This window comes from Staurois parvus, unplaced genomic scaffold, assembly GCF_062004578.1.
Source record: "Staurois parvus isolate SC_StPar_1 unplaced genomic scaffold, SC_StPar_1.0 ptg000694l, whole genome shotgun sequence".
NCBI lineage: Eukaryota > Metazoa > Chordata > Amphibia > Anura > Ranidae > Staurois > Staurois parvus.
This window is the reverse complement of record NW_028318490.1, coordinates 5410952-5483040: the sequence shown is the minus strand read 5'-3', so window position 1 is coordinate 5483040 and position 72089 is coordinate 5410952. Positions and strand designations below refer to the sequence as shown.

Sequence of the window (72089 nt, the reverse complement as noted above, 5' to 3'; positions counted from 1 at the left end):
CAGACAGAATTGTTACTGAGTGCCAGAGAATTGTTACTCTCACAGACACAAAATTGTTACTTGCACAGACACAGAATTGTTACTCGCACAGAGACAGAATTGTTACTCAGGGCCACAGAATTCATACTCAGGGACAGACAGAATTGTTACTGAGTGCCAGAGAATTGTTACTCAGGGACAGACAGAATTGTTACTGAGTGCCAGAGAATTGTTACTCTCACAGACACAAAATTGTTACTTGCACAGACACAGAATTGTTACTTGCACAGACACACAATTGTTACTCAGGGCCACAGAATTCATACTCAGGGACAGACAGAATTGTTACTGAGTGCCAGAGAATTCTTACTCAGGGCCACAGAATTCATACTCAGGGACAGACAGAATTGTTACTCAGGGACAGACAGAATTGTTACTGAGTGCCAGAGAATTGTTACTCAGGGACAGACAGAATTGTTACTGAGTGCCAGAGAATTCTTACTCAGGGACAGACAGAATTGTTACTGAGTGCCAGAGAATTGTTACTCTCACAGACACAAAATTGTTACTTGCACAGACACAGAATTGTTACTCGCACAGAGACAGAATTGTTACTCAGGGCCACAGAATTCATACTCAGGGACAGACAGAATTGTTACTGAGTGCCAGAGAATTGTTACTCAGGGACAGACAGAATTGTTACTGAGTGCCAGAGAATTGTTACTCTCACAGACACAAAATTGTTACTTGCACAGACACAGAATTGTTACTTGCACAGACACACAATTGTTACTCAGGGACACAGAATTCATACTCAGGGACAGACAGAATTGTTACTGAGTGCCAGAGAATTCTTACTCAGGGCCACAGAATTCATACTCAGGGACAGACAGAATTGTTACTCAGGGACAGACAGAATTGTTACTGAGTGCCAGAGAATTGTTACTCAGGGACAGACAGAATTGTTACTGAGTGCCAGAGAATTCTTACTCAGGGACAGACAGAATTGTTACTGAGTGCCAGAGAATTGTTACTCTCACAGACACAAAATTGTTACTTGCACAGACACAGAATTGTTACTCGCACAGAGACAGAATTGTTACTCAGGGCCACAGAATTCATACTCAGGGACAGACAGAATTGTTACTGAGTGCCAGAGAATTGTTACTCAGGGACAGACAGAATTGTTACTGAGTGCCAGAGAATTGTTACTCTCACAGACACAAAATTGTTACTTGCACAGACACAGAATTGTTACTTGCACAGACACACAATTGTTACTCAGGGCCACAGAATTCATACTCAGGGACAGACAGAATTGTTACTGAGTGCCAGAGAATTCTTACTCAGGGCCACAGAATTCATACTCAGGGACAGACAGAATTGTTACTCAGGGACAGACAGAATTGTTACTGAGTGCCAGAGAATTGTTACTCAGGGACAGACAGAATTGTTACTGAGTGCCAGAGAATTGTTACTCTCACAGACACAAAATTGTTACTTGCACAGACACAGAATTGTTACTTGCACAGACACACAATTGTTACTCAGGGCCACAGAATTCATACTCAGGGACAGACAGAATTGGTACTGAGTGCCAGAGAATTGTTACTCAGGGACAGACAGAATTGTTACTGAGTGCCAGAGAATTGTTACTCTCACAGACACAAAATTGTTACTTGCACAGACACAGAATTGTTACTCGCACAGAGACAGAATTGTTACTCAGGGCCACAGAATTCATACTCAGGGACAGACAGAATTGTTACTGAGTGCCAGAGAATTGTTACTCGCACAGACACAAAATTGTTACTTGCACAGACACAGAATTGTTACTCGCGCAGACACAGAATTGTTACTGAGTGCCAGAGAATTGTTACTCAGGGACAGACAGAATTGTTACTGAGTGCCAGAGAATTGTTACTCAGGGACAGACAGAATTGTTACTGAGTGCCAGAGAATTGTTACTCAGGGACAGACAGAATTGTTACTGAGTGCCAGAGAATTGTTACTCAGGGACAGACAGAATTGTTACTGAGTGCCAGAGAATTGTTACTCAGGGACAGACAGAATTGTTACTGAGTGCCAGAGAATTGTTACTCGCACAGACACAAAATTGTTACTTGCACAGACACAGAATTGTTACTCGCACAGACACAGAATTGTTACTCGCACAGACACAGAATTGTTACTCAGGGCCACAGAATTCATACTCAGGGACAGACAGAATTGTTACTGAGTGCCAGAGAATTGTTACTCAGGGACACCTAATCGTTGAATTAAATAGTATGTCAGACAACATGCAGAGGAGTGGCAGAGGAGGCAATGTTTTAGGAGCGAGCAGACGTGGCAGCAGAGGAAGGGGTCGAGGCAGCAGTATTCGCAGCCAGAGGCCAGTGCTCCCGGTGTCATCCAGCGGTCGTGTCTCCACCGACAACCCTGCCGTCATTGATTGGTTGGCTCGGTCGTCTTCCTCTTCCCAGGTCACCTCTGACACCTACAGCCAACGGTCGGTGGGTACGTCAGACACAACCGTTAGTTGGCATGGCCCGGGACCAAGCCCACTGAAATCACGTGTCCTCTACCTGCCCCTGTCCTTTGCTGTTCCCTCACCAAGCGAAGTATCGCATGCTGTGGGCTCAGCCCCACTGTACAGTGAGGAAGAGCTAACAGAGGGCGGTCAGGAACGGGGGGAGACATCGGCCTTTTCAGCAGCCAAGCGAACAAGTACTGGCGAGGAGAGTGGCTCGGTAGCCGGTCTAGAGACAGGTCTGTCTCCTGACCCAGACGCAGCCGAGGGGGCTAGTAGTGAGGCGGAGACCCTACTTGATGATGAGGAGGTTGATCGCACTTGGCAGCCTCGTCGTCATCAGGCAATTTCTTCCGCATCATCAGGAGAAGAGGGTGGCAGCTTGGCAGCGAGCAAAACAGTCGGTGGGTTGCCCAGGAGACAGCAGCAGGGTCGCATCAGTGTCAGTGGAGCCAAACGTCCACGGAGTAGAGCACCAGCTCCACTGCAGCCTACCACCACGGCCAGTAGTGGTGCCGGTGCGCACGGAGGAAGTAGCAGTCAGCCAGTGAAGAGTAGCGGGGGCAAAGTTTCCTACTCGGTGGTGTGGCAATTTTTCCTCAAGCCGCCCGAGGAAGTAAACGTAGCCGTATGTCGACTATGTGGCCAGAAATGCAAGCGTGGCCAGGGGGCCCATGTTGGGACTACAGCGTTGCGTCAGCATATGCAGCGTCACCATTCGGTGGCCTGGGAAAACCGTGATAAACATACGGCGGTTCTGCCTGCCCCAGCCCCCGCTCCATCACCCGCTCCGTTACTTGCTCCGTCACCCGACGTCGTCAATCGCCCTCTATCAGCCAGTCAAGGCTCCAACACCTCTGCTGAGGGGAGTTGTCGCTCATTGGCATCTTCCGCTCGTTCAGATGCTCCTTCTCCTGCTACTCCTCTTCTCGGATTCCGTCAACAGTCTTTCTTGGAATCCGTATCCAAGAGACAACAGTTTGCGAGCACGCACCCGACGGTGCAAAAGCTGAACGTCCTCCTGTCCAAGTTGCTGGTGCTGCAGTCCCTCCCTTTCCAACTGGTGGACTCAGCACCTTTCCGAGAAATGATGGCTTGTGCCGCGCCGCGGTGGAGAGTGCCAAGCCGTCATTTCTTTGCCCAAAAGGCAGTGCCAGCCCTGCATTCACATGTAGAAGAGATGGTGGGCCAGTCTTTGAGCATGTCGGTCTCTGCCAAAGTGCACGGCAGCGCCGACGTGTGGAGCTGTAACTACGGTCAGGGACAGTACATGTCATTTACGGCCCACTGGGTGAACGTGGTGCCGGCACAGCCGCACCAGCAACTTGGACAGGTCACGACGCTTTTGCCTCCACGTTTGCACGTCCTTGGTCCAGCAAGCATGTCCGCCTCTACCACCTCTTTTTCCGCCGTGTCCTCAGCCGCCACCCCCGTGCCAAGTCCCATTACCCGACCGGCATATCACATGTGCAGGGCGCAACGGTGTCACGCTGTGCTGCACCTGGTATGCCTTGGCGAACGTAGTCACACAGGGGAGGAACTGCTGAGTGTAATGAACAGAGAAATCGACAGATGGCTGTCTCCGCGCAAACTAAAAATCGGAACCATGTTGACTGACAACGGAAAGAACATGGTGTCTGCTCTGCGTCAAGGAAGGTTGTGCCATGCGCCATGCATGGCTCACGTGTTCAATCTGGTTGTCAAGCGGTTCCTAAAATCCACCATCCCACTGCAAGACATCCTTAAAATGTCACGTAAACTGTGCATGCATTTCAGCCATTCCTACACCGCAAAGAACACCCTCATTGAGCTGCAGCGGCAGAACGGAATTCCACAGCATCGCCTGATCTGCGACGTTGCAACAAGGTGGAATTCAACCCTACACATGTTAGACCGCCTTTACGAGCAGCGAAAGGCCATCACCGATTTCCTGATGTTACAAGCGGATAAAGGTACTCCCCTGTGTAACTTAGATGTCAGCCATTGGCAGCTCATGCGTGACACCTGCCGCTTGCTCAGGCCCTTTGAGGAGGCCACGCTATTCGTGAGTCGGCAGGACTATGGGATGAACGACGTCATTCCTCTGTTGCACGTCCTGGAACAAATGCTGTTAACAATGGCTGGTCAGGGTGCGGTAGACGTGGCGCACAGATCTCAACGCCACATGACCCCTGTGGGGGCAGGACAGGAAGAAGAGGAGGAGGTAGAGGAGGACATTTGTGCTCAGGAATTATTGAGTGAAATGGGTGGTTTTTCCACTCAGCGGACAGGAGTGGAGGAGCAGGAGCATCTGGTAGAGGAGGAGGAGGAGGAGACAGAGGACCCAGACGCACCGTGGCAGTATGCTGTGGAGATGGAGGCAGGGAGTCCCTCGCATTCCTTGGCACAAATGGCCCATAGCATGCTCGGTTGCTTGCGTAGCGACAGCCGAATAATAACCATCAGACAGAGGGATGACTTTTGGCTGTCCACCTTGTTGGACCCTCGCTACCGGTCCAAAATGGTGGCCTTTTTCACACCTGCTGAGAGGGAGGCCAAAATTACGTACTATAAAAACCACCTATGTAGTCAGTTGGTCTCTGCCTTTGTGCGCCATCGTCCATCCTCAGACACTGTGGGCCCTGTGCGCTCGCGTTCCGCTGGCATGGCAGCAGGGGAGGGGTGGGGTGGTAGGAGCAGTGGCAGCTCCACCAGCAGCGGCTGCCTCAGTCTGCAGTCGATGATGAGTAGCTTTCTTCACCAGCGCAGTGAGGAAACTACTAACCAGCCGCAGCAGCAGCAGCAGCATCAGGTGGACCTGGAGCAGGAGCTCAAACAACAGGCTTGGGCCTACTTGGACAGCACCCTGCCAACCGAGGTAGACAATCCCCTTGACTACTGGGCAACGAAACTTGACCTTTGGCCCCAACTAGCTGAATTTGCCCTTGAAAGGCTGTCATGCCCGGCCAGTAGCGTGGCATCGGAGCGCGTGTTTAGTGCGGCAGGAGGTATTGTAACTCCGCGGAGGACACGACTGTCCACCCAAAGTGTGGAGAGACTCACGTTTGTGAAAATGAATCAGGCGTGGATTAGTCTGGATTTCAAACCACCAGTTCCTGACACAACTGACTAAATCCGCCATGAATCATGCCTCAAACATGTGCCACTTTCAGGTCTCCTCACACTGCTGGTGTGTTGAATTTTTTGACATAGGGTGCTGGCAGATTACGGGCCTCCTATAGCTGCTGCCAGGCCCCTAATCTGCCATAGGCCCCTATATACCACCTCCTCCTGCTGCTGCCAGGTCCAGAGTCTCTCATGGGTCCCTGTACGGCCTCCCATTGCTGCTGTCTCCATCGCCACACTCTGCTGCCATGTGCCACTTTCAGGTCTCTTCACACTGCTGGTGTGTTAAATTTTTTGACATAGGGTGCAGGCAGATTACGGGCCTCACATAGCTGCTGCCAGGCCCCTAATCTGCCATGGGCCCCTATATACCACCTCCTCCTGCTGCTGCCAGGTCCAGAGTCTCTCATGGGTCCCTGTACGGCCTCCCATTGCTGCTGTCTCCATCGCCACACTCTGCTGCCATGTGCCACTTTCAGGTCTCTTCACACTGCTGGTGTGTTAAATTTTTTGACATAGGGTGCTGCAAGATAACGGGCCTCACATAGCTGCTGCCAGGCCCCTAATCAGCCATGGGCCCCTATACCGCCTCCTCCTGCTGCTGCCAGGTCCAGAGTCTCTCATGCCATGTGCCACTTTCAGGTCTCTTCACACTGCTGGTGTGTTAAATTTTTTGACATAGGGTGCTGGCAGATTACGGGCCTCCCATAGCTGCTGCCAGGCCCCTAATCTGCCATGGGCCCCTATATACCGCCTCCTCATGCTGCTGCCAAGTCCAGAGTCTGTCATGGTCCCTGTACGGCCTCCCATTGCTGCTGTCTCCATCGCCACACTCTGCTGCCATGTGCCACTTTCAGGTCTCTTCACACTGCTGGTGTGTTTAATTTTTTGACATAGGGTGCAGGCAGATTACGGGCCTCACATAGCTGCTGCCAGGCCCCTAATCTGCCATGGGCCCCTATATACCACCTCCTCCTGCTGCTGCCAGGTCCAGAGTCTCTCATGGGTCCCTGTACGGCCTCCCATTGCTGCTGTCTCCATCGCCACACTCTGCTGCCATGTGCCACTTTCAGGTCTCTTCACACTGCTGGTGTGTTAAATTTTTTGACATAGGGTGCTGCAAGATAACGGGCCTCACATAGCTGCTGCCAGGCCCCTAATCAGCCATGGGCCCCTATACCGCCTCCTCCTGCTGCTGCCAGGTCCAGAGTCTCTCATGCCATGTGCCACTTTCAGGTCTCTTCACACTGCTGGTGTGTTAAATTTTTTGACATAGGGTGCTGGCAGATTACGGGCCTCCCATAGCTGCTGCCAGGCCCCTAATCTGCCATGGGCCCCTATATACCGCCTCCTCATGCTGCTGCCAAGTCCAGAGTCTGTCATGGTCCCTGTACGGCCTCCCATTGCTGCTGTCTCCATCGCCACACTCTGCTGCCATGTGCCACTTTCAGGTCTCTTCACACTGCTGGTGTGTTAAATTTTTTGACATAGGGTGCAGGCAGATTACGGGCCTCACATAGCTGCTGCCAGGCCCCTAATCTGCCATGGGCCCCTATATACCACCTCCTCCTGCTGCTGCCAAGTCTAGAGTCTCTCATGGGTCCCTGTACGGCCTCCCATTGCTGCTGTCTCCATCGCCACACTCTGCTGCCATGTGCCACTTTCAGGTCTCTTCACACTGCTGGTGTGTTTAATTTTTTGACATAGGGTGCAGGCAGATTACGGGCCTCACATAGCTGCTGCCAGGCCCCTAATCTGCCATGGGCCCCTATATACCGCCTCCTCATGCTGCTGCCAAGTCTAGAGTCTCTCATGGGTCCCTGTACGGCCTCCCATTGCTGCTGTCTCCATCGCCACACTCTGCTGCCATGTGCCACTTTCAGGTCTCTTCACACTGCTGGTGTGTTTAATTTTTTGACATAGGGTGCAGGCAGATTACGGGCCTCACATAGCTGCTGCCAGGCCCCTAATCTGCCATGGGCCCCTATATACCGCCTCCTCATGCTGCTGCCAAGTCTAGAGTCTCTCATGGGTCCCTGTACGGCCTCCCATTGCTGCTGTCTCCATCGCCACACTCTGCTGCCATGTGCCACTTTCAGGTCTCTTCACACTGCTGGTGTGTTTAATTTTTTGACATAGGGTGCAGGCAGATTACGGGCCTCACATAGCTGCTGCCAGGCCCCTAATCTGCCATGGGCCCCTATATACCGCCTCCTCATGCTGCTGCCAAGTCTAGAGTCTCTCATGGGTCCCTGTACGGCCTCCCATTGCTGCTGTCTCCATCGCCACACTCTGCTGCCATGTGCCACTTTCAGGTCTCTTCACACTGCTGGTGTGTTTAATTTTTTGACATAGGGTGCAGGCAGATTACGGGCCTCACATAGCTGCTGCCAGGCCCCTAATCTGCCATGGGCCCCTATATACCGCCTCCTCATGCTGCTGCCAAGTCTAGAGTCTCTCATGGGTCCCTGTACGGCCTCCCATTGCTGCTGTCTCCATCGCCACACTCTGCTGCCATGTGCCACTTTCAGGTCTCTTCACACTGCTGGTGTGTTTAATTTTTTGACATAGGGTGCAGGCAGATTACGGGCCTCACATAGCTGCTGCCAGGCCCCTAATCTGCCATGGGCCCCTATATACCACCTCCTCCTGCTGCTGCCAAGTCTAGAGTCTCTCATGGGTCCCTGTACGGCCTCCCATTGCTGCTGTCTCCATCGCCACACTCTGCTGCCATGTGCCACTTTCAGGTCTCTTCACACTGCTGGTGTGTTTAATTTTTTGACATAGGGTGCAGGCAGATTACGGGCCTCACATAGCTGCTGCCAGGCCCCTAATCTGCCATGGGCCCCTATATACCGCCTCCTCATGCTGCTGCCAAGTCTAGAGTCTCTCATGGGTCCCTGTACGGCCTCCCATTGCTGCTGTCTCCATCGCCACACTCTGCTGCCATGTGCCACTTTCAGGTCTCTTCACACTGCTGGTGTGTTTAATTTTTTGACATAGGGTGCAGGCAGATTACGGGCCTCACATAGCTGCTGCCAGGCCCCTAATCTGCCATGGGCCCCTATATACCGCCTCCTCATGCTGCTGCCAAGTCTAGAGTCTCTCATGGGTCCCTGTACGGCCTCCCATTGCTGCTGTCTCCATCGCCACACTCTGCTGCCATGTGCCACTTTCAGGTCTCTTCACACTGCTGGTGTGTTTAATTTTTTGACATAGGGTGCAGGCAGATTACGGGCCTCACATAGCTGCTGCCAGGCCCCTAATCTGCCATAGGCCCCTATATACCGCCTCCTCATGCTGCTGCCAGGTCCAGAGTCTCTCATGGGTCCCTGTACGGCCTCCCATTGCTGCTTTCTCCATCGCCACACTCTGCCATGTGCCACTTTCAGGTCTCCTCACACACTGCTGGTGTGTTGAATTTTTTGACATAGGGTGCTGGCAGATTACGGGCCTCCCATAGCTGCTGCCAGGCCCCTAATCTGCCATGGGCCCCTATATACCGCCTCCTCATGCTGCTGCCAAGTCCAGAGTCTGTCATGGTCCCTGTACGGCCTCCCATTGCTGCTGTCTCCATCGCCACACTCTGCTGCCATGTGCCACTTTCAGGTCTCTTCACACTGCTGGTGTGTTTAATTTTTTGACATAGGGTGCAGGCAGATTACGGGCCTCACATAGCTGCTGCCAGGCCCCTAATCTGCCATGGGCCCCTATATACCGCCTCCTCATGCTGCTGCCAAGTCTAGAGTCTCTCATGGGTCCCTGTACGGCCTCCCATTGCTGCTGTCTCCATCGCCACACTCTGCTGCCATGTGCCACTTTCAGGTCTCTTCACACTGCTGGTGTGTTTAATTTTTTGACATAGGGTGCAGGCAGATTACGGGCCTCACATAGCTGCTGCCAGGCCCCTAATCTGCCATGGGCCCCTATATACCGCCTCCTCATGCTGCTGCCAAGTCTAGAGTCTCTCATGGGTCCCTGTACGGCCTCCCATTGCTGCTGTCTCCATCGCCACACTCTGCTGCCATGTGCCACTTTCAGGTCTCTTCACACTGCTGGTGTGTTTAATTTTTTGACATAGGGTGCAGGCAGATTACGGGCCTCACATAGCTGCTGCCAGGCCCCTAATCTGCCATGGGCCCCTATATACCGCCTCCTCATGCTGCTGCCAAGTCTAGAGTCTCTCATGGGTCCCTGTACGGCCTCCCATTGCTGCTGTCTCCATCGCCACACTCTGCTGCCATGTGCCACTTTCAGGTCTCTTCACACTGCTGGTGTGTTTAATTTTTTGACATAGGGTGCAGGCAGATTACGGGCCTCACATAGCTGCTGCCAGGCCCCTAATCTGCCATGGGCCCCTATATACCGCCTCCTCATGCTGCTGCCAAGTCTAGAGTCTCTCATGGGTCCCTGTACGGCCTCCCATTGCTGCTGTCTCCATCGCCACACTCTGCTGCCATGTGCCACTTTCAGGTCTCTTCACACTGCTGGTGTGTTAAATTTTTTGACATAGGGTGCAGGCAGATTACGGGCCTCACATAGCTGCTGCCAGGCCCCTAATCTGCCATGGGCCCCTATATACCGCCTCCTCATGCTGCTGCCAAGTCCAGAGTCTGTCATGGTCCCTGTACGGCCTCCCATTGCTGCTGTCTCCATCGCCACACTCTGCTGCCATGTGCCACTTTCAGGTCTCTTCACACTGCTGGTGTGTTTAATTTTTTGACATAGGGTGCAGGCAGATTACGGGCCTCACATAGCTGCTGCCAGGCCCCTAATCTGCCATGGGCCCCTATATACCGCCTCCTCATGCTGCTGCCAAGTCTAGAGTCTCTCATGGGTCCCTGTACGGCCTCCCATTGCTGCTGTCTCCATCGCCACACTCTGCTGCCATGTGCCACTTTCAGGTCTCTTCACACTGCTGGTGTGTTTAATTTTTTGACATAGGGTGCAGGCAGATTACGGGCCTCACATAGCTGCTGCCAGGCCCCTAATCTGCCATGGGCCCCTATATACCGCCTCCTCATGCTGCTGCCAAGTCTAGAGTCTCTCATGGGTCCCTGTACGGCCTCCCATTGCTGCTGTCTCCATCGCCACACTCTGCTGCCATGTGCCACTTTCAGGTCTCTTCACACTGCTGGTGTGTTTAATTTTTTGACATAGGGTGCAGGCAGATTACGGGCCTCACATAGCTGCTGCCAGGCCCCTAATCTGCCATGGGCCCCTATATACCACCTCCTCCTGCTGCTGCCAAGTCTAGAGTCTCTCATGGGTCCCTGTACGGCCTCCCATTGCTGCTGTCTCCATCGCCACACTCTGCTGCCATGTGCCACTTTCAGGTCTCTTCACACTGCTGGTGTGTTTAATTTTTTGACATAGGGTGCAGGCAGATTACGGGCCTCACATAGCTGCTGCCAGGCCCCTAATCTGCCATGGGCCCCTATATACCGCCTCCTCATGCTGCTGCCAAGTCTAGAGTCTCTCATGGGTCCCTGTACGGCCTCCCATTGCTGCTGTCTCCATCGCCACACTCTGCTGCCATGTGCCACTTTCAGGTCTCTTCACACTGCTGGTGTGTTTAATTTTTTGACATAGGGTGCAGGCAGATTACGGGCCTCACATAGCTGCTGCCAGGCCCCTAATCTGCCATGGGCCCCTATATACCGCCTCCTCATGCTGCTGCCAAGTCTAGAGTCTCTCATGGGTCCCTGTACGGCCTCCCATTGCTGCTGTCTCCATCGCCACACTCTGCTGCCATGTGCCACTTTCAGGTCTCTTCACACTGCTGGTGTGTTTAATTTTTTGACATAGGGTGCAGGCAGATTACGGGCCTCACATAGCTGCTGCCAGGCCCCTAATCTGCCATAGGCCCCTATATACCGCCTCCTCATGCTGCTGCCAGGTCCAGAGTCTCTCATGGGTCCCTGTACGGCCTCCCATTGCTGCTTTCTCCATCGCCACACTCTGCCATGTGCCACTTTCAGGTCTCCTCACACACTGCTGGTGTGTTGAATTTTTTGACATAGGGTGCTGGCAGATTACGGGCCTCCCATAGCTGCTGCCAGGCCCCTAATCTGCCATGGGCCCCTATATACCGCCTCCTCATGCTGCTGCCAAGTCCAGAGTCTGTCATGGTCCCTGTACGGCCTCCCATTGCTGCTGTCTCCATCGCCACACTCTGCTGCCATGTGCCACTTTCAGGTCTCTTCACACTGCTGGTGTGTTTAATTTTTTGACATAGGGTGCAGGCAGATTACGGGCCTCACATAGCTGCTGCCAGGCCCCTAATCTGCCATGGGCCCCTATATACCGCCTCCTCATGCTGCTGCCAAGTCTAGAGTCTCTCATGGGTCCCTGTACGGCCTCCCATTGCTGCTGTCTCCATCGCCACACTCTGCTGCCATGTGCCACTTTCAGGTCTCTTCACACTGCTGGTGTGTTTAATTTTTTGACATAGGGTGCAGGCAGATTACGGGCCTCACATAGCTGCTGCCAGGCCCCTAATCTGCCATGGGCCCCTATATACCGCCTCCTCATGCTGCTGCCAAGTCTAGAGTCTCTCATGGGTCCCTGTACGGCCTCCCATTGCTGCTGTCTCCATCGCCACACTCTGCTGCCATGTGCCACTTTCAGGTCTCTTCACACTGCTGGTGTGTTTAATTTTTTGACATAGGGTGCAGGCAGATTACGGGCCTCACATAGCTGCTGCCAGGCCCCTAATCTGCCATGGGCCCCTATATACCGCCTCCTCATGCTGCTGCCAAGTCTAGAGTCTCTCATGGGTCCCTGTACGGCCTCCCATTGCTGCTGTCTCCATCGCCACACTCTGCTGCCATGTGCCACTTTCAGGTCTCTTCACACTGCTGGTGTGTTAAATTTTTTGACATAGGGTGCAGGCAGATTACGGGCCTCACATAGCTGCTGCCAGGCCCCTAATCTGCCATGGGCCCCTATATACCGCCTCCTCATGCTGCTGCCAAGTCCAGAGTCTGTCATGGTCCCTGTACGGCCTCCCATTGCTGCTGTCTCCATCGCCACACTCTGCTGCCATGTGCCACTTTCAGGTCTCTTCACACTGCTGGTGTGTTTAATTTTTTGACATAGGGTGCAGGCAGATTACGGGCCTCACATAGCTGCTGCCAGGCCCCTAATCTGCCATGGGCCCCTATATACCGCCTCCTCATGCTGCTGCCAAGTCTAGAGTCTCTCATGGGTCCCTGTACGGCCTCCCATTGCTGCTGTCTCCATCGCCACACTCTGCTGCCATGTGCCACTTTCAGGTCTCTTCACACTGCTGGTGTGTTTAATTTTTTGACATAGGGTGCAGGCAGATTACGGGCCTCACATAGCTGCTGCCAGGCCCCTAATCTGCCATGGGCCCCTATATACCGCCTCCTCATGCTGCTGCCAAGTCTAGAGTCTCTCATGGGTCCCTGTACGGCCTCCCATTGCTGCTGTCTCCATCGCCACACTCTGCTGCCATGTGCCACTTTCAGGTTTCTTCACACTGCTGGTGTGTTTAATTTTTTGACATAGGGTGCAGGCAGATTACGGGCCTCACATAGCTGCTGCCAGGCCCCTAATCTGCCATGGGCCCCTATATACCGCCTCCTCATGCTGCTGCCAAGTCTAGAGTCTCTCATGGGTCCCTGTACGGCCTCCCATTGCTGCTGTCTCCATCGCCACACTCTGCTGCCATGTGCCACTTTCAGGTCTCTTCACACTGCTGGTGTGTTAAATTTTTTGACATAGGGTGCAGGCAGATTACGGGCCTCCCATAGCTGCTGCCAGGCCCCTAATCTGCCATGGGCCCCTATATACCGCCTCCTCATGCTGCTGCCAAGTCCAGAGTCTGTCATGGTCCCTGTACGGCCTCCCATTGCTGCTGTCTCCATCGCCACACTCTGCTGCCATGTGCCACTTTCAGGTCTCTTCACACTGCTGGTGTGTTAAATTTTTTGACATAGGGTGCAGGCAGATTACGGGCCTCACATAGCTGCTGCCAGGCCCCTAATCTGCCATGGGCCCCTATATACCGCCTCCTCATGCTGCTGCCAAGTCCAGAGTCTGTCATGGTCCCTGTACGGCCTCCCATTGCTGCTGTCTCCATCGCCACACTCTGCTGCCATGTGCCACTTTCAGGTCTCTTCACACTGCTGGTGTGTTAAATTTTTTGACATAGGGTGCAGGCAGATTACGGGCCTCCCATAGCTGCTGCCAGGCCCCTAATCTGCCATGGGCCCCTATATACCGCCTCCTCATGCTGCTGCCAAGTCCAGAGTCTGTCATGGGTCCCTGTACGGCCTCCCATTGCTGCTGTCTCCATCGCCACACTCTGCCATGTGCCACTTTCAGGTCTCCTCACACTGCTGGTGTGTTGAATTTTTTGACATAGGGTGCTGGCAGATTACGGGCCTCCTATAGCTGCTGCCAGGCCCCTAATCTGCCATGGGCCCCTATATACCGCCTCCTCATGCTGCTGCCAAGTTCAGAGTCTGTCATGGGTCCCTGTACGGCCTCCCATTGCTGCTGTCTCCATCGCCACACTCTGCCATGTGCCACTTTCAGGTCTCCTCACACTGCTGGTGTGTTGAATTTTTTGACATAGGGTGCTGGCAGATTACGGGCCTCCTATAGCTGCTGCCAGGCCCCTAATCTGCCATAAGCCCCTATATACCGCCTCCTCATGCTGCTGCCAAGTCCAGAGTCTGTCATGGGTCCCTGTACGGCCTCCCATTGCTGCTGTCTCCATCGCCACACTCTGCCATGTGCCACTTTCAGGTCTCCTCACACACTGCTGGTGTGTTGAATTTTTTGACATAGGGTGCTGGCAGATTACGGGCCTCCTATAGCTGCTGCCAGGCCCCTAATCTGCCGTAGGCCCCTATATACCGCCTCCTCATGCTGCTGCCAGGTCCAGAGTCTCTCATGGGTCCCTGTACGGCCTCCCATTGCTGCTGTCTCCATCGCCACACTCTGCCATGTGCCACTTTCAGGTCTCCTCACACTGCTGGTGTGTTCCATTTTTTGTCATAGGGTGCTGGCAGATTATGGGCCTCCCATAACTGCTGCCAGGCCCCTAATCTGCCATGGGCCCCTATACCGACTCCTCATGCTGTGACGTTGCAACAAGGTGGAATTCAACCCTACATATGTTAGACCGCCTTTACGAACAGCAAAAGGCCATCACAGATTTCCTGATGTTAAAAGCAGATAAAGGTACTCCCTGTGTAACTTAGATGTCAGCCATTGGCAGCTCATGCGTGACACCTGCGCTTGCTCAGGCCCTTTGAGGAGGCCACGCTATTCGTGAGTCGGCAGGACTATGGGATGAACGACGTCATTCCTCTGTTGCACGTCCTGGAACAAATGCTGTTAACAATGGCTGGTCAGGGTGCGGTAGACGTGGCGCACAGATCTCAACGCCACATGGCCCCTGTGGGGGCAGGACTGGAAGAAGAGGAGGAGGTAGAGGAGGACATTGGTGCTCAGGAATTATTGAGTGAAATGGGTGGTTTTTCCACTCAGCGGACAGGAGTGGAGGAGCAGGAGCATCTGGTAGAGGAGGAGGAAGAGGAGACAGAGGACCTAGACGCACCGTGGCAGTATGCTGTGGAGATGGAGGCAGGGAGTCCCTCGCATTCCTTGGCACAAATGGCCCATAGCATGCTCGGTTGCTTGCGTAGCGACAGCCGAATAATAACCATCAGACAGAGGGATGACTTTTGGCTGTCCACCTTGTTGGACCCTCGCTACCGTTCAAAAATGGTGGCCTTTTTCACACCTGCTGAGAGGGAGGCCAAAATAACGTACTATAAAAAACACCTATGTAGTCAGCTGGTCTCTGCCTGTCTGCGCCAACGTCCATCCTCAGACACTGTGGGCCCTGTGCGCTCGTGTTCCGCTGCCATGGCAGCAGGGGAGGGGTGGGGTGGTAGGAGCAGTGGCAGCTCCACCAGCAGCGGCTGCCTCAGTCTGCAGTCGATGATGAGTAGCTTTCTTCACCAGCGCAGTGAGGAAACTACTAACCAGCCGCAGCAGCAGCAGCAGCATCAGGTGGACCTGGAGCAGGACCTCAAACAACAGGCTTAGGCCTACTTGGACAGCACCCTGCCAACCGAGGTAGACAATCCCCTTGACTACTGGGCAACGAAACTTGACCTTTGGCCCCAACTAGCTGAATTTGCCCTTGAAAGGCTGTCATGCCCGGCCAGTAGCGTGGCATCGGAGCGCGTGTTTAGTGCGGCAGGAGGTATTGCAACTCCGCGGAGGACACGACTGTCCACCCAAAGTGTGGAGAGACTCACGTTTGTGAAAATGAATCAGGCGTGGATTAGTCTGGATTTCAAACCACCAGTTCCTGACACAACTGACTAAATCCGCCATGAATCATGCCCCAAACATGTGCCACTTTCAGGTCTCCTCACACTGCTGGTGTGTTCCATTTTTTGTCATAGGGTGCTGGCAGATTACGGGCCTCCCATAGCTGCTGCCAGGCCCCTAATCTGCCATGGGCCCCTATACCGCCTCCTCATGCTGCTGCCAAGTCCAGAGTCTCTCATGGGTCCCTGTACGGCCTCCCATTGCTGCTGCCTCCATCGCCACACTCTGCCATGTGCCACTTTCAGGTCTCCTCACACTGCTGGTGTGTTCCATTTTTTGTCATAGGGTGCTGGCAGATTACGGGCCTCCCATAGCTGCTGCCAGGCCCCTAATCTGCCATGGGCCCCTATACCGCCTCCTCATGCTGCTGCCAGGTCCAGAGTCTCTCATGGGTCCCTGTACGGCCTCCCATTGCTGCTGTCTCCATCGCCACACTCTGCCATGTGCCACTTTCAGGTCTCCTCACACTGCTGGTGGGTTCCATTTTTTGTCATAGGGTGCTGGCAGATTACGGGCCTCCCATAGCTGCTGCCAGGCCCGTAATCTGCCATGGGCCCCCGTACCGACTCCTCATGCTGCTGCCAGGCCCGTAATCTGTCATGGGCCACTGTTGTCGCTTGTTGGCATATTCCGCTCGTTCAGATGCTCCTTCTCCTGCTACTCCTCTTCACGGATTCCGTCAGCAGTCTTTCTTGGAATCCGTTTCCAAGAGACAACAGTTTGCGAGCACGCACCCGACGGTGCAGAAGCTGAACGTCCTCCTGTCCAAGTTGCTGCTGCCAGGCTCGTAATCTGTCATGCGCCCCTGTACCGCCTCCTCATGCTGCTGCCAGGTCCAGAGTGTGTCATGGGCCCCCGTACCGACTCCTCATGCTGCTGCCAGGCCCGTAATCTGTCATGGGCCCCTGTACCGCCTCCCCATGCTGCTGCCAGGTCCAGAGTGTGTCATGGGTCCCTGTACGGCCTCCCATTGCTGCTGCCAGGCCCGTAATCTGCCATGGGCCCCTGTACCGACTCCTCATGCTGCTGCCAGGCCCGTAATCTGTCATGGGCCCCTGTACCGCCTCCTCATGCTGCTGCCAGGTCCAGAGTGTGTCATGGGTCCCTGTACGGCCTCCCATTGCTGCTGTCTCTATCGCCACACTCTGCCATGTGCCACTTTCAGGTCTCCTCACACTGCTGGTGGTTTCCATTTTTGTCATAGGGTGCTGTATGGCCTCCCATTGCTGCTGCCTCCACCGCCACACTGTGGCTCCACACTCTGGTTTTGGCCCCGTGACTGCCCAAATGAGTGAAGTGTGCGGTGATTCTAAGATCGACGGCACTCATCTGCATGTCATACTGACTGACAGTATTATTTCTCTTCCCCAGCAGACTCCAAGGGCATTTAAATTAAAGGTACAGTGTTCTGCACTAATATTAAGTCTCTCTGAAGCCTAGAAACACCCTTTTTTAAGTTAAATTCACAGCGAATTTATTCGACTCGAATCGAATATTGTCCACGAATTCGCCGAATCAGTCGAATCGAATTTTTCATTTCTTCGCTCATCTCTAGCCATTAGTATACAGGTCATAAGTCTCAACTGGCTTTCCAAACTTTAGAAAGGTCATCTGCTTTCAGGTTGAGCAACACTACGCTTGGCGTCAGCTCAATGTCAGCCTCTAGGAGAATAAGTAACATGTCCTGGGCCCACAAAGCCTGAACAATTGGACAGGTCCACCATATGTGAGTGTTAGTGCCTGGTTCCTAGCAGCCCTGGAAGCAGGTCCCCACATGGCCATGAGTAAAATGTGCAACTTGGGTCAGAACTAAGTACCAGCGATACAGTAATTTGTATTTTGCACAAGTATGAGTGCGTTCTGGGAGCAAGAGTTAGTAGCTTCTCATATTTGGTGGTATTGTTGTGCTTCAAGAGAAATGCCGAAGTCTAATCCCCATTTCCACATATAAGCGCGATGAGGGGATGTGGAACCAGTAAAGAGTTGTGAATATAGCAGAGATCAGGCCTGGGGAGTGTGGGTTGATACAACAATGCTTCTCAAAAGGCGTCATGGTTGTTACTGAAATTGGAAAAGAGATTAGGGACTGTATAAAATGTTTGACTTGCGGGTAGCAAAATTACTCTACTTTTATTAGTTTTACTTTTTTTTTTTAGTTATTTCCTAGTTTCAATGTGTAGACAAATTATGTCATACATCCCAGGAGTCTTCAGGAGGAAAGGAGGGGTTTTCTGAGCTAAACACACCCTCCTGCCTGCATACCTAAGCTAAAGGCAGATGGATTCCAAGAAGTAAATGCTGTATGAATCATATGGCAAAGGGCACTCTAGGTTTATGGCAGGCCCAGATAACTTTTAACACTTGATGTAGTTGTCAGAAAACTGGGGCTGAGATCCTAACACAGGAAAGACCCAAAATAAATATAGAAGTTTTGGTAAGTATGTCATCTTGATCACTGCAATAAGGCCCAAGCAAGAAATAGGGTAGTCTTTCCAGGCCTGCAACAGGGTTTTGAATTTGCTGAGAAACAGCAGATAAGTGCCAGTATAAAATGAGTGATAGGAGGGCGTAATGTAATCTCCTAAGTAGGAAATTCATTTGGCCTCCCAATGATAAGGGAAAGCTGTTCATAATAAAGTCACTTGAGCTAGCGGTAACAAAATTTTTAGTATCTCTGATTTGGAATGGTTACTGTAGAAGTCAGAGACACTCGCGAAGCGGTTCAGCATTTCATTTAGGTTGGGAATTTTAACAATGAGGTTGATGATAAATAATCTGCGAACAAACTTAACTTGTGGTGACATCCTGCTAAAGTGAGAACAGTGATATCTGGATGAGTCCAAATGAGTTTTGTACTAATGGCTCGATGAAAATCAAAGAGGAGAGGGGGCATCCCTGCCTGGTACCCCTGGAGATTGAGAAGGTAGTAGACCTGTAACCAGCGTATTTCACCATAGTTGCAGGAGAAGAGCAGAGTGCAGCTATCCAGTTACAACACCGAGGACCAAAACCCCACTTTTGTAAAACCTGAAATAGATAAGGCCCAAAAGAAGGAATCAAACGCATTCCTATCTTATAACAGCAACAGTAGAGGCTATTTGCATCGTTGTGTGGCCCCTATCAAAATGATGTCATATATAAGTTTAAGACCCTTCTGAGATCATTCAGAATTCATTTACAGGTCACCTGCAGTTGACCTTCTTCTGACCTGCTTTAACCACTTGACCTCCAGAGGATTTACCCCCCTTTATGACCAGGCCTCTTTTTGCTACTCGGCGCTGCACTAATTCAAGTGATAATTGCGCGGTCATGCAATGCTACACCCAAACGAAATTTACGTCCTTTTTTTCACACAAATAGAGCTTTCTTTCGGTGGTATTTGATCACCTGTGCGCTTTTTACTTTCAGCTATAAAAAATATATAGTAAACTCAAAGTTGGTTATAAATTTAGGCCAAAATGTATTCTGCTACATGTTTTTGGTAAAATAAATCCCAATAAGTGTATATTGATTGGTTTGTGTGAAAGTTATAGCGTCTACAAACTATGGTATAGATACTGCAATTTACGCCATTTTTTGCTATACAGCGCTGTACTAGTTTAACTGACAATTGCGCGGTCATGCAATACTGTACATAAATTAAATAAATGTCCTTTTTTTTTTTAACAAAAAGAACTTTCTTTCGGTGGTATTTAATCACCTGTTCGCCTTTTTTTTTTTTTTTTTTGCTATACAGCGCTGCGCTGGTTTAACGGACAATTGCGCGGTCATGCAATACGGTGCATAAATAAAATTTACATCCTTTTTTTCCCACAAATTGAGCTTTCTTTCACTGGTATTTGATCGCCTGTGCGGTTTTTATTTTTTGTGCTATAAAAAAAAAGGCTGACAATTTTGAGGAAAAAAAACAGTATTTTGGACTTTTTGCTATAAGACATGTCCAGTAAAAAAAAATGTAAAATCAAATTTAGTCATAAATTTCTGCCAAAATGCATTCTGCGACATGTCTTTGCTAAAAAAAAAACCCAATACGTGTAAATTAATTGGTTTACGTGAAAGTTATAGCATTTACAAATGGCGGGAAAGATACTGGGATTTTTAGTTTTTTTATACTAATAATGGCGGCGATCAACGACTTATGGCGGCAATCAGTGACTTATGGCAGCGATCAGCGACTTATGGCGGGACTGCGGCGGACATTCTGACATTGGGGGGTACATTGGGGGGTACTAACTTGGGGTCACTGACATCCCCAGTGACACCAATACAGTGATCAGTGCAAAAAAAAAAAAAACACTGACACTGTACTAATGGCACTGGGGAGGAAGGGGTTACGTTTATTTTTCAGGGAAAGGGTTAACTGTGTGAGGGGAGTGTTTTACTAGGGGGTGGGGGTGTGTACTGCACGGGACACCGCTGATTGCGAGAGAGAAACTCTTCTGTCCCGATCAGCTTGTCCTGGAGCTGTCAGGGAACTGACAGAAAGCACAGCTACGGCAGCTGTGCTCTCTGTCAGCGATTGCCGCCGATCGCCGGGACATAGCCGGTAACGACCGGCTGTGACCCGGCAACAGACATCCGCGGCCTCGTGCGCGCCCCCTACCTGTTTATAAAACAAACGTTTTAAAACGTGGTTTTGCCCAGCCGTGCCACCCTGCCGCCGTATTTATACAGTGGCTGGGCGGGATGTGGTTAAAGTGTTACTAAACCCACAACAATAAAGTCAGTCTGTATATTCAGTGAAGCATGCTTGATATACTTAATGTGAAACCTAAAACCCCTGAGGGTTCCTCTATATTGTGTAAAAAGGCTGTTTGATGCTGACTTCTCTGATACTCCCCTTCTTCCAGTGTCCCCCTCTTATCACCTGATAAGACATGGAGACGGTGGAGACACTTTGCACATGCTCAGTTTGGTGTGTATTGCTAGAGAGGTTTTGTTTTTTTTCTTGGGGAGTGCATGTAATCAGCACAGGGCCAATCAGTGCTGTCCAGACAGAGGTCAGGGGTTCTGCGTCCTCCTAGAGCAGAAAGAAAACTCCTACAAGCTTTAACCAGTGCTCTGCTGAACACTGATAGAAGTTACAAGACTGCTCTAGCTGCTGTTGAGAAAAGGTATTTAGAACTTTGTATTTACTAAAATAATTGCATTTCCATGCTCTGTGTACAGTGGGAGAACCAGATATAGTAAATGCAGGGTCCTGGGTTCAGTAACACTTTTTTGTTTTCCCATAGGCTTACTGTATATGGAAATGCAAATCCCATGATATGCAAACAAAAGCCAGTTGATATAACCCCTAAAGTCTTATATTGACACACTGGGGGTTATTTACTAAAACTAGAGGGTGCAAAATCTATTTGAGGGCTTACTCACATCAGAAGGCAGTGCACTGCAATGCATGCATTGTCAAAATTAATGGCCTGAAACACACCTAATTGCAAAACAATTTAGGGCAGGTTTCATTTTTCCCACTGCAATGCACATGTGCATTATAAAGGATTGTTGGGATGCCAGGCCAAATTAATTGGCACCAAAGCACAAAACATGTATTACCACATCTGGTATGGTGTGAATAAGCCTTGTGGAATATCCATTTGCTATAATAAATGCTTTGAGGTCATATTTGTTATTAATGTGATTTAGTTAATGTGAAATTGTACATTGCAGTGGTTCTTGAAGAAGATCCAAAACGTGGGAATCTTTAGCAACCTCCTTCTGCAGGCATGATAACAGTTAGTGGGTAGTATGGTGGCATATGCCACGCTGTAACAGGTCCTCAGTGGTCAAAAGCTGCAATTTCACCAAATAATGTATGTATAATAACCACACAGCAATATCCAGTCACAGAAATGCTATTTTTATTAATGGAATATTATTCTGACCATATCACTTTTCTCCCTTTAAACTAGTCCCTCTCCTAACACACAGAAATCAGCAGAGGAAAATCTTTATCAAATACTGTGCAGCAAACCTTTGTATTTGTATGAAAAGAAAATCACACAAGCACATCAATGTGCACAATTAATATTCATAATGTTAGAAAAAAAAATGAAAACACTCCATGTATTGCGATTAACGCATTTAAAGTACCTTTTCCTGTATAAACATCAACCTGAAAACCTATAATGCTGCAGCAAATGTTACCCTTTTGCTGTTATGGTGAATGAAAGGGAGGGAGAAGAGAAAAGGGATTTGGGGAGGAGTAAGGACATGGCTACACATAATATTTATGTCTGTAAGACCAGTGGCAGACACATGATATTAATTGTAGCTGCTACCATCCAGCACGTCTCTCAAACAGGTATTGATCAACTGTATTTTTTTTTTTCATTCACACGATAATGTGAAAAAAATATATATATGTGTAGCTATTTCCTTACATAGTGAGCCTCTTGATGTGAAATAATAGGGTCAGAATATGGAATGTGAAAGGAGGATTATAGGAGGATTTAACTGGTGTAGGGGTATTTGAGCAGTAGAGCCTCTCCTGGTACCAACTTCAGATCCTTTAGAGAGATACTGCTATCCTCCTTCCTCTCTGAGTTTGAGCTCATCACTACCGTACACTTCTCTGGTATGTTTTTGTGCTCAATTGTCAAACTTCTCTCCATTTCTGGATCAAAGTTTAATACAGACACATATCTTTCATTTTGGTCCCAACTGCGCTCGTATGCTAGTGTTTTGTCATTTTGGTAGAGTAGTGTGAAATCTCCATGCAGAAGTGATCGCTCTTTTCCACGCAGCTCACTCAAACGTTTGTACACACTGAGGATTGAATTCTTATTGTTCTCTTGTCCCTAGAAATAAAGTGAATAGGTCAGATTTTCTTTTCAAGATAACCAAAAAGTGATTCTATAGTATCAATGTTAGTTGCAGAGGTATACAGTGCCTTAAAAAAGTATTCGTACCCCTTGAACTTTTTTGCATTTTGCCATCTTACAACCAAAAATGTAAATGTATTTTATTGGGATTTTATGTGATAGACCAGCACATAATTGTGAAGTGGAAGGAAAATGATAAATGGTGTTCAAACTTTTTTTTTACAAATAAATATCTGAAAAGTGTGGCGTGCATTTGTATTCAGCCCCCCTTTACTTGGATACCCCTAACTAAAATCTAGTGGAACCAATTACATTCAGAAGTCACCTAATTAGTAAACAGAGTCCACATGTGTGTAATCTGTACTCAGAATAAATACAGCTGTTCTGTGAAGCCCTCAGAGGTTTGTTAGAGAACATTAGTGAACAAGCAGCATCATAAAGGCCAAGGAACACACCAGACAGGTCAGGAATAAAGTTTAAAGCAGGGTTAGGTTATTAAAAAAATATCCATAGCTTTGAACATCTCACAGAGCACTGTTCAATCCATCATCCAAAAATGGAAAGAGGATGGCACAACTGCAAAGCTACCAGGACATGGCCGTCCACCTAAACTGACAGGCTGGGGAAGAAGAGCATTGATCAGAGAACCAGCCAAGAAGCCCATGGTAACTCTAGAGGAGCTGCAGAGATCCACAGTTCAGGTGGGAGAATCTGTCCACAGGACAACTATTAGTCATTCACTCTACAAATCTGGCCTTTATGGAAGAGTGGCACAAAGAAAGCCATGGTTAAAAAAAAGCCATAAGTCCCGTTTGCAGTTTGGGAGAAGCCATGTGGGGGACAGAGCAAACATGTAGAAGAAGGTGCTCTGGTCAGATGAGACCAAAATGAAACATTTTGGCCTAAAACACTGTGTGGTGGAAAACTAACAATCCCCATCACCACCGTGAAACATGGTGGTGGCAGCATTATGTTGTGGGAATGCTTTTCTTCAGCAGGGACAGGGAAGCTGGTCAGAGTTGATAGGAACCTGGATGGAGCCAAATACAGGGCAATCTTAGAAGAAAATCAGTTACAGTCTGCAATAGTCTTGAGACTGGGGTGGAGGTTCACCTTCCAGCAGGACAATGACCCTAAACATACAGCCAGAGCTACAATGGAATGGTTTAGATCAAAGCATATTCATGGGTTAGAATGACCCAGTCAAAGTCCAGAACGAAATCCAAATGAGAATCTGTGGCAAGACTTGAAAATTGCTGTTCACAGACGCTCTCCATCCAATCTGACAGAGCTTGAGCTATTTTGCAAAGAAGAGCAGGCAAAAATTTCATTCTCTAGATGTGCAAAGCTGGTAGAGACATCCCCAAAAAGACTTAAAGACTTGCAGCTGTAATTGCAGCGAAAGGTGATTCTACAAAGTATTGGCTCAGGGGGGCTGAATACAAATGCACGCTACACTTTTCACATATTTATTTGTAAAACATTTTGAAAACCATTTATCATTTTCCTTCCACTTTACAATTATGTGCCACTTTGTGTTGGTCTATCACATAAAATCCCAATAAAATACATTTACGTTTTTGGTTGTAACATGCCAAAATATAGAAAATTTCAAGGGGTATGAATACTTATTCAAGGCGCTGTATGTAACCATTTCAGAACCATATCAGAATGTGGGATATTTCCATTTAGGCTAGTAGTATGGTTTACTGCAAACAGCATGATTCTTGTCACATAACCACATTTGCAGTCAGCCTCCCATAATCCTCTTTGAAATCCAAATTAGCTGAAAAATGTCAGAAATAACTCATACTGTGTTATGCTATAAGTACTTAACAGTATAAATCTACATATTTTCAAAAACTAATTACTAAGCTTTTCTAGGAGGCTAAACTGCTTTATAAATAAATCCAAATATTAAAAGGGAATTTTTACAGGTCTAGCAAGATAATACAGCTTTTAGTTTAGAAACACTTTTCTGTTTGTCTGAAACTTGGTTGCTAAGTAGGGCAAAGGTTGTTCCTAAGAACTTGCTGACAAGAGATTATCTGAGAACAATGAAATCCGCTGAGTCAGGAGGAAGAAAGATCCCTGCTGCCTGGAATGCTAAAGGCAGCAATAATAAAACCGGCTGCCTAGTGGACTTTAATATAGGGACGGGGGCACTGATTATAAAGCAATAAATACATGCAAGAAAAAAGTTATTGCAGGGAATAAAGGTCAATTGTTGCATTACTGCTACATTTCTAATCAGAAGTTATCAGTAACAAGACTTTTATCTCTGAAGTCCAGGACATTTGTACAGGTTTAAAATGTATTGTTCTTGTAATGGGGTTTAAAGTGATATTAAATTAAAAAAAAAACGCTGACAGGCAGGGATTTTATGGCAGAAGAGACCAGATTGTTTTTTTCTGCCATAAATGCTTCCTTGTGCCCATCAGCGAATCAACGATAATTTACACCGAGTCACACATTCACATCTCAGGGTACATTGCAGCACCCGCTCTGTGCAGTGGAGATGTCACTCCCACACTTGCGCATTGGAGTCACATCATTGTGGCCCGACCATTCAAGCAGCCGAACAAGGTGAACTTGGAAGGGAGACCTGGTGAAGGTGGAAGTGCCAGTGCACGAATAACGGAGCATTGGTGGGCTTCCTTTACAGGTAAATCTGTTATAATATGCTAGTATGCAGTGTCTTATGTGTCATATAACTTTGTTAAGAACTAATGTGTACTGATTTAACCCTAAACAAAAAGAAATCTTATGAACACTGCTATAGTAAAGCTAATCTTCTATGATCCGAACCCCCTCTAGTGCCTATTTATGTTTAAACATATAGAGCTGGTGGGGGAGACATGCTGTAGACACTTTCCAGCCCTGTCTTATCAGGGGGAAAATAGAGATTAAAACGGAGTTCCACTCACGCTGTCTAAACTGTAGCTGCTGACTTTTAAAAAACACACACTCGCCTGTGCCTTGGTCCAGCGGTGTCCCCTTCAGCCCGTTTTACTGGCCGTCTTCTCTCCCTGGGCGCCGAAATCTTCAGTGTCGGCACCCGGCTGTGACAGCTTGTGGCTTCACAGCTGGGTGCCCACTGTGCATGCGCGAGTAGCGCTGCACTTCCTGAATGGTCCTGTAGTCTTTTGGGACCTGTCACGTGTCCCACAAGACTACGGGGAGGGAGGAAGGGAGGACAGCTTCCATTTCCGATTGCCTAGGCGATCGGAGCAGAAGTGGGAGCAGGTACCTGTCAAATTCGCCCCCCCCCCCACCCCCCAAAAGTGCCAATCCTTAATGGGGAGCGGGGAACCAGTCTTTAAAGCGGAACTTCCCCTTTTGGGTGGAGCTCCACTTTAAACACAGTATTCTAAATTGTTTGATCACCATTGCTGGTAAGCCTCAGCTTGTGGTGTTTACTAATCAGTTGTCTGGCAAACGTATCCATATGAACATATTTAGGCCATCCTTGGACATAAGATAATCATTCCCCAATGTGGCCAGTTACAGTTTGATCAAGAAACTAGCTCACATCTGATGAAGACCTGGAGAACTGGCATTAAAGAACCACCATTTTTTCAACTCTTTCTTGGATAATCACCATTCTCTTGATAGCAGACCAGAGCCAGAAGTTCGGTACACGAAAGTGCATATGTGAATGAAACAAACGTCACTTTGGTTCCACTGAACAACTGTGCAGTGGTTAGATCATCCAAAAGTGGGTAGCCTAAAGGTGCTTATATACAGTATATTGGGAAAGACAGTTTTTTGAGCAGGCAGGATCCAATTGATCTTTGAGAAAGCTGTTCATTAGATCACTTGCAGAGCATTCCATAGGGGAAGGGCAGAGAGAGGAATCGCAGAGCAGGTTTATCAGGGTGGTCAGCAACAATCAGGAAAGGTTAGCTAAGCTGGCTAATTATTCCCCCACCAACTCCCAGGTCATCTCTGGGCATTTTAACCTGTTTATCCTCAGTGAATTATATAGCAATTCTCACCTTAAATGTGATGTTCTCATTGACATTTGAGCTCCTGTCTGGTAATCCATTAGAAAATCCATGGTTTGTGCTATCATCCCACTGCATGTAAGGAGAACTGGCTGCAGCAGGCTGAGGGGAGAAAACATGTCAGAGATACTCTTTGAAATCTACACACATTACCAGTTTAGGATATTTTGCCACATCACTGTAAATTAATCTCTCATGACAGGGATTCATAACAACAATAATGGGCAAGACATAGCCCGCTTTCTGCTGCCCGACTTTAGTAAGCAATAGCAACAGACAAGAAAGCTAATAAAAGTCACAAGTGATTGTGCAAATGTAACTTACTTGTCCAGGCAAGTCTTTGAGTCCAATTTCATCCCCATACAAAGTAAGAGGTGTGCCTTGAAGAGTGAAAAGCAGCAGCTGGTAAACACGCAGCAGCTTCTCGTGCACTGCAGAGGCCATGTGTCCCAATCGTGGTCTGACCTGTGGGGAAAGATGTTACATAAGATTTGTCTTAAAATATCATGCAGAGGTATTTACAGTAATCAATATGCTGGATTCACAATATCCTGGCAAAAGTTCTAGACATAAAAACCCCAGTACCTTATCAACAGAGGTTCCATAATCCAAGGGTTTCTGATCATTAATAAAACACACTTTTGGAAGATTCCTTTGTCCTCTATCATACAAATCAACTCACTGCATATCAGATAAACTACTCACAGTTTGTGTAGCATAGTGCCTTAAGCCTGGTACACACTAGCAGTTTTTTTTTGTTCATCCAAGCAGGCTGAAAAAAAAAAAAAAACTGCAGAGCTCAGGAGGAGCTGCTGTACTAACAATCTGATGTTAGATTCTGCACCCCCGCCAGAATATTGCGGCCATTGGCTGAGAGCAGTGACCGGATGCCAAATTGGCAGACCTTTTTTTGGTCATGCCCCTTTGTCAGAAGTCGGATGAATGGCAGGCTTCTGTCTGACCGGTCGCCATACACACAGGCCGAATGTCGAATGTTTCTTTATTGAACCTGCTGATGCTGCCCAACATTCAGCCAGTGTATACTAGGCTTAAGGAACCTATGAGTTCAACATCAGAGGTCTATGGTGATTCTCATCTCTAAATACATGTCATAATTGTTGCATCGCTTAATTTTTTTCATTGTATGAGAAAATGACTTGTAGGGGTAATATATGGGTAAATAAGATCATCTGTACATATACTTCTTATACTGCTTTTTCTTTCCAACATGCACATACTGTATATTTCAGGTGATATTCCAGTGCATATAACAATATGAAATTGAATATTTCTATTACTATTTTTTTCTACATTTATTTTGTAAATTTGAAGAATAGTCATATGAAACAAGCTTTGGTTTAAAGGAGACTATTGTTAAGTAGATTTCTTAGGCTGCATTAAAGAAAGATCTCTTATCGCTTTGATGAGTGTAAGAAAACGATTCTGCATTGCTTTAACGCTCCTAAAGTACACCTAAAATTCTTTGCTTCCTAAAGTGCTAACTGAAGCCTAAAATCCATACTACATGCTGTAAAAATATCAAAAAGCTAGTAAGTGCAAATAAAAGGAGTAAACAGTACCAATAGCTATAGATAGAAATATAAATCAAATGCAGATATAGGGGCTAGGCATGCAATTCATATATGTTTAACCGAAAAAGAGGATAATTTACCAAGTCTGGAGCAAACAGAATCTGCAGCAGCTGTGCATGGAACCCAATTAGCTTCTAGCTTTCATTTTCAAAGTTTAACTGAACAAGCTGAAGCTAAAAGCATGTTACGATGCACAGCAGCTCAAGATTTTGTCTGCTCCAATTTTAGTAAATTACCAATGTATCATTCATTATCTTCTTTACTTTTGGATACACAAGTGCTCCAGTGCAAATAAATCATATAGTGCAGAGTCCACTGATTAAGTGATGACCACAAATGAGACAATCTCACTCCAATTCTTCCAAACAGGTACCACTACTCTCCCAGGGACACCCAAATGGTGATGAGCTCACCTTGTAATGGGCAAACGGTGCAAATCTTAAAATACTCTTACTCTGTGGGGTATATGGTAAACGCTGTTATCCTCATCATCATGGATGTAGAGGATGACTGGACAAAACGCATTTGGCAGAGACCAGAACCTGTGACCTCATCGCATAAACACACAAGGCTGTACACATGCACATTACCAGGAAATGATGTTCCTTTGTTTCCTTCTCTTCTGGATGATTATGATGGAATGTTATATGCGAAGGTAACAGAGATTACCATATACCCCTGTGGAGTCAGAGGAGTAATTTTAAGATCTGTGCGCAATGCCAAGCTGCAGTTTCTAAAGCAAGCAAAATCCTCTCTTGTATTAAAAGAAGTATAGACTCCAGAGAGAGAGATATCCTATTACCCCTGTACAAATCATTAGTAACACCTCATCTGGAATATGCAGTTCAGTTTTGGGCACCAATTCACAAAAAGAACATTGGGGAACTGGACAAAGTACAGAGAAGGGCAACTAAACTGACACGAGGCATGGAGGAGCTCAGCTATGAGGAAAGATTAGAGGAACTGAATTTATTCTCTCTTGAGAAGAGGAGATTAAGGGGGGATATGATCTCCATGTATAAATACATCAGTGGTTCATATAGTGAACTCGGTGTAGAGCTATTTACCCGGAGGTCATCACAGAGGACAAGGGGGCACTCTTTACGTCTGGAGGAAAAGAAATTTATTCTCCAAACACGGAAAGGTTTCTTCACAGTGAGAGCTGTGAAAATGTGGAATAGACTCCCTCAAGAGTTGGTTCTGGCCAGCTCAGTGGATTGCTTCAAAAAAGTCCTGGATTCTTTCTTAGATACACAGAATATAACTGGATACTAACATTTATAGGTAAAGTTGATCCAGGGAATATCCGATTGCCTCTCGGGGGATCAGGAAGGAATTTTTTTCCCAGCAGGTGCAAATTGGATCATGCTTTGCTGGGGGGGTTTTTTTTGCCTTCCTCTGGATCAACTGTGGGTATAGGATTATAACTTTTTTTTTTTTCTTTTTTCTATGGTTTAACTGGATGGACTTTTGTCTTTTTTCATCCAGACTAACTATGTAACTATGTGTGGTTTGCCCATCTTTTAATTTAGGCGGGCAACCTCATACAACAGTTTTGCTGTATAAAACACAAATTTGCTCCTAATGTAATAAACACAATTTTTTATTTGCTTTAGTGTATGTAGCTGCATCCACAGTGTCTTCCTCAACATCCTACTATAGCTGCACTTACCGCCCACAGGATCCAGTCCTGTTCACTGGTAACCTGTTGGTACTGCTTGATGCGCTCTCCCAAGGAGCTGCCACTGGAGTTGTCGTTATGGATCAGGTAGCGTGCAGTTAACATGCCGCTGGCAGTGTCATTCAGCATGGTTAGCATTTTGTCGCTGTGAGGGTCATTAGCTGAGACAAGCAGCACCCTGTCAAGGTGAAAGATAAAACATTATGATAATTCAGCAAAAAAAAAGTATGCTCAGTCAAGAATTAGGTATAATATTCACCTTGCTTTCCCATCTGAGCTGTGGTTGGCAGTAATGTTCCTCAGTTCTTCAATAATCTCACCTGGCTATAATATCAGAGATGTGAATACATGTCAGTAAAAAAAACAAAAAAGTCATTTTGTCAATGAAATGCTAATTTCACTCAGATATTACTTACATTATCTATGTTCTCCATCCCATTGAAATAAATTCCTCCAACACCAAAATCAAGCCAAAAATTCATGGCTTCCTACAAAAAGAAAGCAGTTAAAAAAAACAGCTCTTTCTGCTCTATATTACTTTTTTGTAATGGAGTGAAAATATCAATATAAATCCACAAGCAATAAAGCTCACCTTAATTTTTTCCAGGAGTTCACCATCTTGTGCTGTCACGCTGTAATTAAACCAAGCACTGCTGCCACCATGGTTTGGAGTGAGATCCAAAATGATCTGAATACCTGAAAAAAGAAAGGACATAGCTGTTAATTGTTTCAACTGCTAGGCTCTTATTTATACATAATCTTAACACACAGCAGACAGACAGTTTGTGGGGAAATAGACACAATAATCATAAAAAGAGCCTCATAATTCATCATGTGTTCATTTTAACTGGGGCATGATGTATAGAGACATTATTTAAGAACAATGACAAGTTTTAGGCAGCTGCCCATTAACAAGGTGATTTCAGCTTTAGTGTAGCTAAATTAAAGAATTAATCATGCCATACATGGATTGAAATTTGGCCGGTTAAGCAGGAACCATCTATGAGAAATAAATCTATCAAGCAACTACTAACAAATACTACTACTACTACTGGAAAATTTCAGTTCGATCAGTGCTGCAGCACTGATCTGTAAATTCTAATGGCAGGAAAGCCTCCCCACTGTCAGAATACAAAGACGGATCAGGGAGGATTCCTGCATCCACACCAAACCATGTATGGGCATCTTTACTATAATTTACTGCCTTTTACCCAAATAACATCCAGATAGTTCAATTCTTTAACATGTCTGATAGACTTGGTATCCCAAATGAGGGTGCCATGCTAAAATAGCTGCTTCAGCAATGTAAAGATGTAATATACAAAACCCCCTTAAACTGGTTCTAAAGGCTCAAGGTTTTTTACCTTCATGCATTCTATGCATGAAGGTTAAAAACCTTCTTTGTGCAGCACCCTCCCCCCCAAATACTCACCTAAGCCCCCTCTCGATCCAGCGATGTGCACTGGACTCTCGGACTTCCTCTTCTCACTGGCTGAGACAGAAGCGGGAGCCATTGGCTCCCACTGCTGTCAATCACAGCCAATGAGAAGAGAGAGGGGGCAGGGCCGAGCCGCGGATGCCCCATAGCAAGCTGCTTGCTGTGGGGGCTCCCAACAGGAGGGAGGGGCCAGAAGAGCCTGTGGGGCACCCGAGAAGAGGAGGATCCGGACTGCTCTGTAAAAAATCACTGCACACAGCAGGTAAGTTTGAAGTTTCTTTTTTTTTTTTCAAAAACAAGCCTTTAGAATCACTTTAACTCCTATAGAAGGACACTGAGGGGTTTTATTCGCTAAAGCTGGAGAGTGCAAAATCAGGCTCACTTCTACATAGAAACCAATCAGCTTCTAACCTCAGCTTTGGCAATAAAACCTGGAAGCTGATTGGTTTCTATGCAGAAATGAGCCTGATTGTGCACTCTCCCGCTTTAGTAATTAACCCCTGAATGTCTGTTGTGTATAATAATTCAGTTAAGAGCACAGATTTATAGAGAAAGCATACTCACTCTTTTTACGTGCTGCCTCTAACAACTTTTTAAAGTCTTCCATTGTGCCATAATTGGGATCAATTTCTGTGAGCTTAGTATCTGAAAGCTCTAAAGGAGCATGCAGAGGTCCAACCACCAAACCTTTCACCTTGAGTGTGCTGAGGGAATCCAGGCGTTCTTGAATACCTAAACAAAGTAAAAATGTAATATACATCAGTACAGTTGAGAGTTTCAGCATATTGTTTACACACATTAAAGAAAAGCAAACACTGGACTAGTGTGTGACCAAGAGATTCAGTCACTTCTGTTAAGTTACCAGTGTCTTTAATGAACTATTGAAATGATCAACTAAATCAACTTAAAATTGGTAGTCTTTCAATAATGACCTTCCTCTGAAAATGCTAAGTGCCTGGCAACTAGCATTTCAGCCTCAAAACTTTCATGTCAAATCACTACATGCTGCTAGGCAACTCAAACGTCAGAACTCCTGATCTCCATAAATGTTGTAGTGACTCAAAAATAATGAAGCCATTGGATCAATATAACAGGCAGGCACGTGACATTTTGAAAAGGAAAGGTACAGCAGCAGGTACAGTATTAAAGCAGCACAAGAATACCAAACATTTTGTAATAAATGTACTATATAATATGTTCAGGAGGTGTTGTGCTTTTTTTCCCCTCTTTTAGACATTTAATTTTGGGTCACTGAATATTTGTCCTTAGCTGTTTACAAAAGTAGCACTTTAGCAACACACAACTATATACAGTGATTTAATATATCTATTTTAAATTTCAATCTAAACCATATGACTATAAGCGCAATACAATGACGTTCATGCAACAGATTTTCAGACCAGCTCAGACTGGTACAGATCAACTTCCTGCACTACTGCCTGATGCAATCCTGTCATGCTGTGTCACTCTTACATCAGCCGACTAGTAGCACATGTATGAGCTAGTATCTTGGGCAGAGATCTGAATACAACTGGTGCAGTGATAATCTAGCACTAGTCAGATGTCCACATTAGAAAAGACCTATGATCCTGAAGACATATGTCCAGGGGCGGACTGACAACTCATGGGGCCCCCGGGCAATAGGGGATCATGGGGCCCCTGTATCCTTGCCCAAACTCAAAGAAGCCTATGAAAAAGGTACCAGGGGCATCTCATGGGGCCCCCTACTGATCCCAGGCCCTCGGGCAGTGCCCGAGTTTTCAAATGGTCAGTCCGCCCCTGCATATGTCTAAACTTCACATAACTTGACTCAATCATCCACAATGCTAAAAATCACTATATTTATTTTTTACTCACCAAAAATATCACCAACTCCATCAGAATTTGAATCTTGGAAGGTCTTGGGGTCTCCCAGTTGATAAAGAGGTCCCTTGTTCCACCACTCCATTACAGGTAAAGGACGGCAGCGGGGAGCTTGGACAATGATAACGACTGCCCCAGCCAGCATTCCTAACCATCCTAGCCAGAACAGGATCAGAAGAGCCCAGCGGACTTTCACCCACCCTGGGGTGCCGGCCACTTTCAGAAGCTCTTCCTTTGACAGGCCAGTAAACTTCTTGGCCCGGCTGCTGTCATCATCGTCATCCTCCAGTTTAACTTTAACAACACCATTTTTTTCATTGACTCCGTCAACTGGAGGGTCCTCAGCCCCTGCGGCCATAGGTTGCTTTTCTGGGTCAATCTCATTCAGCTCAACGTCCTTCATGTCTAGGGCTGTATCTTGTGTCATGTCTGATGCGGCTGATCAAAGCAGAAAAATAAAGATAATGTAATAATAAAGTAACATAAGTATATACAGTACATCAATGATACAACACTATACTACTATATAAGATACTTATAAACAAACAGAGATTTTATTGAGAAAGTATGATTTTTCTCAATCCTGTAAGACCAGGCTATAGCATTATCTGACTGACACAAACACAACTAAGAATTTCCTCACCAGTTTCTACAAAGTTCTCAGGCAGCTGTAGAGAGTTGAGTCTGCTATGCATGAATGGCTGTCATTTAAATACAACCTCTGCCCCTCCCTTTACTACAAGCACAGCCTCTTTGTCCTCTTAAGGAGGAACTGAACAGTTTGCCCTCGGACAAAATACTCAAAGGACAGGAAAATAGAACATAAAAAATACAGTTAAAAACAGACCATATGCACAGGACGGATGTTTTAGACAATGTAAGATACAAGAAATACTATTAATTACATTTAAAATCCTTTTATGTCTGCTCATTCACGTTGGATGCATTGTCATACATTTTCCTGCATGTTTTAGGGCTCCGTTATTTCTAAAGGGGCCCATTTCCATCCCTGCATTGCTCTTCAACGTGTCTGCTTTCGCGGCCATGCACCCGCACGGCTGTCAAATTGGGAGTAGCGGCTGTGTCCATGCAGCCGCTGCATCCTAGATGACATGAATGGAACTACCTGCACAGGAATGTACGGAACACCTGTGCCTCCCCATGTGGGCAAACACAGCCCTCAGCCCTCGCATGGGTGTACGCTACAGGCCTTAAATGTAAGTACTGACCCCAATGTTGATTTAAACAAAAAAAATAAAAAATTAATTAAACTTTGCCTTTCATATTTCAACCAGACTAATGTCCAGGCATGCAGCCTGGGTGGCCAGGAAAAGGAGGGCAACAAGCGTGCAGCCTCCCCCACCCGCCCTTCCAGTATCCTGCCGTGCCACATGCCTTTTAACATTGGGGGGCTATTTTGCAGGGAAAGTGGGGGCGCAGAAAAGCCCTTCCTAGCAAAGCTTCCATGTCCTCAAAAGAGATGAGCTTGGGTGTCTGCCAAACTCCAAACTTTTACTCCAATGAGCTGAAGGCAGCTAGGTCATTCCCACCCCTCAGCCAGCCTCTTGTTTAGGTGATTTCCCGGGCAACATATTCTTTAATACACCTTGCCCAATCAAAGAGCTGAAATCATAAAAAACCCAAACACCAAACTTTATATCCTTTAATTAAAGGATAAGTTCACCTTTACTAACATATTACTACACAGCCCCTGCCTGCACCACCCCCTCCCCCATGACAGCGCCCCCACAGCCGTAACTTTCATTCACACAGTTCTGTAAATGGATGAACTACAAGTATTGTCCGCCACTGTGGCGAACGCCTTGTAGTTCTCAATGAACTGGTGGTGCTAGTGAGCACTCTCATACACTGTGTGCACAATTATTAGCAAAGTGAGTATTCTGATCAAATCATCATCTTTATGTATATTGTCCAACTCCAAGCTGTATAAACCTGATGTATGCTTATTGGATTTAATACTCCAGTTGTATAAACTTATGAATGCTTATTGGATTTAAGGTATCATATCAGGTGATGTGTATTTGTGTAATGAGCAGGGGCGGACTGACCATTTGGAAACTCGGGCACTGCCCGAGGGCCCGGGGTCAATAGGGGGCCCCATGAGATGCCCCTGGTACCTTTTTCATAGGCTTTTTTGAGTTTGGGCAAGGACACAGGGGCCCCATGATCCCCTATTGCCCGGGGGTCCCATGAGTTGTCAGTCCACCCCTGGTAATGAGGGAGGGTGTGGCCTAACAAATCAACACCCTATATTAAGGTTTGCATAATTATTAGGAAGCTTCTTTTCCTCAGAAAAATGGGCCAAAAAACTCACTCTGAAAAGTAAATAATTGTAAAAAGTCTTTCAGAGGGATGCAGTACTCTGGAAATTGCTAAGATATTGGGGCATGATCACAGAACCATCAAAAGTTTTGTTCCAAATAGTCAACAGGATCGCAAGAAACGTGTTGAGAAAAAAAAGACGCAAATTAATTGCCAAAGATTTGAGAAGAATGAAGCTACCAGGAACCCATTATCCGCTAGCGCTATCATATTCCAGAACTGAAACCTACATGGAGTGCCCAGAAGTACGAAGTGTTCAGGGCTCACAGACATGGCCAAGGTAGGGAGGGCTGAAACCTGACCACCACTGAACAAGACACACAGGTTGAAATGCCAAGACTAGGCCAAGAAATATCTGAAGACAGATTTTTCAAAGGTTTTATGGACTGATGAGATGAGAGCGACTCTTAACGGACCAGATGGATGGGCCTGTGGCTGGGTCAGTAATGGGCACAGAGCTCAACTTCAACTCCGAAGCCAGCAAGGTGGGGTACTGGTATTATCAAAGATGAGATAGTTGGACTTTTTTAGGTTGAAGATGGACTCAAAAGCAGCTCCTGAACCTACTGCCAGTTTTTAGAAGGCACTTTCTTCAAGCAGTGGCACAGGAAAAAGTCTGCATCTTTCAAGAAGACCATGCAGGACAATGCATAGATATCATGGATCAAAGTACTCCACTGTGTGGCTAGCCAGCAAAGGTCGTAAAGATGAAAGAATATTGACATGGCTCCCTTCTTCGTCTGAACTAAACCCTATTGAGAATTTGTGGGTCCTTCTTAAACAGCAGATTTACAGTGAAGAAAAATGGTACAAATCTCTGAACAATGTCTGGGAGGCTGTGGGTGCTGCTGCACAAAAAGTTGATTGTTGAGAGATCAAGAGACTGACAAACTCCATGAATGGAAGGCTTATGATTGTTATTGAAAAGAAGGATGGCTATACTGGTTACTGTTTTTGTTTTGTTTTTTAATGTCAGAAATGTTTATTTATTATTCTCACTTTAACATATAAAAATAAACAGGTGAGATTGGAAAATTTTTGTTTTTCATTTAGGTGTCCGTGTATGAACCAGCGGTAATAGATCGCTGCTCAGTTCTCCGGCGTTCTCGGAGAACACTGTTCTCCTGTGAATGCAGTTTATGAAGCAGTTCTCCGAACGAAGGGAGAACGGTCTCCAAACGCTGGAGAACAGTCTACAAACTCTGAAAAACGGCTCATTTTACTATAATCTCTCGAGATTATAGTAAAAGATCAGTTTACTAAACAGAGGTAAACTATCTCTGCTTAGTTTTCGGTCCCTCTGATTCTCCAGCTCTGGGCTGGAGAATCTGGAGGGAGAACACAGATCTCCAGAGAAGGGCTGACATGATCTCCTGAGTGTCATAAACTGTGAATGACCAGAGAATAGCTGAGATCCGTTGAATCGCAGCTATTCTCTGTGTCATAAAAGGACACCATAGTTGCATAATTCTGCACACTAATAGTTGCCCAATAACTGTGCACACATAAACATTCTCCTAAGAAAGCCAAAACCTCACTTTTACTTTCTTAAATATGCAGGTTTGAGGTTTATTAACATTTTGGACTGACCGAGAGCACTGTAGTTGTTCATTAATGTAATTAATCCTCTAAAATACAACTTGCCTAATTGTGCACGCCATGTAGTTCATTGACACTTCCTACATCTTTCAAACAGAAGGCCTGTTATAGCAGGGCTGAAAGCTGTAAGCTGTGCCTGCAGGAGCCTGACATTGCATCTGCTATCTGCTGATGATACTAGATGATTTTATGTGACATCACAGACAAGTGCCTGGTTTGAATGCAAGAGGTGGATTGGTGGGGACCAGAGCACAGAACAGGTAACACTGCTGAACCCTGTGCTCTGTCCTGCATACTGCTGTCCCCTGTACACTGCCCTACATACTAGTAACCCCTCTACACTGTCTTACATACGGACCCCTGTACTCTGTCCTACAAACAACTGACCTCTGCACTCTGCCCTGCTTAGTAATGACCTCTGTAGTCTGCCCTGCTTACTAATGACCTCTGTAGTCTGCCCTGCTTACTAATGACCTCTGTAGTCTGCCCTACATACTACTGACCCCTATATACTGCCGACTCCTGTAGCCTGCCCTACATACTTATTCCTGCACACTACTGACCCCAAAACTCTGCCCTACACACCATTGACCCCTGTATACTGCCCTATATACTGCTGATCCCTGCTCTCTGCCCTATATAATACTGACCCCTGTACTCTGCCTTACATAATGGCTCCCGTGTTTTGCCATACACACTACTGATCCCTGTAGACTGCCCTATATACTCCTGACCCTGCCTTCTGCATTATTTAATCCTGACCCTGTACACCATGCTAAGGACTACTGAGCCTGCTGAGATAGTCCTGACCCCTGCACTCTGCATTACTTTCTCCCACTGACAGTCATTTTTCCTTCCTACTACTGACCAATAATGCTAGGCATTTTCCTCACAGTGACGTTTTTTCCCACTGACCAAAAACGCCAGGAATTTTCCTGACCACCAACAGCATGTGTTTTTCTCCTACTGACCAATGATGCTGGGCATTTTATTCTCCCATTGGTCACCCACTCCAGGCCATTTTTTCCTTTCTACCAACCAGCCATTTAAGGGGCACTGTTACATAATTTTAACTGTTGCAATATGTTACATACTCTTGATCAAAGTTTTTCCTTGTTTCAATCACTGCTAGTTACTAAGTAGCCTGCCAATAGTACAAGGACTTTGGCATATGTGTGCGGTTCAACCATGCCACTCCTATCTCCTGAGGCCCATCAGCACGCTAACTTTCCAGATATGCAGTGATCAGGGGCGGACTGACAATTTGGGAACTCGGGCACTGCCCGAGGGCCCGGGGTCAGTAGGGGGCCCCACGAGATGCCCCTGGTACCTTTCTTAGGCTTTTTTGGGTGTGCTTTGATTGTGGGCAAGGACACAGGGGCCCCATGATCCCCTATTGCCCGGGGCCCCCATGAGTTGTCAGTCCGCCCCTGGCAGTGACCTTTTGATTTCAAGAAATAACATTGCATGGGACCCGCAAATAACAGATCATTGAGCAAAGCACATGTCTCCCTAGGCTTATTAGCATCTGAAGCATATACAAGATTTTCCAGTACAGACTTCAGGACAGCAGATCTTGCATAAACATGTTTTGAGCTTTGGTGTGCCCTGCCAGAAAAGACAGTAAACACGGCACTGAAATGTACTCGTGTCTGATTGCAAGGCAGTCTATAATAAGACACAATACTAAGAAAGATAGTCTTGCCCAGGTTGTTGTTTACCAATCAGAAAAAACTTTAAAGGCTTAGGCCACCTTTTGCTAAAAGTAGTGAATGCAGCAACATTGATGTAATGATGTGCCTGCAGAGCATTGCACCCCGACAAGCGAGTCATTGGTGTGTGTACAGACTCTTGCAATGTTTTCCTCCAGCCTCATGTCTGTATGAAGATACATGCCTGATGGAGAAAGTTTGGCTTGAACTACAGAATGGGGAGAGAAAGAAGGGTCCGCTTGCACACTCTGTATGGCGTTTCTGCTGCGGTGGCAGACAGGACATGTGTGAACTTTCCCAGATGTGGAACACATGGCTGTGGGGGCAGAGCCATACACAGACATGCTAAATTCAAATGAGCACAGGTGAAGGGGGGTATGGCAATTAGGTTTCAGGTATGTACAAATGAGCACAGGTGAAGGGGGGTATGGCAATTAGGTTTCAGGTATGTACAAATGAGCACAGGTGAAGGGGGGTATGGCAATTAGGTTTCAGGTATGTACAAATGAGCACATGTGAAGGGGGGTATGGCAATTAGGTTTCAGGTATGTACAAATGAGCACATGTGAAGGGGGGTATGGCAATTAGGTTTCAGGTATGTACAAATGAGCACATGTGAAGGAGGGTATGGCAATTAGGTTTCAGGTATGTACAAATGAGCACAGGTGAAGGGGGGTATGGCAATTAGGTTTCAGGTATGTACAGTGAAGGAAATAAGTATTTGATCCCCTGCTGATTTTGAATGTTTGGCCATTCACAAAGAAATGAGCAGTACTTTAAAATATGATGAATCGTTACTTTGTAAATGTTAATACTTAGATCATCAGAAATCGTGTATGACCTCCATAAAGGTAGTGAAAACACTACAGCCATGAATGGATGAAAATTCAGCAGGTTCAAAAGGTACAGGCTGAATTTCGATCCATGTATGGGCACCCTGGTTGTACAGAAGTCGATCGACCAATAGACTTGTGTACAACCAGACTGCCAGGTTTTTCCCAAACGATGAGTGCCGTTGGATAGAGCGGTCTTTCTCAACCAGGGTGCCTACAGGCTTTTTCAGAGGTTCCTTGGCAACATGCTTAACCCCTTCATGTCGGCGCCTCCCGGCCCTTTAAGAGTTTCAGAAGCTGGAGGGCGGGGTTTAGGGATCATATGACCGCCGTGATGCGTCGTCATGGCGGTCACATGATCGGGAAAGGTCCCGATCGAAAGAGGAGACTAGGAACTTTCCATGAGTACCGGACATGTGTGCTGGGAGTACGCAGGGCACGCGCTCTCAGCACATATGGGTTTTTTTATTAGAACGCAAATGTGCAGCCGCTCGGCTTCTAGGCCCAGACACTGGGAGGCCGCACATTTGTGTGCGGCTGGTGTAAAGAGGTTAAAAAGTGCCCAAAAATTGTATACAAGCCAGCAAGTAGACCAAGCCTGCCTTTTAATTACACAAAGCCATAGGTTTTCATTGTGCACTTTTACAACCTGCCAGCATCCTAACAACCAATTACATCATTAGTTGATAAGGAGGACGGCTGCACAGCATCCCCTGCCCCTCTTTGTCAGCAGTGGAGTCACATTAGCTGAGTGAGGGAGAGGAACTGAGGGAGAAACACCGGAATACTAGTCAGTACCAGTTTGCAAAGGAATATTTGCTTTGGAAGAAAAATCACCTCTAACGTTGGGTGTCCTATACGTGTGGATGTTGCTGCGTTATGTAAAACTATTAGATTCATTTTTTTAACATTTTAGAATGGGGTGCTTGAGATTGTCCATAATTTTAAAGGGTGCCTTGACTGGAAAAAGATTGAGAAACATTGGGATAGAGCCGGCATCACTGATCATTGTATTCTGATGGCGGGGAAGGCTCTCAAAGAATGTGTAGACAGGGGAACCTAATCATTTTGATGAATGCATGGACTGACTTGGGCAGGCCATAGACGGGGAGAAAACCAGACGTTTTTGTTTTTTTTTTTTAAATGAAAAAACGGTCGTTCAGTTGGCCGAAGTTACCACCATTGTTAAAAACAAATCGGCTGATTTTCCTCCCGTCTACGGCCGGCAAATATAATAGCGGTGTTCCTGCAGAGAGCTCCGCTATTATATTTGACATTTAAAAGTATAGCAAAGTTGCAACATTGTATCTACAGTCAGGTCCATAAATATTGGGACATCGACACAATTCTAACATTTTTGGCTCTATACACCACCACAATGGATTTGAAATGAAACAAACAAGATGTGCTTTAACTGCAGACTGTCAGCTTTAATTTGAGGGTATTTACATCCAAATCAGGTGAACGGTGTAGGAATTACAACAGTTTGCATATGTGCCTCCCACTTGTTAAGGGACCAAAAGTAATGGGACAGAACAGGGGCGGACTGACAACTCATGGGGCCCCTGGGCAATAGGGGATCATGGGGCCCCTGTGTCCTTGCCCACACTCAAACCACACCCAAAAAAGCCTATAAAAGGTACCAGGGGCATTTCATGGGGCCCCCTACTGACCCGGGCCCTCGGGCAGTGCCCGAGTGTCCGAATGGTCAGTCCGCCCCGGGACAGAATAATAATCATAAATCAAACTTTCACTTTTTAATACTTGGTTGCAAATCCTTTGCAGTCAATTACAGCCTGAAGTCTGGAACACATAGACATCACCAGATGCTGGGTTACATCCCTGGTGATGCTCTGCCAGGCCTCTACTGCAACTGTCTTCAGTTCCTGCTTGTTCTTGGGGCATTTTCTCTTCAGTTTTGTCTTCAGCAAGTGAAATGCATGCTCAATCGGATTCAGGTCAGGTGATTGACTTGGCCATTGCATAACATTCCACTTCATTCCCTTAAAAAACTCTTTGGTTGCTTTTGCAGTCTGCTTTGGGTCATTGTCCATCTGCACTGTGAAGCGGCGTCCAATGAGTTCTGAAGCATTTGGCTGAATATGAGCAAATAATATTGCCCGAAACACTTCAGAATTCATCCTGCTGCTTTTGTCAGCAGTCACATCATCAATAAATACAAGAGAACCAGTTCCTTTGGCAGCCATACATGCCCACGTCATAACACTACCACCACCATGCTTCACTGATGAGGTGGTATGCTTAGGATCATGAGCAGTTCCTTTCCTTCTCCATACTCTTCTCTTCCCATCACTCTGGTACAAGTTGATCTTGGTCTCATCTGTCCATAGGATGTTGTTCCAGAACTGTGAAGGCTTTTTTAGATGTCGTTTGGCAAACTCTAATCTGGCCTTCCTGTTTTTGAGGCTCACCAATGGTTTACATCTTGTGGTGAACCCTCTGTATTCACTCTGGTGAAGTCTTCTCTTGATTGTTGACTTTGACACACATACACCTACCTCCTGGAGAGTGTTCTTGATCTGGCCAACTGTTGTGAAGGGTGTTTTCTTCACCAGGGAAAGAATTCTTCGGTCATCCACCACATTTGTTTCCCGTGGTCTTCCGGGTCTTTTGGTGTTGCTGAGCTCACCAGTGCGTTCCTTCTTTTTAAGAATGTTCCAAACAGTTGTTTTTGCTATCTCTCTGATGGGTTTATTTTGTTTTTTCAGCCTAATGATGGCTTGCTTCACTGATAGTGACAGCTCTTTGGATCTCATCTTGAGAGTTGACAGCAACAGATTCCAAATGCAAATAGCACACTTGAAATGAACTCTGGACCTTTTATCTGCTCATTGTAATTGGGATAATGAGGAAATAACACACACCTGGCCATGGAACAGCTGAGAAGCCAATTGTCCCATTACTTTTGGTCCCTTAACAAGTGGGAGGCACATATGCAAACTGTTGTAATTCCTACACCGTTCACCTGATTTGGATGTAAATACCCTCAAATTAAAGCTAACAGTCTGCAGTTAAAGCACATCTTATTCGTTTCATTTCAAATCCATTGTGGTGGTGTATAGAGCCAAAAATGTTAGAATTGTGTCAATGTCCCAATATTTATGGACCTGACTGTATTTGTATCCATTTCGGATACAGATGTTTCTATTTGGATACAATGGGGCATGGGGGGGGAGACCTGTGATGGTGACATGGGGGGGGGGGGGGGGGAGACCTGTGATGGTGACATGGGGGGGGGAGACCTGTGGTGACATGGGGTCGGGGGAGACCTGTGATGGTGACATGGGGGGGGGGAACCTGTGATGGTGACATGGGGGGATGGGGGGGGAGGAGACCTGTGTTGGTGACATGGGGGGGGGGGTGGGAGACCTGTGATGGTGACATGGGGGGAGGAGACCTGTGATGGTGACATGGGGGGGGGGAAGACCTGTGATGGTGACATGGGGGGGAAACCTGTGATGGTGACATGGGGGGGGGGGGGGGAGACCTGTGATGGTGACATGGGGGGGGGAACTTGTGCCGGTGACGTGAGGGGGGATCTTGTGCCGGTGACGTGAGGGGGGATCTTGTGCCGGTGACGTGAGGAGGGAACTTGTGCCGGTGACGTGAGGGGGGATCTTGTGCCGGTGACGTGAGGGGGGAACTTGTGCCGGTGACGTTAGGGGGGAACTTGTGCCGGTGACGTGAAGGGGGAACTTGTGCCGGTGACGTGAGGGGGGATCTTGTGCCGGTGACGTGAGGGGGGAACTTGTGCCGGTGACGTGAAGGGGGAACTTGTGCCGGTGACGTTAGGGGGGAATTTGTGCCGGTGACGTGAAGGGGGAACTTGTGCTGGTGACGTGAGGGGGGATCTTGTGCCCGTGACGTGAGCGGGGATCTGTGCCCGTGACGTGAGCGGGGACTTGTACCGGTGACGTGAGCGGGGACTTGTACCGGTGACGTAAGGGAGGACATGTGCAGGTGACGTGAGGGAGGACATGTGCCGGTGACGTGAGCGGGTACTTGTGCCGAAGACGTGAGGGAGGAACTTGTGCCAGTGACAAAGGAGGGAGACCTGTGCCAGTGATGTGAACGGGGACCTGTGCCGATGATGTGGGGGTGGGGGGAGAGACCTGTGATGGTGATATTGGTCAAAACCAGTACCTAAGACATGAGGGGGTGCCTGTGCCGGTGACATGAGGGGGGGACCTGTGCCAGTGATGTGAAGGGAGACCTGTGACGGGTGTGGGGAAACCTGTGATGGTGACATGACATGGGGGGGGGGGGGGGAGACCTGTGATGGTGACATGGGAGGGGAGACCTGTGATGGTGACATGGGGGGGGAGACCTGTGATGGTGACATGGGGGGGGCCCTGTGATGCTGACAAGGGGGGGAGACCTGTGATGGTGACATGGGGGGAGGGGAGACCTGTGATGGTGACATGGGGGGGGAGACCTGCGATGGTGACATGGGGGGGGGAGACCTGCGATGGTGACATGGGGGGAGAGACCTGCGATGGTGACATGGGGGGGGGGGGGGAGACCTGTGATGGTGACATGGGGGGGTGGAGACCTGTGATGGTGACATGGGGGGAGGAGACCTGTGATGGTGACATGGGGGGGGGGACCTGTGATGGTGACATGGGGGGGAGGAGACCTGTGATGGTGACATGGGGGGGAGGAGACCTGTGATGGTGACATGGGGGGGAGACCTGTGATGGTGACATGGGGGGGGGGACCTGTGATGGTGACATGGGGGGGGACCTGTGATGGTGACATGGGGGGGGGGGGGAGACCTGTGATGGTGACATGGGGGGGGGGGGGAGACCTGTGATGGTGACATGGGGGGGGGAGACCTGTGGTGACATGGGGTCGGGGGAGACCTGTGATGGTGACATGGGGGGGGGGAACCTGTGATGGTGACATGGGGGGATGGGGGGGGAGGAGACCTGTGTTGGTGACATGGGGGGGGGGGGGGGTGGGAGACCTGTGATGGTGACATGGGGGGAGGAGACCTGTGATGGTGACATGGGGGGGGGGAAGACCTGTGATGGTGACATGGGGGGGAAACCTGTGATGGTGACATGGGGGGGGGGGGGAGACCTGTGATGGTGACATGGGGGGGGTGGAGACCTGTGATGGTGGCATGGGGGGGTGGAGACCTGTGATGGTGACATGGGGGGATGGGGGGGGAGGAGACCTGTGTTGGTGACATGGGGGGGGGGGTTGGGAGACCTGTGATGGTGACATGGGGGGGGGGGGAGACCTGTGATGGTGACATGGGGGGGGGGGGGGGAGACCTGTGATGGTGACATGGGGGGGGGGGACCTGTGATGGTGACATGGGGGGGAGGAGACCTGTGATGGTGACATGGGGGGGAGGAGACCTGTGATGGTGACATGGGGGGGAGACCTGTGATGGTGACATGGGGGGGGGGACCTGTGATGGTGACATGGGGGGGGACCTGTGATGGTGACATGGGGGGGGGGGGGAGACCTGTGATGGTGACATGGGGGGGGGGGGGGAGACCTGTGATGGTGACATGGGGGGGGGGGGAGACCTGTGGTGACATGGGGTCGGGGGAGACCTGTGATGGTGACATGGGGGGGGGAACCTGTGATGGTGACATGGGGGGATGGGGGGGGAGGAGACCTGTGTTGGTGACATGGGGGGGGGGGGGGTGGGAGACCTGTGATGGTGACATGGGGGGAGGAGACCTGTGATGGTGACATGGGGGGGGGGAAGACCTGTGATGGTGACATGGGGGGGAAACCTGTGATGGTGACATGGGGGGGGGGGGGAGACCTGTGATGGTGACATGGGGGGGTGGAGACCTGTGATGGTGGCATGGGGGGGTGGAGACCTGTGATGGTGACATGGGGGGATGGGGGGGGAGGAGACCTGTGTTGGTGACATGGGGGGGGGGGGTTGGGAGACCTGTGATGGTGACATGGGGGGGGGGGGGAGACCTGTGATGGTGACATGGGGGGGGGGGAGACCTGTGATGGTGACATGGGGGGGACCCAGCAATGAATGGAGACACCTGTTTAGGTGATATGGAGGATAACTCTCCTGAAGGCAGCCCAGTGACTAGGCCGGTACACAGGACGTCTATTTCTATAGTCATACCGGGGAGGAGGCGGCAGGCAATGGCTGGGAGTGGAGGGGGCTGTGAACGAGGTTTTGTACAAACACAAATCCTTCTCTCAGCCCGCTGCACTCTTCGTGGAATTCGTCGGGAACGGCATAAGAGCCAACATGGCTGCGCGTCCCCGCAGAGACGGCTTATCCTGCAAGTCACAAGCCTGCCGACTGAAATAATTCTAAGGACACGCAGTCTCCAGGCAGGAGCCATGACGAGTCATTAATACACAGAACACTGGCCGAGCAGGCAGAGACCAAATCACAGCAGTCACACCGCTCTGCCCTCCATCTACCTCAGTTCTCCCTCCTCCGTCTATGGACACGCCTTGTGTACAGTGAATCCCCCTCCTCTGATCACAGGACCCTCCGATTGGAGCACAAAATGGCGGCGGCGTGTGGTGTGAAATGGCGGTATCCTCGTGTCCTACTTCATATACTGACCTGTAAAACCATCCCTAAAACTCGCAGTATGACAGTCTACACAGCACATGTTCTGTACATTCCTCCTGGGCATGTTATATAATAAAGCTATGTCCGTCTTTGGGAACATTTTCCTGAGGTTGCAGTTTACGTTTGTTGGTGGGGGCCGGAGACAGCAGCATACATGTTCTGAATGATAATGGTGTATCTGTAGGCAGCTGCCTCTGGTACAAACCTTCCATTCAGAGCCTCCAGGTACTGTGCTGAGTGTCTTCCGACGCTGTGAGTGTTCGGTCTCATTCATATAGGTGTACTTGGCGTACGCCTGTGTCAGGGCCTTGTTTGCCCACATGGGCATGCACAGATGTTCTGTGAAAACAGACCTATTCACATCAATGTGGATGCAGCAGCTGCTACCAGTTTGACAGCCATGCAGGGTCCATCCTCAAACAGGCAGCGTGCGTTTGGGGCCATGCACCCATGTGGCTGTCCAATCGGGAGCAACAGCTGTGTCCCAATTGACATGAAAGGTACTACCTGTATGGGGATGCATCTATTAATGCCCATGTGGGCAGACATGGCCCTTGCACAGGCAGTGCCAGATTTATAAGGGGGAACTGCCTGGGGCCCCCTCCATACAAAAATAATATAAAACAATATTAACCACTTGCCCTCCAGAGGATTTTCCCCTTTCCTGACCAGGCCATTCTTTGCGTTACAGCACTGCATTAATTTAACTGACAATTGCACAGTCATGCAACGCTGCACCCAAATTAAATTTACGTCCTTTTTCCCCCCACAAATAGAGCTTTCTTTTGGTGGTATTTGATCGCCTGTACGTTTTTTATTTTTTGCACTATAAAAAAAAAAGTCTGACAATTTTGAGAAAAAAACTATTTTTTTTACTTTTTGCTATTAAACATATCCAGTAAAAAAATGTTAAAAATCTAATTTCGTCAAAAATTTAGGCCAAAATGTATTCTGCTACATGTCTTTGCTAACACAAAATCCCAATACGTGTAAATTAATTGGTTTACGTGAAAGTTATAGTGTTTACAAATGGCAGTATATATACACTGTGGGACTGCGGAGGACATTCTGACACTGGGGGGAACTGAGTTGGTGTCACTGACATCCACAGTGACACCAATACAGTGATAAGTGCTAAAAAAAAAAGCAATGACACTGTACTATGGCACTGGGCAGGAAGGGTTAACATGAGGGGTGATCAAAGGGTTAACTGTGTGCAGGGAGTGTTTTACTTGGAGGTCTTGTGTTGGTGCCTCACTGTAAGCACACTGCTCTGGATGGCTGTGCACGAGCTGACATGACATTGTCATTCAAAGTGCAACAGCGCTGAAAATTGGCCTGGGCAGGAAGGGGGTGAAAGTGCCCGGTATAATAATGATTAACTGCTTCCCGACCGCCCTATAGCAGAAATATTGGTACAGGGCAGCACAGGTGCGCAAAATCACGTATATATACGTGATTTTGCATTTCCGGGTAGGGGGCGTGGCTGTCAATCACCGGTCCTGGCCGCTAATTACTCACCAGCACCCCGTGATTTCCGACGATCACCGACGGAGAGGAGGACTATTAGTAAACAAAACAGTCCTCCTCCCCGTGATCGTTGTAAATCACCGGGCGCCGGCGAGTAATTACCAGCAGGGATCCGGTGATTGACAGCCGTGTCACCTACCCGGAAATGCAAAATCTCAAATATATATGTGATTTTGCGCATCCGTGCCTCCCTGTAGCAATATTTTTGCTATAGGGTGATCGGGAAGCGGTTAATCATTATTATACAGGGCACTTTCACCCCCTTCCTGCCAAGGCCAATCTTCAGTTTTTAGCGCTGTTGCATTTTGAATGACAATTGCGCGGTTATGCAACACTGTACCTGTATGAAATTTTTATAATTTTTTTCACATAACTAGAGCTTTCTTTTGGTGGTAGTTAACCACTTGCCCTCCAGAGAATTACCCACCTTCCTGACCAGGCCATTTTATATACTGTGCTGCATTACTTTATCTGACAATTGCGCGGTCATGCAATGCTGCACCAAAATTAAATTTACATCCTTTTTTCCCACAAATAGAGCTTTCTTTCAGTGGTATTTGATCACCTCTGCGTTTTTTATTTATTGCGCTATAAACAAAAAAAAAGACCAAAAATTTTGAAAAAAACCCCCAGTATATAACCAGTAAAATAATTTAAAAAATCTAATTTTGTCATAAATTTAGGCCAAAATGTATTCTGCTATTTTGCTAAAACAAAATCCCAATACGTGTAAATAATTGGTTTACGTGAAAGTTATAGCATCTACAAATGGCGTTATATATACTGGGATTTTTTTATTTTTTTTTTAATAATGGTGGCGATCAGCAACTTATAGTGGGACTGTGCCGGGCATTCTGACACTGGGGGGAACTGAATTATGCAGGCCATAGACGGGGAGAAAAACGGCCGATTTTTCTTTAAAAAACGAAAAATCGGTCGTTCAAGCGGCCGACGTTACCACCAATGGTAAAAAAAATCGGCTGATTTTCATCCCGTCTACAGCCGGCAAAAAGTGTCCCTGCAGAGAGCTCTGCTATTTCTTTGACAGTTCTTTGACAGTTCCTTGACATTTACAGATGTTGCAACAATGTATCTATTTGTATCCATTTAGGATACAAATGTTTTTATTCGGAAACAAACAGATACAATGTTGCAACCTCTGTAAATGTCAAGGAACTGTCAAAGAAATAGCAGAGCTCTCTGCAGGGACACTTTTTGCCGGACTGGAATTCCTCTTATTTTTCATCCTTCTTCTTCTTCTCCTTCTTCATCATCATCCTCTTCTTCTTCTTCATCATCATCCTCTTCTTCTTCATCATCATCATCTTCTTCTTCATCATCATCATCTTTTTCTTCATCATCATCCTCTTCTTCTTTTTCTTCATCATCATCATCCTCTTGTTCTTCTTCTTCACCATCATCATCCTCTTCTTCTTCTTCTTCTTCTTCTTCTACTTCTTCTTCATCATCATCCTCTTCTTCCTCTTCTTCATCATCATCCTCTTCTTCTTCTTCTTCCTCTTCTTCATCATCATCCTCTTCTTCTTCTTCTTCTTTTTCTTCATCATCCTCTTCTTCATCATCATCCTCCTCCTCTTCTTCTTCTTCTTCTTCATCATCCTCCTCCTCTTCTTCTTCTTTTTCTTCATCATCATCATCATCCTCTTCTTCTTCTTTGTCATCATCATCCTCCTCTTCTTCTTCTTCTACTTCTTCATCGTCATCCTCTTCTTCATCATCATCATCCTCTTCTTCTTCTTCATCATCATCATCATCATCCTCTTCTTCTACTTCTTCTTCCTCTTCTTCATCATCATCCTCTTCTTCTTCATCATCATCATCCTCTTCTTCTTCTTCTACTTCTTCTTCATCATCATCATCCTCTTCTTCTTCTTCATCATTATCATCCTCTTCTTCTTCATCATCCTCTTCTTCATCATCATCCTCTTCTTCTTTTTCTTCATTATCATCATCATCCTCTTCTTCATCATCATCCTCTTCTTCTTCATCATCCTCTTCTTCTTCTTCTTCATCATCATCATCCTCTTCTTCTTCTTCTTCATCCTCTTCTTCTTCCTCTTCTTCTTTTTCTTCTTTTTGTCTTCCTCTTGCAGGTCACTGCTCATGCGCAGATTTTTTATTGGTAAAAAATCGGCCAATTAGCCCATTATTACCGCGAAAATCGGCCGATCGGCAAAATCGGCCGATTTTTTTCCAACTTTCTCGATTAAAAAAAAACGGCCAAAATACCGAAAAATGGCCGAACAAATAGCCCACTAACGATCCGAAAATCGGCCGATTTTATTTTCGGCCCAAAAATCGGCCGATTTTCGACCCATCTATGGCCTGCATTAGTGTCATTGACATCCCCAGTGACACCAATACAGTGATTAGTGCTAATAAAAAGCACCGACACTGTACTAATGGCACTGGGCAGGAAGGGGTTAACATAAGGGCCGATCAATGGGTTAACTGTGGGCTGTTTTACCATGTGGGCTGTGTGTGCTTTACACTGTAAGCACACTGCCTGGAACTGCAAAATCACGTATATATAGAGGTGAAACTCGAAAAATTAGAATATCATGCAAAAGTTCATTTATTTCAGTAATGCAACTTAAAAGGTGAAACTAATATATGAGATAGACTCATTACATGCAAAGCAAGATAGTTCAAGCCGTGATTTGTCATAATTGTGATGATTATGGCTTACAGCTCATGAAAACCCCAAATCCACAATCTCAGAAAATTAGAATATTGTGAAAAGGTGCAATATTCTAGGCTCAAAGTGTCCCACTCTAATCAGCTAATTAAGCCATAACACCTGCAAAGGGTTCCTGAGCCTTTAAATGGTCTCTCAGTCTGGTTCAGTAGGAATCACAATCATTAGAAAGACTGCTTACTCTGTAAAAACAAATGAAGAGCAGCTACAAACTGATAATGGTAAAATAGAAGTACATATATATACTACCCACCTACAATAGATATGAACCTTTGCAGAACGTTCATGATGAGAATATAGGATCACGAGATTTCCGTTGGTATTCAAATACCACTAATGCTCGATCTGACAATCACCATCCCTATCCTCATAATGAATATGATAGGTCGTATGGGAATCAATACCCCTCGGGGTCGTATAATTATGACCAATACCAACCTCAACAGTTTAAAGGGCAACATAAAATGCAATACTCATCTCCCAGGAATAATAAAGGGGGTAAAAATTACAACAAAGGTACTTACCATAAACCCAAACATGACAACTCCCGATCAGGACCAGCTAATTATAATAATAATAAGAACAATAATAAACCATTTAACAACAACTTTAGACCACCACCTAATTCGGATTACTATTACAACCAACAACAAAATCCTGATTATTATCAGCAAACTACCAATTATCCCCGTCAGCCTTTTTTAGGGGTGAGCAATACAAGAAAAAGAAGGGACACAGGAGGGGAAAGAGAGGAGGGAAGAGAGCAAACGGACACTCCAAAGAAAAGGAGGGTGTAAAGACACAAGGTATCTTTAACCTTAGTGGAACTAACCTTACAGAAAAAGAGCTTCACTTGCTTGATAAAGGATTGAAATATGCTCCATCAAAAAGCCTTAATAAGTTTGAAACCTATATGGACATACATAAGTTCGCACGACAATTGTCCCTGAAAAGGTATTTTGCGAATAATCCTATCAATGGGGATGTATCGATTGGAAAATATACTCATTCTAATCTACGCAATGCATCCACCTATAACCCTCCCCCACAAACTCACTCGTATGTGAATCTATTTAGAGACAAGGTCCTGAAAGAATTGAGGGAAATACCATTTAAGAGACCTTTTGACAGAACAGGCGATACTAAAGCCATTAAATCATTATTAGAAAGGAAGAATTTGGTAATAAGACCAGCAGACAAAGGTGGGGGTGTAGTGGTTCTCAACAAGGAAGACTATATTAATGAGGTTAACAACATTTTGAGCGATAATACCACTTATGCTCGTTTACCTAAGGATCCTAAAATAGAGTACAAACGCTCTCTTAAAAACATCATTAACAAGGGGTATGTAGAGGGTATTCTGAATAAGAAAGAAAAGTCCTTTTTATGTCCAACAGCACCCAAGTTACCAGTCTTGTATATATTACCGAAGGTTCATAAGGACCCCATAAAACCACCGGGGAGGCCAATAATAAGCGGTATTGGTTCTTTATCCTCTAGAATTGGTGAATATGTGGACTTTTTCCTCCAGCCACTCGTTTTACAAACTGCAGCGTATTTAAAGGACACCAAACAGGTCCTAAATGAGGTCAGCTCCCTAGTTACTTCTCCCAACACCTTTCTGGTTACAGCGGATGTCGCTTCTCTATACTCAAACATTAACCATAATGATGGCATGGAAGCGGCTGATTTCTTTTTAACACAATACAGTCCCTTACCTGTCACCCAGAAGAATTTCATTCTAGAGCTTTTAGAATTTGCTATGTTAAAGAACTATTTTTGGTTTAATAAAGACTACTATCTGCAGATAAGGGGCGTGGCAATGGGGGCAAAGTTTGCCCCCTCCCTGGCAAACCTTTTTATGGCCAGGTGGGAGGAAGACCTTATTTTTGCCAGAGATTGGCCTGAACTGTGGTTTTACAAAAGATATATCGATGATATCTTGCTTCTATGGAATGGGGAGGAGGAGTCTCTCATAAACTTCTTTAACTCATTAAATAATAATACCCTTAACATCAAACTCACATATGTTTATAGCCGGGAGGAAATTAATTTCCTGGACTTGACTCTTGTCAACTACATGGGCAGGATTACCACTAGATCTTTCTTTAAGGCAACAGATCGCAATAGCTTTATTCCTCTTGGGAGTTGTCATCATCCCAAATGGCTGTCTAATATCCCTAAAGGACAGATAATGAGGATCAGGCGCAATTGCTCGGATTATGAGACTTTTCACGTTCAGGCCAATATCTTAAAACACAGGTTTCTGGAGAAGGGATATAGTGAGACAACCCTTGATCATACTATTCGGGTAGTGGCGCAGATGAATAGAAACACCATGCTGATTGATAAAACAAGGAACAATCAAAGGAAAAAAATCTGCCCATTTGTCACATCCTTTTCAACCCAATATAAGGCAATCAATAAAATAATGAATAACAATTGGGGTATTTTAAAAATGGACCCGGTTCTAACAGCAATACTACCGGAGAAACCTGAAATTGTATTTCGGAAGGCAACTGCTGTTAGGCATATGATTGCACCAAATGTTGTGGATCCTCCTAATAACATTTCTCTGTTTAAGGATCTAAAAGGATTTCACCCCTGTAATAAATGCATCATCTGTAAGTGTGACAATACCAGAAAGAGGAAAATCAGTACATTCCAATCATCAGTTACTGGAAAAATTTATAACATTAAACATTTCATCTCTTGTCATAGCAAATTTGTAGTGTATTTACTACAATGTCCCTGCCAAAAACAATATATTGGCAGGACAACAAGACGTCTACGTGACCGTTTACGCGAGCACGTCTCCAATATCAAGAAGGGTTTCAGGGAGCACTCATTATCAAACCACTACCGCCTCCACCATAATAAAGACCCTTCCTCACTTAAATTCATTGGGATTGATGTAATCAATAACCATTGGAGGGGTATTAATAAAACCAGGGCAGTTTCCCAAGCCGAAACCAAATGGGTGTTTGAGCTCCAAACTTTACATCCTCTGGGCCACAACATTGAGGTAGACGTCAATTGCTTCATTGCTAACAACTGACGGTCTCATTTCATATCTCTTATATTTTTTATTTTTTATTTTTTATTTAATCATATACTGTGATTTGAGTTTTCTTTGCACATTATGCTTTAATTATGTTGGACTATTACCTTGGGTTTATTTCCAGCATGAGAGTTATTTTCCCAAGCATATATCATTTATGTGTATAACATTTTAGCGTTTGAAATGTATCATGGGAGATTTTTTTTTCCTTATGTATGAACTTCTAGTATTTGGCGTTTTAGCATATATCTAATCTGACTGTTACACCAGTCTTTTTTATCATTAATTACCTCCTCCCGCCCTGTTACTTGCGTTTATTTGGGCGACGGGCATAGGAAGGAGTATACGGTTTCTATTCATTTTTTTGGTTTTAAAGTGTTTTGGGTTTTTTTACCTCTTTTTATCCTGACTTTCTGTTGTCTCCATATATATTTATTATGGGACTTCTATTCGTTATCCTGACTGGGTCTGGCACTGAGATATTGGATATGCTATTCTGCCAGATCCAATACACGATATATTTAACATCTGTGTTTTAAAATTTTATATCCTCATCTTATTTCCTTATATCTAAAGTTTGTAGCATGTATGCGTTTGTATTCTGCATCTTGCCGTGGTCCGTTATATAACTTATGCCATTCACTGAGGGGATCTCTATACCCCATAGTTCATTTTTGTGCACTGTTAAGATTACAGATACTGGCACTTTCACTCCCTATAAAGGTATAGCATCTACTATTTATTCCCTGGGGTCTGTGACATATTGTTTACAGTTCACTCCCTGGGGTCTGTGACATAGTTAACAATCGTGTCTGGGTTTTTACTTTGAGACTTCTCTGTCTCCTCCTCATTACATGGTAGATCGCGGATCCACGGCAAAATGGCGCTGCCGTGCTCGCGCATGCGCAGTGCGCGTTTGTCTTCGGGAAAATGGCCGCGGCTCATTGCGCATGTGCCAGTTCCCTTATTTCTTACACTGGCGTCAGTCACGCTGCTGTGCAGTCTCCCCTCTGATGATGTGCCTCTAGCACGAAAGGCCTAAGGAGGAACTGCACAGAGCGTGACGTCTTATACCCGCCGGAGCCACGAGGAGGCCCGGCGTTTTACACCACTGGGGGTCAGTACTGCATTTGTTTACTTTATGTACTTCACATATCATGATGTACCATATGCTTACTGCCCTGCTGCTATTTTGATGATTAAACCTGAGATTTTGAACATACTACACTATTCTGGGCATTTGTTTTCTGGGGCTCCTATCTGGAGCTTTCACTCCCATAGAGAAAGCACTTTTGCCATCCTGAGAGGAGGTTTTTTCCTGGAGAAGGGAACAACTGGCTTACCTTAAGGGGATCCCCCGGACCTGTTACAGGAGTCTGTGATGACCCACCGTGAGGGAGACGCCTGGCTGCCTGGATTCTGATGTTCCCATTGCCCGTGATGCATAATCACACATGCGCATAACCCATGCGTTTCCGGTGAGTGCGCATTTCTGTCATTCTGATAAAGTGGAAGCCGTGGGATTCCGTACCTCTACAGTACACCATTGTGATACCAGATTATCACTCTATTGACTTTTTTCTTCTTAGCGCTGCACTTCATTATTTTAGTTTGATTAGAAAGACTGCTGACCTGACAGTTGTGCAGAAAACCGTCATTGACACCCTCCATAAGGAGGGAAAGCCTCAAAAGGTAATTGCAAAAGAAGTTGGATGTTCCCAAAGTGCTGTATCAAAGCACATTAATAGAAAGTTATGTGGAAGGGAAAAGTGTGGAAGAAAAAGGTGCACAAGCAGCAGGGATGACCGCAGCCTGGAGAGGATTGTCAGGAAAAGGCCATTCAAAAGTGTTGGGGACTTTCACAAGGAGTGGACTGAGGCTGGAGTCAGTGCATCAAGAGCCACCACACACAGACAGATCCTGGACATGGGCTTCAAATGTCGTATTCCTCTTGTCAAGCCGCTCCTGAACAACAAACAACGTCAGAAGCGTCTTACCTGGGCTAAAGAAAAACAGACCTGGTCTGTTGCTCAGTGGTCCAAAGTCCTCTTTTCTGATGAGAGCAACTTTTGCATCTCATTTGGAAACCAAGGACCCAGAGTATGGAGGAAGAAAGGAGAGGCACATGCTGCAAGATGCTTGAAATCCAGTGTGAAGTTTCCGCACTTCATGCTTCCTTCCGCAGACGATCTTTATGGGGATGGGATGCTGACTTCATTTTCCAGCAGGACTTGGCATCTGCCCACACTGCCAAAAGCACCAAAACCTGGTTCAATGACCGTGGGATTACTGTGCTTGATTGCCCAGCAAACTTGCCTGACCTGAACCCCATAGAGAATCTATGGGGCATTGCTAAGAGAAAGATGAGAGACATGAGACCGAACAATACAGAAGAGCTGAAGACTGCTATTGAAGCATCCTGGTCTTCCATAACACCTCAGCAGTGCCACAGGCTGATAGCTTCCATGCCACGCCACATTGAGGCAGTAATTGCTGCAAAAGGGGCTCAAACCAAGTACTGAGTACATAGGCATGCTTATACTTTTCAGAGGTCCGATATTGTTCTATGTACAATCCTTGTTTTATTGATTGCATGTAATATTCTAATTTTCTGAGATTGTAGCTGATTAGAGTGGGACACTTTGAGCCGAGAATATTGCACCTTTTCACAATATTCTAATTTTCTGAGATTGTGGATTTGGGGTTTTCATGAGCTGTAAGCCATAATCATCACAATTATGACAAATCACGGCTTGAACTATCTTGCTTTGCATGTAATGAGTCTATCTCATATATTAGTTTCACCTTTTAAGTTGCATTACTGAAATAAATGAACTTTTGCACAATATTCTAGTTTTTTGAGTTTCACCTGTACATGATGTTGCACACCTGTGCCGCCCTGTTGCAGTATTTCTGCTATAGGGCAGCGCAGAAGCGGTTAATCGCCACTGGGTTTTTTCTTTTATGCTAAATAAAAGAAAAAATACCAAAGATTTTTAAAAATAAACACCTTTTTTTTCAATTCTGTTATAACATTTTGCAAATAATCTTTCTGCATACATTTAGGCCAAAGTGTATTCTGCTACTTTTTTTGGATAGCATAGTGGCTAAGCGGGTAGCACTCCTGTCTAGCACCACTAGGGTTGTTGGTTCAAATCCCAGCCACGGCACTACTTGCCTGGAGTTTGCATGTTCTCCCTGTGCCTTTTGTGGGTTTCCTCCCACACTACAAAGACATGCTGGTAGGTTAATTGGTTCCTGCCTAAATTGGCCCTAGTATATGAACATGAGGTAGAGACTTTAGATTATGAGCTTCTTGAGAATTAGGGACTGATGTGAATGTACAATGTTGCATAAATTGATGGCCCTATATAAGTACCTGTGATAAATAAAAATAATTGAAATCAATGTTTATTATTTAGTCTGTAGGAAAGTAGTCCACAAATTATGGTATATATCAGGGGCGGACTGACAACTCATGGGGCCCCCGGGCAATAGGGGATCATGGGGCCCCTGTGTCCTTGCCCAAACTCAAAAAAGCCTATGAAAAAGGTACCAGAGGCATCTCATGGGGCCCCTACTGACCCCGGGCCCTTGGGCAGTGCCCTAGTTTCCAAATGGTCAGTCCGCCCCTGGTATATATACAGTATCTCACAGAAGTGTATTCCATACCTAACTGATCCCTGCGGAAGCCAAGAACTACTATTGTAGCCACTGCTACTACAGTGATTTTTCAGTCTCCTGGGTCCTGTGACGAGTCCAAGCCTGACCAATATACAGTATCTCCCAGAAGTGAGTACACCCCTCCAGGGGCGGACTGACAACTCATGCGGCCCCCGGGAAATAGGGGATCATGGGGCCCCTGTGTCCTCGCCCACACTCAAACCACACCCAAAAAAGCCTATGAAAGGTACCAGGGACATCTCATGGGGCCCCCTACTGACCCCGGGCCCTCAGGCAGTGCTCGAGTTCCCCAATGGTCAGTCCGCCCCTGCACCCATCACATTTTTGTAAATATTTTATTATATCCTTTCATGTTGCAACACTGAAGAAATGAAACTTTGCTACAATGTAGTGACATTACAACTTGTATAACAGTGTAAATTTGCTGTCCCCTCAAAAATAACTCAATACACAGTCATTAATGTCTAAACCGCTGGCAACAAAAGTGAGTACACCCCTAAGTGAAAATCTCCAAATTGAGCCCAATTAGCCATTTTCCCTCCCCGGTGTCATGTGACTCGTTAGTGTTACAAGGTCTCAGGTGTGAATGGGGAGCAGGTGTGTTAAATTTGGTGTTATCGCTCTCACTCTCTCATACTGGTCACTGTAAGTTCAACATGGCACCTCATGGCAAAGAACTCTCTGAGGATCTGAGAAAAAGAATTGTTGCTCTACATAAAGATGGCCTAGGCTATAAGAAGATTGCCAAGACACTGAAACTGAGCTGCAGCACGGTGGCCAAGACCATACAGTGGTTTAACAAGACAGGTTCCACTCAGAACAGGTCTCGCCATGGTCGACCAAAGAAGTTGAGTGCACATGCTCAGCGTCATATCCAGAGGTTGTCTTTGGGAAATAGACGTATGAGTGCTGCCAGCATTGCTGCAGACATTGAAGGGGTGGGGGGGGGGGTCGGCCTGTCAGTGCTCAGTCCATACGCCATACACTGCATCAAATTGGTTTACATGGCTGCCATCTCAGAAGGAAGCCTCTTCTAAAGATGATGCACAAGAATAGAGAAACAGTTTGCTGAAGACAAGCAGACTAAGGTCATGGATTACTGGAACCATGTCCTTTGGTCTGGTGAGACCAAGACAAGCTTATTTGGTTCAGATGGTGTCAAAGGAGTGTGGCGGCAACCAGGTGAGGAATACAAAGACAAGTGTGGTTTGCCTACAGTCAAGCTACAGTCATGGTGGTGGGAGTGTCATGGTCTGGGGCTGTATGAGTGCTGCCGGCACTGGGGAGCTACAGTTCATTGAGGGAACCATGAATTCTAACATGTACTGTGACATACTGAAGCAGAGCATGATCCCCTCCCTTCGGAGACTGGGCTGCAGGGCTGTATTCCAACATTATAACGACCCCAAACACACCTCCAAGATGACCAATGCCTTGCTAAAGAAGCTGTGGATAAAGGTGATGGACTGGCCAAGCATGTCTCCAGACCTAAACCCTATTGAGCATCTGTGGGGCATCCTCAAATGGAAGGTGGAGGAGCACTAGGTCTCTAACATCCACCAGCTCCGTGATGTCATCATGGAGGAGTGGAAGAGGACTGCAGTGGCAACCTCTGAAGCTCTGGTGAACTCCATGCCCAAAAGGGGTGGAAAATAATGGTGGCCACACAAAATATTGACACTTTGGGCTCAATTTGGACATTTTCACTTAGGGGTGTACTCACTCGTGTTGCCAGCGGTTTAGACATTAATGGCTGTGTTGAGTTATTTTGAGGGGACAGCAAATTTACACTGTTATACAAGCTGTACACTCACTACTTTACATTGTACCAAAGTGTCATTTCTTCAGTGTTGTCACATGAAAAGATATAATAAAACATTTACAAAAATGTGTGGGGTGTACTCACTTCTGTGAGATACTGTACATATATGTGAAATGCCCTCTAGTGTAAGATTTGTTTTAGAGGCTTGCTGGAAGCCTGGGTATGAGTCAGCCTAGGAATGAGTCAGCAAGGTTATTTCAGTTTAAAGGATAAGTTCACATTTCAGACAATGTTAAATGTTACACCCATATCCAGAGTGTAACATGTTACGAAAAGAGCAGCTCCCGCTCCCCTGCATTGACAGCTGTGCGGGGCTTTAGCAGCTGTTGGTTTGTAGTTCTCAATGAACTACCACAGCGCTGTAGCTCATTGAGTCTTCCTGTCAATATATCTGCTGGGCCGTACATCTCGTACGAGCCAGCAGATATACTGACAGGTCTGCAGGAGACCTGCATAGCACCAGCGATCTGTTGATCACTGGTGCAATGGTTTACAGGCTCATGAAACAAAAAATAACTAATGCACATATTTTTACCTGCATTTATTATTTATTAATTTTTTTGCAAAATGTCAACTTACCCTTTAAGGCTGGAGAGCTCTGCTGATCAGTTCTTTGATACCTCCTTCTGCTCCAGAAATTTGGAGAAGTTTATATAAGCTATGGGTGGGGGTGAGGAGGGGCTGATCTGCATACTTAGGACAATCTGGCCAATTCCCAAGCAGGAGGTTTGGCATGGTGGCTAGATCAGCCCTTAAATATGAGAGCCTGGTCAGCAGGGAAGTCAGGTGGAACATGGAATGAGGAAGTTCTACTGGTGTGGAGCCTCTGAGGGGGCCCCAAAGGAAGGGGTCTGCCTACAGGCTGGAAGCTGGAATGAAGGACCTCCACTGTCACACAGTTTACCGGAGAACGACAGCCTGTCAGCAGGGAAGGAACCAGCCCAGCGTGATGCCTGGTAGCAGTTTCAACCTTTAAGCTACAGGAAAAGAACAGGTGAGTATTTCTACACTCCCCGGGCCAAAGAAGAGAGAGGGTGGTCAGGTGCAATACCCAACTAGTTTTCCCTGGGACTACATTATTTGTGTGTCTTGGAATCCCTTGCCCTGGGATACTCTTAAGACAGCCAGGTGGATGAAGAGATTTTCATCTGATGCCCCAACAAAAAGCCGGAGATCTATTTGAAGGGTCTGTTGAAAAAATTGATAGACTTCAAAAAAGGGCGTTTGATAGTTGCAGGAGATTTAAATCTTTGTATGGATCCACAAAAGGATACAACCTCCCTTGTGCAGAGAGAAGGTGGTAGGTCTCTGAGAGCTTTGAAAAAAGCGAGCCACGAGTACCAACTGGTGGACACTTAGAGAATAATGCATATGAAAGACAGAGACTATACCTTCTTCTCTAATGCACATGAGATATACTCGAGACTGGATTATATTTTAATAGATCATCAACTCATAGATCTATTGGTTAAAATAGAAATAGAGATGAGTACATTCTCGGATCATGCCCCTGTCATAATGAAAATGGGATGGGGTAGATGGTGGATGGGAGGCCTAGGTTGGAGGTTAAATGAGGCCCTTCTTTTAGATGAGGATATAGCTCAGAGGATTGGGGAAGAGATCAAGATATATTTTAAGGAGAATGAGACAGAGGAAGTATCGACAGCCACAGTATGGGAAAGCCACAAGGTATATATAAGAGGAATCCTGATTGCGATGGGAGGCAGGAAGAGAAGAGAAAGAAGAGAGAGGGTTAGTGGGCTCTTAAAAGAAATCCTGGATTTGGAGCAGATACAAAAGAAGAAAATAATAAGAGAAACGAGACAGAAGTTAATGGATAAAAAAGATGAGCTAGAGAGACTGATGGATGAGGAGAGGAGAAGAGTATATAATAAAGTATTAAGTGAAAGATATAGATGGGGAGACAGACCAGGAAAATACTTAATGAGAGCTCTGAATAAAAAGAAAAATAGAAATTATATAGAAAAGATAAAAAATCCTAAGGGGGAGTTGGTTCACTCAGCTAAAGAGATTATTAAAGTGTTTACGGAGTACTATAGAAAGTTGTATAACATTAGTCCCCCAGGCTCTCCAAAAGAAAATGGAGAGGATATTAACAAAAAAAGGATGATATATTTAAAAAACGCAGGATTACCAAAGTTAAGTGAAGTACAACTGAACTCCTTGGATGCGGAAATTTCCCAGAACGAAATAAAAGCAGCATTAAGAAGTACAGGGGGTGGAAAAAGTCCAGGACCGGATGGGTATACAGTAAAGTACTATAAAAAATATAGTGAAATATTGTTACCTAAGCTGAAGAAGTATATGAACGATCTGGGAGGAGAGATGGAGGGGAGAAGAGAATCTCTCCAGGCCCATGTTGTACTCATTCACAAGGAGGGAAAAGATCCTTCTCAGTGTTCCAGCTATAGACCAATTTCATTATTGAACATCGATACTAAGTTGTACGCAAAGGTTCTAGCAAATAGGCTGAAAGATCTAATGTCTGAATGGATACATGGAGATCAGGTGGGCTTTGTCCCAGGGAGAGAGGGTAGAGATAACGGGTTGAGAACTCTGATGCTTATTCAGAAAAGTAGAAAAGGGAAAGCCCCGGTGGTACTATTGTCGATTGATGCTGAAAAGGCATTCGATAGAGTGGATTGGGGCTTCATGATGGACAACTTAGAAGCGTTGGGGATTGGAGAGAGAATGCGGGAGTGGATAGGTAAATTATATAGGGAGCCCACCGCAATTATTACGGTAAATGGGGAGAGATCGGAATCCATTGGGATGTCCAATGGAACAAGACAGGGCTGCCCACTGTCCCCCCTGTTGTATGTTTTGCCATTGGAACCCCTGTTGTCAACCATAAGGAATAACGGAGCGGTAAAGGGAATCCAGATAGAAAATATAGAACACAAAGTAGCGGCCTATGCGGATGACTTATTGTTTTATGTAGGCAACCCCCGAATAACATTACCAAACATAATGATGATCTTGAAGGAATATGGTGAACTATCAAATTTAAAAATGAATCCAACAAAAACAGAGATCTTGAATATCAACATATTAAAGAGTGAAAAGGAAAAGCTTCAAAAAGAATTCCCCTTTATATGGAGAGAAAAAGATTTAAAATACCTAGGAATAAAACTCGCTATTTCATATAAACAACTGTATAGATTAAACTATATTTCTTTGATAAATGAGACCAAGGAAGAATTAAAAATATTAGAAGGAGGAAACCCATCATGGATAGGACGTATAAACCTAGTTAAAATGGTAATCATACCTAAAATACTGTATAAATTCCAAATGGTTCCAATCAAACTCCCAGAGGCTTTTTTTAAGATAATAAAAAAAATGTTAACAAGATATATCTGGAGGAATAAAAAACCAAGAATATCATACGAAACACTGAGTAGGACTAAAGAGAAAGGGGGAATGGGTTTACCTGATGTCAAGAGATACTATAAAGCAGTAATCTTAGCAAGAATTTACGATTGGACATTCAACCATAAGGGGAAGAGTTGGGTAAAAATTGAAAATGAACTGAGTGGGATTAGTTTGAGTAAGATGATATGGGTCCCAGCACATTTTAGAAGAATTAAAGAATGCACAAGTATTTACACTTTAAATGTCTTAAGGGTATGGGATAATTTACACAAAAAGATGAAATGGGAATTCAACTCTATATTAATGCCTCTTGCAAATACTGAGTATTTCCCCCCAGGAAAGGATGAGATATCAGGGAGATGGTTCAAAAGGGAAGATATCCAACTTAGAGATGTACTGGTAGAGGGGGAATTGAGACCATTTAAAGAACTAAAAGAGAAGAAGGGAGACATTTTTACTGGAATAGATGAGTGGAAATATCACCAGTTAAAATGTTTTATTGGAAAGTTACCAAAACCCCTGAGATTAAAAAAGGAGTGGAATATGTTTGAAAGGTTGTTAGAAACACGTAGAGATGGGAAACATGGTATTGCTAAAATTTATAGAATACTCACAGAATTAGACACAGACACAAAGTTAATTTTTATAACGAAATGGGAAAGAGATATGGAGGTGGTGTTAGATGAGGATCAACAGAACAAGATATTTAGATTGATACACGAGAATGTTAGTATGAGAGACGTTGAGATTAACTATAAGTGTTTGACACGATGGCATATTACACCGAGCATTATTATTATTATTATACAGTATTTATAAAGCGCCAATAGTTCACTCAGCGCTGTACATTACAAAGGGGGACAGAACATGTGATAGAACAATACCAATACAATGCAAAACATGAGGGGATCGAGGGCCCTGCTCTTTCGAGCTTACAATCTAGAAGGGATGGGATAGTGGTACAGGAGGAGATAGCTGTGGGGGATGGAGTGGTAGGAAGAGTGGAGGAGGTCAGCAAGTTAGCAGGGGGTGAGGTAGGCTTCCCTGAAGAGATGGGTTTTCAGGGTGCACCTAAAGGAGAGGAGAGTAGGTGATAATCTGATGGGTTGGGGAAGGGAGTTCCAGAGGATGGGTGACACCCTGGAGAAGTCCTGGAGGCGGGCATGGGAGGAGGAGACAAGGGAACTAGAGAGAAGGAGGTCTTGTGAGGAGCGGAGTATGCGTGCTGGGCGGTACTTGGATATTAGGTCAGTGATGTAGTTCGGGGCAGTATGGTGGACAGCTTTGTACGTCAGTGTTAGGATTTTAAATTTGATCCGTTGCGCAATCGGAAGCCAGTGGAGGGATTGGCAGAGGGGGGTGGCGGAAACGGAGCGGTTGGAAAGGTGAATGAGTCTGGCAGCCGTATTCAGGATCGACTGAAGCGGGGATAGCCAGCGGTGAGGCAGGCCAGTGAGGAGGGAGTTGCAGTAGTCGAGTCGTGATATGATGAGGGAGTGGATGAGCTGTTTAGTGGTTTCTGGGGTTAGGAACGTGCGGATTTTGGCGATGTTGCGGAGGTGGAGTCTGCACGAGTTTGTTAAAGATTGGACTTGGGGCTGGAAGGATAGGTTGGAGTCCAGAATGACACCAAGTACTCTGGCCTGCAGAGCGGGTTTGATATTGGCGTTGTTGGATGTGATGTAGAAGTCGATGGGGGGTGGGGTTCGGGTTGGGGGGAAGACAAGGAGCTCGGTTTTGGAGAGATTCAGTTTAAGGAAGTGGAGCGACATCCAATCTGATATGTCGCTCAGTAGGTGTGTGATTTGGGCAGAGACCGAGGGGGTGAGGTGGGGGGTTGAGAGATAGATTTGTGTGTCGTCGGCATAGAGGTGGTAGTTGAAGCCGTGAGAGTGTATGAGTTGGCCAAGGGAGGAGGTGTAGATGGAGAAGAGAAGGGGCCCAAGGACAGAGCCTTGAGGGACCCCAACAGAGAGGGGGAGTGAGGGGGAGGTGGTAGCATTATAGGTAACGCTGAAAGAGCGTTGTGACAGGTAGGATGAGAGCCAGGAGAGAGCAGAATCTCTGAGGCCGAGGGAGTGTAGTATTTTGAGGAGGAGGGGGTGGTCAACTGTGTCGAAGGCCGCAGAGAGGTCAAGGAGTAGGAGCACTGAATAGTGGCCATTAGCTTTGGCGGTTAGAAGGTCGTTGGAGAGTTTGAGTAAGGCGGTTTCGGTGGAGTGTAGGGGGCGGAAGCCAGACTGTAGGGGATCGAGGAGGTTGTTGTTGTTGAGGTGAGAGCATAGGCGGGTGTAGACGAGGCGCTCGAGGAGTTTAGATGTAAGTTGGAGCAGGGAGATGGGTCTGAGGTTGTTCGGGTCATTGGGGTCCAGGGAGGGCTTTTTAAGTATGGTGGTGATGTGTGCATGCTTCAGTGGGGAGGGGAAAGTGCCGGAGGAGAGGGAGAGATTAAAGATGTGGATGAGGGAGCGTAGGATGGAGGGGGAGGGAGGTCGTAGGAATTGTGAGGGGATAGGGTCGAGGGGGCAGGTGGTGAGGCGGGCATCAGAGAGGATCTTGGAGACTTCCTCGATGGTAGTAAGGTCAAAGGTGTGGAGTGTTGGGGGAGCTTCAGTATGAGGAATGTAGGGTGGGGTGGGAGTGGAGGTCAGAGCAGTGGTGGGGCCGTGGGAGAGGGGTGATGAGGGGGTAGCTGAGTGAGGGGGAACGGGGTTGGAGGGAGTTTGAGCAGTGACGAAGTCCCTGCGGGTAATGTCGAGGGGGAGGGGGGATGAGGGGGTAGCTGTGTGAGAGGGGACGGGTTGAGAGGGCGTGTGAGTTGCGGCAATGTCCTTGCGAATTGTGTCAATCTTGTTTTTGAAGTGATTGGCAATCTCAAGGCCGGTGAGTGAGGTGCTGGGTGGAGGTGGGGGTGGAGAGAGTAGAGAGTTGAAGGTGGAGAAGAGTCGGCGAGGATTGGAGGAGAGGGCCTTGATGAGGGTCAGGAAGTAGGCTTGTTTGGCTGCGTGGAGGGAGGAGGTGTAGGTGCGGAAGGCAGATTTGTAGCAGGTGAAAGCTTGTTGGGATTTTGTTTTGCGCCATAGTCACTCCAGGGCAAGACTGCGTCGTTTGAGGGTTTTGGTGTGATCAGTATGCCAGGGCTGGAGCGGTCGGAGTCTGATGTTGCGTGTGGTTAAAGGCGCTAGTGAGTCAAGGGCTGCTGACAGCGCGTTGTTGTAGGCAGTCAGAGCCAAGTCGGGGCAGGACAGGGGGAGGATGCGGTCGTGGAGTTGATCAGCTGCAGAGTGAAGGGGGGCAGGGTTAAGGTTGCGGAGGTTACGGCTGGTAGTAGTGTGACATTTGGAGGGGTAGGCGTTGGAGGACGAGGAGATAGAGAAGGTGATCAGGTTGTGGTCAGAGAGAGGGAAGGGGGTGTTAGTGAGGTTGTGGGGAGCGCAGCGGTTGGAGAAGACAAGATCAAGGATATTACCGTCGGAGTGGGTGGTGGATTGTATGCACTGTGCAAGTGCAAAGGAGGAGGTTAAGTGGAGGAGACGGGCTGTGTCTGGTTTGTCAAGGTTGACAGGGATGTTGAAATCCCCAAGAATGATGGTGGGTAGCTCAGAGGAGAGGAAGAAGGGTAGCCAGGAGGAGAAGTCTTCCAGGAAGCGGGGTATGGATCCAGGAGGCCGGTATATCACAGCAATCTTCAGGGGGGTTGGGGAGAATAGTCGGACGCAGTGGGCCTCGAAGGAGGAGAAGGATAGGGAGGGGGGGTTTGGGAGGACTCGGAAGGTGCTCTGCGGTGACAGGAGCAGACCAACCCCACCACCTTTGCGACCGTTAGGTCTGGGTGAGTGGGTCCAGGTGAGACCTCCATAGGAGAGTGCAGCAGGGGGGGTAGAGTCAGTGGGCTGGATCCAGGTTTCCGTGATCGCCGGGAGGTTGAGGGAGCGGGAAACAAAGAGGTCGTGGATGGCGGTAAGCTTGTTGCACACCGATCGGGCGTTCAGGAGTGCACATGAAAACGGGGGGGAGATTTTAGGGAGCAGGGGGACAGATACTAGGTTGCGGGGGTTGCGGTAGGACATGGAGGCGGGAGGGTGTTGTGCGGGTGAGGGAGGTGGTGGAGGGCCAGGATTCGGGGAGATGTCTCCCGCGGCTAGGAGGAGGAGAAGGGTGAGAAAGGTGGCATGGGAGCGGGATGTGCAGGAGCGTGAGAAACTCCTAGTGGAGGTGTTCGGGTCAGTGGGAGAGTGGAATAATAGGAGGAGGTGGTGGGTGCCATAGAGGGGCGAAGGAAGCAGTGAAGACACAATATACAAATGTTTAGGAGGAGCAGAGGGATATAGTGAATGGATTTTGGGAATGGAGGAGAGGAAAATGAGAAGGAGTAGAAGAGGCATTTTGGGGGGTGATGAGAGCAGTAGTAGGGAGATGATAGCAATGAGGGGGAGATGTGCAAGTTTTGGGGTGGAGCAGAGGGGTAAAGAAATGAGATTTGGGAACAGAGGATAGTAGTATGAAGAGGAGTGTATTATATAAAGGTACACAGAGTGGGACTCAGGCATGTAAGTGATGTTTCCCAGGGTGTTTGCTTGCAGTCCGTCCAGCATGCAGTAGAGTTTCTTGCTGTTGTTGTGTCTTTCTGCTGCTTAGGTTCTCCTGCTTTAGTTCAACTGCTGTGTTTAACTGCTTCGCACTCTTTCAAAGCCGCACTCTGCTGTGTTTAACTGCTTCGCACTCTTTCAAAGCCGCACTCTGCTGTGTTTAACTGCTTTGCACTCTTTCAAAGCCGCACTCTGCTGTGTTTAACTGCTTCGCACTCTTTCAAAGCCGCACTCTGCTGTGTTTAACTGCTTCGCACTCTTTCAAAGCCGCACTCCGTCAGAAGCAGCACCCCCATCAGAGACTGTGCCCCCCATCAGAGATCTCCCCCCATGAGCTGATCTGAATTTATAGGGAGATGCTCAAATGAGCATTCAACTCCACCCCAATTAGAAGCTGATAAGGCTCACATGAATAGTGGGGGATGCCTCATAGAAACCAGGCTACAGTCGTAAACTGGGTGCAACTGGAGGTGAGGACTGCTCAACATACACACAAATATAAATACACCATTAGTTCTGAATATAACAGGAGTGAAAGCGATTTTGAGTTAGGAGTGGAGGTAGGAGAGATGCATTTACCCAAAAGGAAAACAGCATTGAGCACAAGATGAGTAGGGAGAATTCAAAAATGTGTTGGAGAGGATGTGGGGAGATGGGCACGGTGTTTCACATATGGTGGCAATGTCCGAAAATTCAGGCTTTCTGGAAGTCAATAGTTAAATTAATAGAAATAATAACTGGAAATGACATAGGGTTAGACCCAACGATGTGTCTCCTACATAATGTTGAGACAACAGTAAATAAATACAAAGAATCAGGCGTATGGTACTATTTAAATGCTGCAAAAGGGTTGATACCCAAGTTCTGGCAGAAAACAGAGGTGCCGAAGGAGGAAGACTGGATCAATAGAGTAAATCAGATTAGTAGAATGGAAAAATCTTACTATATGCAGGAAGACAGGATGGGAATATACTATACGAGATGGGAAAAATGGGAAAAATCAGGATTGAAAGAGAAATATAGAAAATTTTAAACTAGGAAGTCTTTTAAAGTTATTGGGCCTTGAGAGATTGGAGAACTTGCAGAGGGGAGGGAGGGGGAAGGAGGGTAGAAATGGGTTGGGAGGGGAGGGAAAGAAAAGAGGTATTAGAAGGGGCAAAGTAGAAATGTAATGATTATTTATATGTATGGTGTCTTTTCTTATGGAATTTTTGTAATAATATGAAAAATTAATAAATATTTAAATTAAAAAAAAAAAAAAAAAAAAGAGATTTTCATCTGAGGTCTGAGGAGGTTCATATAAGAGGACTAAGTGCAACTTGCAAAGACAGTGTGCTGATTTGTGTCCTTGTTGTACTTAAGAAGTTGTCCTCCAAGTTGTTTCCATTCCATTGGGCATCCCATATACCCCTAGACCACATCCAAGTTGTTAACCCCCAAGAAAACAAGAAAAACCAAGCTCATGGACTGTATACTGACTGTGGATACAAATATCCCCCTAAATGATCCCTTTTTGGAAAGCAGACAGTCCAAGGTATTTAGTAAGAGGCATGGATAGATTTTTGAAGTTGTAATTTTTTTGTCATAATTTTTTGGAAAATGAATAAATGTCACCAGTACAGTACAGCATCATTATATAACTGGTATGGCAGTGATCAGGGACACTGACTGGTAACAGTGTGTAAAAATAAATACATTAGTATTATTATTTTTTTTAATAGATTTTTTTAAAAATGTTTTTTAACACACTGTGACCAGAGCAATATCATATTACCATAGTAACATTGTACTACTGTGGGGAAGTGATCAGGATTGTTTTTTTAACACATTATGATTGTTTACACCAGTGAATTCCACTGGTATAAGCAACCATTTTTATTGAATTAAATTGATTCATTCAGTGTGTTTGTGATTAGCTGTGATTGGCCACAGTTAATCACATAGTACAGATTGTCTGTGAGTGGCCCTGTCTGTACCATGTGATCACAACACAACTGTACACAATGAATGGCTATTCATTGTTTATAATTGTCATGTGATCTGCTGTGATTGGTCACAGTGATCAAATGGTACAGTCAGCGGCCTGGTAAAGTGATTTGTCATGGTGGACACAGCCAGTGACAGATCGTGCCAGAGCACGGTCTGCGGGGCACACGCAAGTTTCCTGGAGGATGTCATATGACATCCACCCAGAAAGACGAAAGTCCCACCTGGGTGTCATCTGACAACAGGCCAGGTGTTAAGTGGTTAAATCATAAAAAATAATAATAATTATAAAATGTATGATAATTAAAAAATTACTTTCTATTTTTTATTTTTTTTATACTAGTAATAGTGGCGATCAGCGACTTATAGCAGGATTGTGAGTGCGGCAGACAATCTGACATTTTGTGGGAACTGACTAACAATGTCATCTCCAGTGACACTAATACAGTGATCAGTGCTAATAATACACACTGACACTGTACTAATGACACTGGCTGGGAAGGGGTTAACATCTGGGGCAATCAAAGGGTTAACTGTGTACCTAACAAGTGTTTATTTGTATAATGTGTGTTGTTTTTTTCCAAGGGATGTGATGATTTTTATTCCCCGCTACATCCCTGCTGATAACAGAGAGATCTGTGTTGTTCACCAACACAGATCTCTCTCCTGTCATCTGCTCTGCTGATCAACAGGAGGGAACAACGTTTCTCAGTAGCAGCAGCTGCTGGTAACTCTCACTGCGCCAAAAGGCAGCCCAAGGGCAGTATCTGGCCACTGTGAGAAGACATTGTGGGGATGATTTTCAGCCTATGTTCAGTAAATGGCGCTATATAAAAAAACAGTTTTAGAAAAACTAAAAATCTCTGAAAATTTTTATTTATGGGCCAGTTCACACCACAATTTCTGTGTTCCAGATGTATTTCTGCATGTGCATTTTGAATGCGTTCCAGTGTGTTTTTTCTCCTCTTTTTTCCTTCATCTCTGTAATCCGCTGAAATGTGATTACTTGCAGTGTATTAAAATGGACATTAGATGGTGGTGGTCTGCCATTCTGGACCACTAGCATGGGCAGAACAGCTCTCTGGAACTTTGTTTTTTTTTTTGTTTTTTTTTTTAGGTTTACCTCTATTTTTATTCTCGGTGACAGTGGTGGTCAGGACAGTTGGAGAGAGTGAAGCTCTTCCACAGCACTAACAACCTGGCAATGGTTCGAACCCCTCACTACTAGGACGTCAAATCTTTTATTAAAAAAATTGTCTTTTAGTTAAACTTTAAGTATGCATCACAAAGTAAATGTAAAAACACAAAGAACATAATAAAAGTGCAGTAAAACAAAGGCAACACAAACTGTGCACACAAGTACAAGAAAACCTACAATTCTTCACCTGTAATTTATCAAATCCCACAGTGAGATGTGAGCAGCTATGCCTGAAGATCTGTTGGCCACCAGGTTTGTTCCATGAACTATAAGAGCTTGAAAACTTACCTATTTAATACAAAGGGTCAATATTAGATAGACCTTTATAAAGAAACACTGCCTCAACACAATTAGATCAAAACAGAACAATAATTAACAATGATCACATTACACAAAAAAGGACACTTTATACATTTATATAAGAACACACTGCATCTCTTTGTGCTTTATAGTCTATCAGTCTAACCAAAATTTCTTGTAGAGCGGCCCACATAAACTGTCACGCCGATGGACAGTACTCCATATCCACTTAATTCACCCAACATAGTCCAAGGTTTCTCTTTACAACAGAGGCACATATGTAATCTTTGGACTTGCCAAGTGATGACCAATGATCCAGTGGGCAGAGGTCCTCCAGGGTCAACGCAATACTTTTACAAAGGCGAAATACTTCCATGGTTTTAAAAAAATCCATATATATATATATAAATATGAATACTGTACATTAGGAATTTATTTTTGGCAGCTGTAAACTCCCATGATTCTCCTTGGTTTACGTCAAGTTTGTAACAGTTTTGTGTTCAATAAGGTCTCTAAAAAACATCTGTTCTGCTGAGATATTGTGATATTCATTCTGAGCCATTACAGACATTGTTTAATTTCCATAATAGTGAAGTGAACTATTTAAAGATGTTAAGTTGTATTTAAATCCTGCTATATGGACTTCATTACATATATGGAATGTCAATGTGATGGCGATGATTCCAGTGGTGGGATGTTTTGGTTTTTCTGTCTGTGGAAAGTTGGCAGGAAAATTCAGTAGATTCTGCGAAACCTGGCAAAGGATGAAAGGGTTGAGGACTCTCAGTTGAGAAGGATGACAGATCAAGTTCATTGCAGGCTTGCTCCAAAACCCATATGTGCTCACTCTTTGGTGCAAAAGTAAACTTGACAGCCATTTAACATAATGTGGTTTGAACATCATGAGTACCACAGTAATGTTTGGGTCATAGTGCAAGCTATCTGAGAAAATGGACTCTGGGTAGCAAAGCCGGAAAGTAGTCCTTTCCCCAACATCTTCTTCATATCCGAGGACAGGACCATCATTCATCCTTATTATGACATCATAGCTAGCAATTTTCTTGCCTAATGTGCTGTGTCAAAGCACTCCACCATTTCCAACCACAACACATTTCTTGCAGGAAATATTTCTGATTTCATCTGGAAGGTCACACTTTGGAAGCTTCTTTAGAGCCACATCAAAATATCTATCTCCTTTTCGTGTTCCGTAAGGTAGGTCTATCCTGTTGCTGCCAAGATTTGCAGACTGCTTCTTGTAGTCTTCACAAAGAAACGGTTCAATATTAGACATATTCAAAAGGAGATTAAATTTCTCATTGTAACAAGA

At 46.2% G+C, this 72089-nt stretch overlaps 1 protein-coding gene and 1 pseudogene across 1 annotated transcript; both read right to left on the bottom strand.

The window, feature by feature from the left end:
• Positions 1-21835: 21835 nt before the first annotated feature.
• Positions 21836-34122, bottom strand: LOC149446232 (amino acid transporter heavy chain SLC3A2-like). Its single transcript, XM_089652868.1, has 10 exons — positions 34040-34122; positions 33391-33834; positions 32098-32265; positions 30688-30791; positions 30512-30583; positions 30355-30419; positions 30087-30273; positions 27147-27287; positions 26814-26924; positions 21836-22791 (listed from the first exon to the last, which is right to left on the bottom strand). Exons 1-10 carry the CDS (start codon positions 34089-34091, stop codon positions 22444-22446), a joined length of 1692 nt encoding a protein of 563 aa, XP_089508994.1. The 5' UTR covers positions 34092-34122; the 3' UTR covers positions 21836-22443.
• Positions 34123-71195: 37073 nt separating this feature from the next.
• LOC149446231 (type 2 lactosamine alpha-2,3-sialyltransferase pseudogene) overlaps positions 71196-72089 on the bottom strand; it is a 1163-nt pseudogene continuing 269 nt past the window's right edge.

Coding starts and splice junctions, on each gene's coding strand:
- LOC149446232 (XM_089652868.1), bottom strand. CDS start 34,091: ATGCATAGCAGACTCAACTCTCTACAGCTGCCTGAGAACTTTGTAGAA. Junction 32,266..33,390: donor TGGAGTTGGTGATATTTTTG/GTGAGTAAAAAA, acceptor TACTTTGTTTAG/GTATTCAAGAACGCCTGGAT. Junction 30,584..30,687: donor AACTCCTGGAAAAAATTAAG/GTGAGCTTTATT, acceptor TTCTTTTTGTAG/GAAGCCATGAATTTTTGGCT.